The sequence below is a fragment of the Lampetra fluviatilis genome, chromosome 64 (genome assembly GCF_964198595.1).
Source record: "Lampetra fluviatilis chromosome 64, kcLamFluv1.1, whole genome shotgun sequence".
Lineage (NCBI taxonomy): Eukaryota > Metazoa > Chordata > Hyperoartia > Petromyzontiformes > Petromyzontidae > Lampetra > Lampetra fluviatilis.
The window spans coordinates 5,312,344-5,384,432 of NC_136338.1; positions in this window are offsets into that span (position 1 = coordinate 5,312,344).

A 72,089-nucleotide genomic window follows, 5' to 3' on the forward strand; every position below is an offset into this window, starting at 1 on the left:
CACAACAACAACAAACTAAACAACAACAAACTAAACAACAACAACAAACTAAACAACCACAACAAACTAAACAACCACAACAACAACAAACTAAACAACAACAAACTAAACAACAACAAACTAAACAACCACAACAACAACAAACTAAACAACAACAAACTAAACAACAACAAACTAAACAACCACAACAACAACGAACTAAACAACAACAAACTAAACAACCACAACAAACTAAACAACCACAACAACAACAAACTAAACAACAGCAAACTAAACAACAACAACAAACTAAACAACCACAACAAACTAAACAACAACAAACTAAACAACCACAACGAACTAAACAACCACAACGAACTAAACAACCACAACAACATCAAACTAAACAACAACAACAAGGAACTAAACAACAACAACAAACTAAACAACATCAACAATAAACAACAGCAACAAACTAAACAACAGCAAACTAAACAACCACAACAACATCAAACTAAACAACAACAACAAGGAACTAAACAACAACAACAAACTAAACAACTACAACAACAACAAACTAAACAACAACAAACTAAGCAACCACAACAACAACAATCTAAACAACATCAACAATAAACAACAGCAACAAACTAAACAACAGCAAACTAAACAACCACAACAACATCAAACTAAACAACAACAAACTAAACAACAACAAACTAAACAACAACAACAAACTAAACAACCACAACAACAACAAACTAAACAATAACAAACTAAACAACAACAAACTAAACAACCACAACAACAACAAACTAAACAACAACAAACTAAACAACAACAAACTAAACAACCACAACAAACTAAACAACCACAACAACAACAAACTAAACAACAACAAACTAAACAACAACAAACTAAACAACCACAACAAACTAAACAACAACAAACTAAACAACCACAACGACAACAAACTAAACAACAACAAACTAAACAACAACAAACTAAACAACCACAACAAACTAAACAACAACAAACTAAACAACCACAACAACAACAAACTAAACAACAACAAACTAAACAACAACAAACTAAACAACCACAACAAACTAAACAACAACAAACTAAACAACCACAACAACAACAAACTAAACAACAACAAACTAAACAACAACAAACTAAACAACCACGACAAACTAAACAACCACAACAACAACAAACTAAACAACAACAAACTAAACAACAACAACAAACTAAACAACCACAACAAACTAAACAACAACAAACTAAACAACCACAACAACAACAAACTAAACAACAACAAACTAAACAACAACAACAAACTAAACAACCACAACAAACTAAACAACCACAACAACAACAAACTAAACAACAACAAACTAAACAACAACAAACTAAACAACCACAACAACAACAAACTAAACAACAACAAACTAAACAACAACAAACTAAACAACCACAACAACAACGAACTAAACAACAACAAACTAAACAACCACAACAAACTAAACAACCACAACAACAACAAACTAAACAACAGCAAACTAAACAACAACAACAAACTAAACAACCACAACAAACTAAACAACAACAAACTAAACAACCACAACGAACTAAACAACCACAACGAACTAAACAACCACAACAACATCAAACTAAACAACAACAACAAGGAACTAAACAACAACAACAAACTAAACAACATCAACAATAAACAACAGCAACAAACTAAACAACAGCAAACTAAACAACCACAACAACATCAAACTAAACAACAACAAACTAAACAACAACAAACTAAACAACCACAACAACAACGAACTAAACAACAACAAACTAAACAACCACAACAAACTAAACAACCACAACAACAACAAACTAAACAACAGCAAACTAAACAACAACAACAAACTAAACAACCACAACAAACTAAACAACAACAAACTAAACAACCACAACGAACTAAACAACCACAACAACCACAAACTAAACAGCAACACTAAGCGAGTGTTTGTCAGACTAAACGACGGTGATTTTAAAGTGCAGTGCAGCTCCCAGCGGCCTCGCTGATGCCGGTGAGCGAGGAACGTTCCAGACGGACGCATCTGAAAGCGCTGCACTGCGATCTCCAGGCCAGGCAAGTGGAATAATTCTCAAGTTCGTTGTTTTTTTTTGCATATTTATGATTTCATTTGTATTATATACAATCATTCATGTGTATTTTGTTATTAGTATTAACTCATGAATTATATTAATGGTTTAGTGGAGTCAAATGTGGGTAACTGACACCCACGGTAGAAATGAGTCAAGCACAATATCCATGTCATATTATTTTTATATATGAAGCGCCGTTTTAATAAAAAAAAAATGTTATCTTCAGTGATTTCACATTGTTTAGATTATAGATTTGAATTGTTTTTTGTCACAAGCTAAAATCTTCAATTTAAAGCTTTCGTGACTGCATTAGTTCATATGCTTGGTTCTTTCGGTAAAGTCACGTAGAAGGGAAACAATAAAATAATAAACAAAATAAAAAATAATAAGCGAAAATTCTCACGACGTTTCGGCCACAACGCAAGCAGCCGTCCTCAGGTGAAGAACAGGGCTGTCGATAAGACAGCGTCTGATTGACACACTCCAGGCTTGGAGCGTCTTTTAAAGCTGGGAGGGAGGAGGAAGAGCGCCTTGACAAAATAATTTGCATACGAAAGAACCAATAAGAGATCTCTCTTCTTGGTTCTTTCGGTAAAGTCACGTAGAATGGAAATAATTAAATAAAAAATAAAACATAATACAATAATTCTCACGACGTTTCGGCCACAACGCAAGCAGCCGTCCTCAGGTGAGGAACAGGTCTGTTGGAAAGACAGCGTCTGAATGAACAGGTCTGTCGGTAAAGTCACGTAGAATGGAAATAATAATATAATAAAAAATAAAACATAATAAAATAATTCTCACGACGTTTCGGCCACAACGCAAGCAGCCGTCCTCAGGTGACGAACAGGTCTGTTGGAAAGACAGCGTCTGAATGAACAGGTCTGTCGGTAAAGTCACGTAGAATGGAAATAATAATATAATAAAAAATAAAACATAATAAAATAATTCTCACGACGTTTCGGCCACAACGCATGCAGCCGTCCTCAGGTGAGGAACAGGTCTGTTGGAAAGACAGCGTCTGCATATTATTATCCTTATCATAATATGCATATTATTATCCTTATCAGAGTTGCTTCTTTTTGTTTGCTTTATTGACTACTTGTGTTGTGGTCATTGCAAACATGATGCCTTGAATAAAGGTGTCAGTTTTGTACCAGTTAAAAGGGTAAAAACCTACCATTATATTTTGCCACTGGTATAAGAGATCTCATAGTGTAACTGCTAATCTTGGCAGCGTATTTTTAAGCTGGGTTGGAGGAGGAGAGAGCCTTGACAAAGGATTCTAGATTTGAAGCTTTCGTGACTGCAAGGAATCATTTAGGTTTTTTCGGTAAAGTCACGTAGGTAAAACATTTTAATTAATAAAAGTAAAATTAAACAAAATCAAAAATCAAAAAATAAATATATCCGAAACGTCGTGATTTTTTTTATTTTGTTTTATTTTACTCTTATTAATTTAAATGTTTTACCTACGTGACTTTACCGAAAAAACCTAATAATATAACTTGAATTTTTCGATTTAAAGCTTTCGTGACTGCAGGGATTCATCTTCTTGGTTCTTTCGGTAAAGTCACGTAGAAGGGAAATAATAAAATACTAAAAATAAAAAATAATTAAATTTCGATTTGAAGCTTTCGTGACTGCAGGGATTCATCTTCTTGGTTCTTTCGGTAAAGTCACGTAGAAGGGAAATAATAAAATAATAAAAATAAAACACAATAAACAAATTCTCACAACGTTTCGGCCACAACGCAAGCAGCCGTCTTCAGGTGAAAACCAGGTCCGTCGAGTCTGAATGAAGACGGCTGCTTGCGTTGTGGCCGAAACGTCGTGAGAATTATTTTATTATGTTTTATTTTTATTATTTTATTATTTCCCTTCTACGTGACTTTAGAATTATTTTATTATGTTTTATTTTTATTATTTTATTATTTCCCTTCTACGTGACTTTACCGACAGAACCAAGAAGATGAATATAACCTGACAAAGTAGTTTACATATCAACAAAGAATTACGTGAAAAAAAATCGACCCTCTCTGATGCACATTTTGTAAAATACGACCCAATATCGTTACATGCAGCTCATTTTGCTTAAGAGCCATAATTTCATCCAACAGTGGAAACATATAAAATCCCCCTTCTCTAACAGCACTTGCCCCAACAGCGCGTCGGGGCTATACGGGGAATCTTTGTCTGTGCCTACCTTCATAGGTGCTACTCGCTAACACCACTTGCCCCTACAGTCTGTTAGAGGCTACACGGGGGATCTTTGTCTGTGTCTACCTTCATAGCTGCTGCTTGCTAACAGCACTTGCCCCTACAGTCTGTTAGAGGCTACACGGGGGATCTTTGTCTGTGTCTACCTTCATAGGTCCTGCTCGCTAACAGCACTTGCCCCTACAGTCTGTTAGAGGCTACACGGGGGATCTTTGTCTGTGTCTACCTTCATAGCTGCTGCAGCTACTCGCTATTTAGAGCACATACACCCACGCTCTGTTACATGGCGATGTTTGACTTTGTGTACTTCTGTGTATCTCAAGGCCGGTGTCACCATTGGGGGGACCAAATTTTCCAGGGGGTCTGGGGGTCCCCACCCCCCTCACCCCCCCCCCCCCCAAGAAAAAAAATCTCAAATTTAAACTCATTTTCTGCCTAAAATATAACAAAAATGCACTAACACATCGGATGGACTTTTTATTTTATATTTTTTACAACAATGTCTAATAGTGTAGTGTATTACATTGCTCAGTTTTTTTTTCTTTATTTACCTTTTCGGGATTGATACAGTACAACCATAACCACAATCTCTCTCTGTGTGAGTCTATATGTGTGAGTCTCTCTCTGTGTGAGTCTCTCTGTGTGAGTCTCTGTGTGAGTCTCTCTCTGTGTGAGTCTCTCTGTGAGTCTCTATGTGTGAGTCTCTGTGAGTCTCTCTGTGTGAGTCTCTGTGAGTTTCTGTGTGTGAGTCTCTCTGTGTGAGTCTCTCTGTGAGTCTCTATGTGTGAGTCTCTGTGAGTCTCTCTGTGTGAGTCTCTGTGTGAGTCTCTGTGTGTGAGTCTCTCTGTGAGTCTCTCTGTGTGAGTCTCTGTGAGTCTCTCTGTGTGAGTCTCTCTCTGTGTGAGTCTCTCTGTGTGAGTCTCTGTGTGAGTCTCTCTCTGTGTGAGTCTCTGTGAGTCTCTCTGTGTGAGTCTCTGTGAGTTTCTGTGTGTGAGTCTCTCTGTGTGAGTCTCTCTGTGAGTCTCTATGTGTGAGTCTCTGTGAGTCTCTCTGTGTGAGTCTCTGTGTGAGTCTCTGTGTGTGAGTCTCTCTGTGAGTCTCTCTGTGTGAGTCTCTGTGAGTCTCTCTGTGTGAGTCTCTGTGAGTCTCTGTGTGTGAGTCTCTTTGTGTGAGTCTCTCTGTGAGTCTCTGTGAGTCTCTCTGTGTGAGTCTCTGTGAGTCTCTGTGTGTGAGTCTCTCTGTGTGAGTCTCTCTGTGAGTCTCTCTGTGTGAGTCTCTCTGTGAGTCTCTCTGTGTGAGTCTCTGTGTGAGTCTCTCTCTGTGAGTCTCTCTGTGTGAGTCTCTGTGTGTGTGTCTCTCTCTGTGAGTCTCTCTGTGTGAGTCTCTCTGTGTGAGTCTCTCTGTGTGAGTCTCTGTGTGAGTCTCTCTCTGTGAGTCTCTCTGTGTGAGTCTCTGTGTGTGTCTCTCTCTCTCTGTAAGTCTCTCTGTGAGTCTCTCTGTGTGAGTCTCTGTGTGAGTCTCTGTGTGTGAGTCTCTCTGTGTGAGTCTCTGTGTGAGTCTCTGTGTGTGAGTCTCTTTGTGTGAGTCTCTCTGTGAGTCTCTGTGAGTCTCTCTGTGTGAGTCTCTGTGAGTCTCTGTGTGTGAGTCTCTCTGTGTGAGTCTCTCTGTGAGTCTCTCTGTGTGAGTCTCTCTGTGAGTCTCTCTGTGTGAGTCTCTGTGTGAGTCTCCCTCTGTGAGTATCTCTGTGTGAGTCTCTGTGAGTCTCTCTCTGTAAGTCTCTCTGTGAGTCTCTCTGTGTGAGTCTCTCTGTGAGTCTCTCTGTGTGAGTCTCTGTGTGAGTCTCTCTCTGTGAGTCTCTGTGAGTCTCTGTGTGTGAGTCTCTCTGTGTGAGTCTCTCTGTGAGTCTCTCTGTGTGAGTCTCTGTGTGAGTCTCTGTGAGTCTCTGTGTGTGAGTCTCTCTGTGTGAGTCTCTGTGAGTCTCTGTGTGTGAGTCTCTCTGTGTGAGTCTCTGTGCGTCTCTCTGTGTGAGTCTCTGTGAGTCTCTGTGTGTGAGTCTCTCTGTGTGAGTCTCTGTGCGTCTCTCTGTGTGAGTCTCTGTGAGTCTCTGTGTGTGAGTCTCTGTGAGTCTCTGTGTGTGAGTCTCTATGTGTGAGTCTCTGTGAGTCTCTGTGTGTGAGTCTCTATGTGTGAATCTCTGTGTGAGTCTCTCTCTGTGTGAGTCTCTGTGTGTGAGTCTCTATGTGTGAGTCTCTCTCTGTGTGAGTCTCTCTGTGTGAGTCTCTGTGTGAGTCTCTCTCTGTGTGAGTCTCTCTGTGTGAGTCTCTGTGTGAGTCTCTCTGTGAGTCTCTATGTGTGAGTCTCTGTGAGTCTCTCTGTGTGAGTCTCTGTGAGTCTCTGTGTGAGTCTCTATGTGTGAGTCTCTGTGAGTCTCTCTCTGTGTGAGTCTCTGTGTGAGTCTCTCTGTGTGAGTGTCTGTGAGTCTCTGTGTGTGAGTCTCTCTGTGTGAGTCTCTGTGTCAGTCTCTCTCTGTGTGAGTCTCTCTGTGAGTCTCTCTGTGTGAGTCTTTGTGTGAGTCTCTCTCTGTGAGTCTCTGTGTGAGTCTCTGTGTGAGTCTCTCTCTGTGAGTCTCTCTGTGTGAGTCTCTGTGTGTGTGTCTCTCTCTCTGTGAGTCTTTCTCTGTGAATCTCTCTCTGTGTGAGTCTCTCTGTGTGAGTCTCTGTGTGAGTCTCTATGTGTGAGTCTCTGTGAGTCTCTCTGTGTGAGTCTCTCTGTGTGAGTCTCTATGTGTGAGTCTCTGTGTGAGTCTCTGTGAGTCTCTGTGTGTGAGTCTCTATGTGTGAGTCTCTGTGAGTCTCTCTGTGTGAGTCTCTGTGAGTCTCTGTGTGTGAGTCTCTCTGTGTGAGTCTCTCTGTGAGTCTCTCTGTGTGAGTCTCTCTGTGAGTCTCTCTGTGTGAGTCTCTGTGTGAGTCTCCCTCTGTGAGTCTCTCTGTGTGAGTCTCTGTGTGTGTGTGTCTCTCTCTGTAAGTCTCTCTGTGAGTCTCTCTGTGTGAGTCTCTCTGTGAGTCTCTCTGTGTGAGTCTCTGTGTGAGTCTCTCTCTGTGAGTCTCTGTGAGTCTCTGTGTGTGAGTCTCTCTGTGTGAGTCTCTCTGTGAGTCTCTCTGTGTGAGTCTCTCTGTGTGAGTCTCTATGTGTGAGTCTCTGTGTGAGTCTCTGTGAGTCTCTGTGTGTGAGTCTCTATGTGTGAGTCTCTGTGAGTCTCTCTGTGTGAGTCTCTGTGAGTCTCTGTGTGTGAGTCTCTCTGTGTGAGTCTCTCTGTGAGTCTCTGTGTGTGAGTCTCTATGTGTGAGTCTCTGTGAGTCTCTGTGTGTGAGTCTCTATGTGTGAATCTCTGTGTGAGTCTCTCTCTGTGTGAGTCTCTGTGTGTGAGTCTCTATGTGTGAGTCTCTCTCTGTGTGAGTCTCTCTGTGTGAGTCTCTGTGTGAGTCTCTCTCTGTGTGAGTCTCTCTGTGTGAGTCTCTGTGTGAGTCTCTCTGTGAGTCTCTATGTGTGAGTCTCTGTGAGTCTCTCTGTGTGAGTCTCTGTGAGTCTCTGTGTGAGTCTCTATGTGTGAGTCTCTGTGAGTCTCTCTCTGTGTGAGTCTCTGTGTGAGTCTCTCTGTGTGAGTGTCTGTGAGTCTCTGTGTGTGAGTCTCTCTGTGTGAGTCTCTGTGTCAGTCTCTCTCTGTGTGAGTCTCTCTGTGAGTCTCTCTGTGTGAGTCTTTGTGTGAGTCTCTCTCTGTGAGTCTCTGTGTGAGTCTCTGTGTGAGTCTCTCTCTGTGAGTCTCTCTGTGTGAGTCTCTGTGTGTGTGTCTCTCTCTCTGTGAGTCTTTCTCTGTGAATTTCTCTCTGTGTGAGTCTCTCTGTGTGAGTCTCTGTGTGAGTCTCTATGTGTGAGTCTCTGTGAGTCTCTCTGTGTGAGTCTCTCTGTGTGAGTCTCTATGTGTGAGTCTCTGTGTGAGTCTCTGTGAGTCTCTGTGTGTGAGTCTCTATGTGTGAGTCTCTGTGAGTCTCTCTGTGTGAGTCTCTGTGAGTCTCTGTGTGTGAGTCTCTCTGTGTGAGTCTCTCTGTGAGTCTCTCTGTGTGAGTCTCTCTGTGAGTCTCTCTGTGTGAGTCTCTGTGTGAGTCTCCCTCTGTGAGTCTCTCTGTGTGAGTCTCTGTGTGTGTGTGTCTCTCTCTGTAAGTCTCTCTGTGAGTCTCTCTGTGTGAGTCTCTCTGTGAGTCTCTCTGTGTGAGTCTCTGTGTGAGTCTCTCTCTGTGAGTCTCTGTGAGTCTCTGTGTGTGAGTCTCTCTGTGTGAGTCTCTCTGTGAGTCTCTCTGTGTGAGTCTCTGTGTGAGTCTCTGTGAGTCTCTGTGTGTGAGTCTCTCTGTGTGAGTCTCTGTGAGTCTCTCTGTGTGAGTCTCTGTGAGTCTCTGTGTGTGAGTCTCTATGTGTGAGTCTCTGTGAGTCTCTGTGTGTGAGTCTCTGTGAGTCTCTCTGTGTGAGTCTCTGTGAGTCTCTCTCTGTGTGAGTCTCTGTGTGAGTCTCTATGTGTGAGTCTCTGTGAGTCTCTGTGTGTGAGTCTCTGTGTGAGTCTCTATGTGTGAGTCTCTGTGAGTCTCTCTCTGTGTGAGTCTCTGTGTGAGTCTCTCTGTGTGAGTGTCTGTGAGTCTCTGTGTGTGAGTCTCTCTGTGTGAGTCTCTGTGTCAGTCTCTCTCTGTGTGAGTCTCTCTGTGAGTCTCTCTGTGTGAGTCTTTGTGTGAGTCTCTGTGTGAGTCTCTCTCTGTGAGTCTCTGTGTGTGTGTCTCTCTCTCTGTGAGTCTTTCTCTGTGAATCTCTCTCTGTGTGAGTCTCTCTGTGAGTCTCTCTGTGAGTCTCTCTGTGTGAGTCTCTGTGTGAGTCTCTCTCTGTGAGTCTCTCTGTGTGAGTCTCTGTGTGTGTGTCTCTCTCTCTGTGAGTCTTTCTCTGTGAATCTCTCTCTGTGTGAGTCTCTCTGTGAGTCTCTCTGTGAGTCTCTCTCTGTGAGTCTCTGTGTGAGTCTCTCTCTGTGAGTCTCTCTGTGTGAGTCTCTGTGTGAGTCTCTGTGAGTCTCTGTGTGTGAGTCTCTATGTGTGAGTCTCTGTGAGTCTCTCTGTATGAGTCTCTGTGAGTCTCTGTGTGTGAGTCTCTCTGTGTGAGTCTCTGTGAGTCTCTCTGTGAGTCTCTCTGTGTGAGTCTCTGTGTGAGTCTCTATGTGTGAGTCTCTGTGAGTCTCTCTGTGTGAGTCTCTCTGTGTGAGTCTCTCTCTGTGAGTCTCTCTGTGTGAGTCTCTGTGAGTCTCTGTGTGAGTCTCTGTGAGTCTCTCTCTGTGTGAGTCTCTGTGAGTCTCTGTGTGAGTCTCTCTCTGTGAGTCCCTCTCTGTGTGAATCTCTCTCTCTCTGTGCAGTGCCATGGAATGTGTCACCGTGACTCGTGACGCTGCTTGCTGGCACGGAAGCGGACCGGGCAAGTGCGTTCGCCCCTGCCTCGCCAGCAGATTGCGACGAGCCGGGGAGAGATGGGACGTGGGGACAGGGATGGACAGAGTTGGTTTCGTGTGGTCACGCTGGGAGAATAAAAGGAGGATCTCCGAGCGAGGGTTGGGGCTGTTGGTTCGAGTTGAACCGTCATGCTGCCGTAGACGTCGTCACCGGCTTCATCTCCCCGGCATTGTTGGTCAGGCCGCCTGTTCGCAGTCCTCACCGTAGTCTCGACTACTCCTTGTGGGTTGTGAAGGCTGTCATAGATATAGTGCCTCCGAGGAGCTGTCAATGTCTCTGAGTGATTCACTACGCATGTGTATCTCTCTGCCTCTCTGTGTGTGTGTGTCTCTGTGTAGCTGTTTCTGACTGTCTGTGTCTCTCTGTGTCTCTATGTAGAGATCTCTCTGTGTGTGTGTGTCTCTGTGTAGCTGTTTCTGACTTGCTGTGTCTCTCTGTGTCTCTATGTAGAGCTCTGTGTGTGTGTGTCTCTGTGTAGCTGTTTCTGACTTGCTGTGTCTCTCTGTGTCTCTATGTAGAGCTCTGTGTGTGTGTGTCTCTGTGTAGCTGTTTCTGACTTGCTGTGTCTCTCTGTGTCTCTATGTAGAAATCTCTGTGTGTGTGTGTGTGTCTCTGTGTAGCTGTTTCTGTCTGTCTGTGTCTCTCTGTGTCTATATGTAGAGATCTCTCTCTCTGTGTGTGTGTGTCTCTGTGTAGCTGTTTCTGTCTGTCTGTGTCTCTCTGTGTCTCTATGTAGAAATCTCTGTGTGTGTGTGTGTGTCTCTGTGTAGCTGTTTCTGACTTGCTGTGTCTCTCTGTGTCAATATGTAGAAATCTCTCTCTCTGTGTGTGTCTCTGTGTAGCTGTTTCTGTCTGTCTGTGTCTCTCTGTGTCTCTATGTAGAGATCTCTCTCTCTGTGTGTGTGTCTCTGTGTAGCTGTTTCTGTCTGTCTGTGTCTCTCTGTGTCTCTATGTAGCTAGTTCTCTCTCTCTCTATCTATGTGGGTCTCTCTGTGTCTCTATGTAGAGATCTCTGTGTGTGTGTGTGTCTCTGTGTAGCTGTTTCTGTCTGTCTGTGTCTCTCTGTGTCTCTATGTAGAGATCTCTCTCTCTGTGTGTGTGTGTGTCTCTGTGTAGCTGTTTCTGTCTGTCTGTGTCTCTCTGTGTCTCTATGTAGAGATCTCTCTCTCTGTGTGTGTGTGTGTCTCTGTGTAGCTGTTTCTGTCTGTCTGTGTCTCTATGTGTCTCTATGTAGAGATCTCTCTCTCTCTGTGTCTGTGTGAGTCTCTGTGTAGCTGTTTCTGTCTGTCTGTGTCTCTATGTGTCTCTATGTAGAGATCTCTCTCTCTGTGTGTGTGTGTCTCTGTGTAGCTGTTTCTGTCTGTCTGTGTCTCTCTGTGTCTCTATGTAGAGATCTCTCTCTCTGTGTGTGTGTGTCTCTGTGTAGCTGTTTCTGTCTGTCTGTGTCTCTCTGTGTCTCTATGTAGCTAGTTCTCTCTCTCTATCTATGTGGGTCTCTCTGTGTCTCTATGTAGAGATCTCTCTGTGTGTGTCTCATGGCGGTGATGTGCAGCGCGTCTTCTTCGAACGCTGGGGAGCCGGACAAGCCCCTCTCTGCAGCAGCGTGGACGGCACCCTCGTGGTGTTCACCTTCTGAAGCGCTCGCTCGTCACCGTGGCGTGCACGATGACCACCACCACCACCACCACCACAACCACCACCACCACCACCACAACCACTCAAACCATCACCACCACCACAACCACCACAACCACCACAACCATCACCACCACAACAACAACCACCACAACCATCACCACCACAACAACAACCACCACAACAACCACCACCACAACCACCACCACAGCCACCACCACCACGTGGCTTTTCTTTCGTGTTGTGCGCGGCGCATTTAGCTCCACAGCGCCTGTGGATTTGTAGCGTTTGTTTATTTGTTTGTCTGCTGGTGACTTTGTGGACACCTATTCTTAGGTTTTTTCGGTAAAGTCACGTGGGTAAAAAATTAAAATTAATAAAAGTAAAATAAAAATAAAATACAAATCACGACGTTTCGGAGGCAACACAAGCCTCCGTCTTCAGGTGGGACCGTCACAGCACGCTCGCTGTATCATTTACAGTACTTGATACGATTTATTTGATACAGCTATCGTGCTGTGACGGTTCCACCTGAAGACGGAAGCTTGTGTTGCCTCCGAAACGTCGTGATTTTTATTTAATTTTTTATTTTCTACCTACGTGACTTTACCGAAAAAAACCCAAGAATTTGAATCCTTGCAGTGACGATAGCTTCAAATCTATAATTTGTGGACACACTGAAGCGTTTGTGCTTTCACTAAGTTGTCCCCAACCTGAAGAAGGGCGCTTGTGTTGCGTCCGAAACGTCGTGATTTAACGTATTTTTTTTTTACCTACGTGACTTTACCGACAAAAAAAACAAAAAGCTTAGTTTGTGTATTCCGTGTCGTAATCTCCTCCAGTGCTGTTGCTTCTGGCGGCAATGAAAGTTGTTTAAAAGTCAAAGTCTGCATCTCTCCCCCTCTCTCTCTCTCTCTGATTCTCTCTCTCTCTCTGATTCTCTCTCTCTCTCTCTGATTCTCTCTCTCTGATTCTCTCTCTCTCTGATTCCCTCTCTCTCTCTGATTCTCTCTCTCTCTCTGATTCTCTCTCTCTCTCTGATTCTCTCTCTCTCTCTGATTCTCTCTCTCTCTCTGATTCTCTCTCTCTCTCTGATTCTCTCTCTCTCTCTGATTCTCTCTCTCTCTCTGATTCTCTCTCTCTCTGATTCTCTCTCTCTCTCTGATTCTCTCTCTCTCTCTGATTCTCTCTCTCTGATTCTCTCTCTCTCTCTGATTCTCTCTCTCTCTCTGATTCTCTCTCTCTCTGATTCTCTCTCTCTCTGATTCTCTCTCTCTCTCTGATTCTCTCTCTCTCTGATTCTCTCTCTCTCTGATTCTCTCTCTCTCTCTGATTCTCTCTCTCTCTGATTCTCTCTCTCTCTCTGATTCTCTCTCTCTCTCTGATTCTCTCTCTCTCTGATTCTCTCTCTCTCTGATTCTCTCTCTCTCTCTGATTCTCTCTCTCTCTCTGATTCTCTCTCTCTGATTCTCTCTCTCTCTCTGATTCTCTCTCTCTCTCTGATTCTCTCTCTCTCTCTGATTCTCTCTCTCTCTCTGATTCTCTCTCTCTCTGATTCTCTCTCTCTCTGATTCTCTCTCTCTGATTCTCTCTCTCTGATTCTCTCTCTCTGATTCTCTCTCTCTCTGATTCTCTCTCTCTCTCTGATTCTCTCTCTCTCTCTGATTCTCTCTCTCTCTGATTCTCTCTCTCTCTGATTCTCTCTCTCTCTGATTCTCTCTCTCTCTGATTCTCTCTCTCTGATTCTCTCTCTCTGATTCTCTCTCTCTCTGATTCTCTCTCTCTCTGATTCTCTCTCTCTCTCTGATTCTCTCTCTCTCTCTGATTCTCTCTCTCTCTCTGATTCTCTCTCTCTCTCTGATTCTCTCTCTCTCTCTGATTCTCTCTCTCTCTCTGATTCTCTCTCTCTCTGATTCTCTCTCTCTGATTCTCTCTCTCTGATTCTCTCTCTCTCTGATTCTCTCTCTCTCTGATTCTCTCTCTCTCTCTGATTCTCTCTCTCTGATTCTCTCTCTCTCTGATTCCCTCTCTCTCTCTGATTCTCTCTCTCTCTCTGATTCTCTCTCTCTCTCTGATTCTCTCTCTCTCTCTGATTCTCTCTCTCTCTCTGATTCTCTCTCTCTCTCTGATTCTCTCTCTCTGATTCTCTCTCTCTCTGATTCTCTCTCTCTCTGATTCTCTCTCTCTGATTCTCTCTCTCTCTCTGATTCTCTCTCTCTCTCTCTGATTCTCTTTCTCTCTGATTCTCTCTCTCTCTGATTCTCTCTCTCTGATTCCCTCTCTCTCTCTGATTCTCTCTCTCTCTGATTCTCTCTCTCTCTCTGATTCTCTCTCTCTCTGATTCTCTCTCTCTCTGATTCTCTCTCTCTCTCTGATTCTCTCTCTCTCTCTGATTCTCTCTCTGATTCTCTCTCTCTCTCTGATTCTCTCTCTGTGTGTGTCTCTATTTCTTTCTCTCTCTCTGTCTGTGCGTGAGAGCGAGCGAGCCAGCGAGAGCAAAGCTGCGTGATGCCCATTAGCGGTATCAGCGGTCAGACCAACTCGCCGCCAAGTCACCGACCCCATACTCAGTGTCTAATAACCAGCATCAGTAACAATCAGTAGCGTGGGGGGGGGGGGGCGGGGAGGGGTGCCCCCCACTAACTCCCCCCACCCACCCACCCACCCTTCCTCCCACCACCACAACCACCGCCGCCGCCGCCTCCTCCATCCCAAATCCCTACCGCCAAATGACTCCAACTGCAAAGGGCCGTTCATAAATGACGTCACGTACCTAGAGGGGGGGGGGGTCAGACATTTGTGACGATGTGGGACGAGGGAGGGGGGGTTGAGAAATGTGACGTCACATCAAAATGCACAACTTTAACTAAATATAGACAACACGTTCTACTTAATTAAATAGACTTTTAAATAAATGTTTTCTCCTACAACATCAGAGTGCAGCGCCACATTAAATACGCACTACAATGACAATAGTTTAAAGCGATTTGAAACATGTTTTATTTCGATTTAAAGCTTTCGTGACTGCAGGGATTCATCTTCTTGGTTCTTTCGGTAAAGTCACGTAGAAGGGAAGTAATAAAATAATAAAAATAAAACATAATAAAATGAAATAATTCTCACGACGTTTCGGCTACAACGCAAGCAGCCGTCTTCAGGTGAAGAATGTTTTATTGTTTTTTTACCCTTCTATCTGGCAACAAAACTGACACCTTTTTTAACTAGGATTCATGTTTGCATAGACCACAATACCTGCAGTCATAATTCAAACAAAAAACATAACTCTGATAATGTATGTACCTTTTGGCGTCATCTGGTCCAACACCATGTGAGACTAGGCTCTAAGGAAAGCTGTCTCGGGTGTGGACCAATCAACTTTAAGGACAGTGCACATTATCAGAGTTGTGTGTTTTTGTTTGCATTATGACTGCAGGTATTGTGGTCTATGTAAACATGACTCCTTGTAAAAAGGTGTCAGTTTCGTTGCTAGATAAAAGGGTAAAAAACAATTATCATATTTTTTACTGGCAAATGATGTACCAATAGTGTGATTTGAAGCATGTTTAATTTTTTAGGTGGGTGGGGGGGCAGAGCTTTGTGACGTCATTCGAGGGGGGTGGGGTCTGACTTTTTGTGACGTCGTGTGACTAGGGGCGGGTGGTCAATAATCGTCAAAAATCTCGTGACGTCATTTATGGGCGGCCCCAAGGAGGAATCGACGCTCAGGATGAGAATCAATAATTTATAGGGCTGCAGGAGGAGGAAATCCGATGATCTGTGAAGCGCTTTGTTCACAGATGGCCAGTCGGGGCAGGGGTTAAGAACGTTTCAACAGCAAACACGACGAAGACGTGATTGTAGCGGAAAGCACAAGGCGGGTAATGAAATCACTTTGATACACGAAATCAACATATGCTTTGGTTCTTACAGTAAAGTCAGGCAGATAGAAAAAAAATACAAAATAAATTGAGTGAAAAAAAAAGGATTATTTTTTCGATTTAAAACTTTCGTGACTGCAGGGATTCATCTTCTTGGTTCTTTCGGTAAAGTCACGCAGAAGGGAAATAATAAAATAATAAAAATTAAACATAATCAAATACAATTCTCACGACGTTTCGGCCACCAACACAAGCAGCCGTCCTCAGGTGAAGAAACACAGAGCTGTCGGAAAGACAGCGTTGGCAGTCACGAAAGCTTTACATCGAAATGTAAACCTTCGTGTGTTTAATGCTTAGTCGTAGTAGCTCTTTCGCGACCAATATTATCCACAATAGAGGTGATCTTTCGTGAGGTTATGATCGCGTAATGACTAGAGATGTAAATTTCGATGTAAAGCTTTCGTGACTGCAAGGATGCATCTTCTTGGTTCTTTCGGTAAAGTCACGTAGAAGGGAAGTAATAAAATAATAAAAATTAAACATAAAATAATTCTCACGACGTTTCGGCCACAACCCAAGCAGCCGTCCTCAGGTGAAGACCAGGTCTGTCGGGGAGACAGCGTCTGAATGAAACACCACCACGCTTGGAGCGCATATTTAAGCTGGGTTGGAAGGGGACGAGCGCCTTGACAAAAAATCTTCATATCAAGAGGAATTTAGCATATTTATGGGAAATGCAATTGTATTATGTTTGATTTTTATTATTTTATTATTTCCCTTCTTCGTGACTTTACCGAAAAAACCAATAAGAAAAGATTCGTTCACGAAGTCATCCATATACACGGACACATTTTCAACCGAGAGGATGGTTATGAACTCAGCAATCATTGCGAAGATGCCATCAATCACTTTGGGTCGTGACTCGATTTCAGTGGCGGCTCCAGCAAAATCTCTCAGGGGGGGGGGGGGCAAATGTCTGGATGATTGAGAAGGATAAGGTCCACCCATGCAAAGGATAAATTAACAGCTTAAGCATGTAAAGGCAACTTCACTTCTTTAATATTAATGCAAAATAAAGTGACTCTTACAATACATCTTGTGTGTTTCTATACTCACTATTAATACAATCCACTCAAGTTTATTTTATTAAAGATTCCACTAGGTGGCGATAAATTATTGTGTTGGATGAAACGTGCTTACGTATGATGACGTAAGCACGTATGATGACGTAAGCACGTTAGGGCGAGCCCTCCCGGAAGCCATAGAGAATGCATTGCAGCGCCCCCCGTTCGAAAAAAAACATCTTTGAATGTAAGTCTATGGGGCCACTCGGGCCGATTCTCAGCCGGAGTGAAATCGCCCAAAAAGAGGCGGTGCTCCACAGAACGTGACATGACGCTGATTGGACTATATCCAGAGGCTGCACAGTGACGGCTAGCGTGACTCTGTGGTTGAATGACATTGTTGGTGCGTCGCCCAATCGCCCTAATGAAGAAACCGCCCCTGCTTGATTTGTGTCTTCTTGTCAACCTCCACCGTCAGAAGTGTGGTTGTGCGTGGAGCGAGGTGCAATCATTGCCTGGCGGCCCTGTGATTGGTGTAGTTGCTTTTCTTTCTCCTTACATTAACATCATGTGCTTTGAAAAATGTTGATACTCCTACTGATACTTCAGCTGTCATGGAGTGATTCATGCTGCCAGCTATGGCCGCAAAGTTTGGTCGTACGTGTTATGTATTATTGTTAAATTTGAATCACGGTTCCTATGATCGCTGTTACATTGTTTTTATAGCTTTATTTTGGTGATTTCGAAAACGTCTCGGATTAGCCATGTTTGTTTTGTTGTTGTACAGAGTTAGACTGATATATTTAATCTAAATTGTCTTACGGTTGTTATTGTTTGACTTGCATCCCACTGGGATTTTTTTGCACACAGCGTTGATGTACGGTGCTTTTAACTGGAAGACTTTGCTGTTTTTTACCTGCATTTTTCTGTTTGCGCGAAATCACTTTAAGATGTTTCTTATTCATGTGTTTGCTTGTTGTGGTTGCACCCGATTCAAGAGCCGAATGGCTCACAGGGTAATCTCCATCGATATAAAAGGCAAAGTTGTGATTATGTGTGTCTGTTCAAAATGTTTAGCCTACTTCCCGACATGCAACAAACGTGAAATTTGCCGTGTGGGTACTTTCCAGACTGTGCACCATGCACACATTATAAAAATACACCTTTTTTGGGGGGGGGGGGGGGGGGAGCTCAATAATGCATATTTTTTTTGCACGACCAGTGAGCTGTGACGTCACATCTGTCACGTGACCCGCGCATGTGGAAGCGTAACGCATTGTAGTGTCGTGGTTAGCGCGCTGTGTGTGGGGGGAGCGGTGGTGTAGTGGTTAGCGCGCTGTGTGTGGGGGGAGCGGTGGTGTAGTGGTTAGCGCGCTGTGTGTGGGGGGAGCGGTGGTGTCGTGGTTAGCGCGCTGTGTGTGGGGGGAGCGGTGGTGTAGTGGTTAGCGCGCTGTGTGTGGGGGGAGCGGTGGTGTAGTGGTTAGCGCGCTGTGTGTGTGGGGGGAGCGGTGGTGTCGTGGTTAGCGCGCTGTGTGTGTGGGGGGAGCGGTGGTGTCGTGGTTAGCGCGCTGTGTGTGTGGGGGAGCGGTGGTGTAGTGGTTAGCGCGCTGTGTGTGTGTGGGGGAGCGGTGGTGTAGTGGTTAGCGCGCTGTGTGTGTGGGGGAGCGGTGGTGTAGTGGTTAGCGCGCTGTGTGTGTGGGGGAGCGGTGGTGTAGTGGTTAGCGCGCTGTGTGTGTGGGGGGAGCGGTGGTGTAGTGGTTAGCGCGCTGTGTGTGTGGGGGGAGCGGTGGTGTAGTGGTTAGCGCGCTGTGTGTGGGGGGAGCGGTGGTGTAGTGGTTAGCGCGCTGTGTGTGGGGGGAGCGGTGGTGTAGTGGTTAGCGCGCTGTGTGTGTGGGGGGAGCGGTGGTGTAGTGGTTAGCGCGCTGTGTGTGTGGGGGGAGCGGTGGTGTAGCGGTTAGCGCGCTGCGCTACGAACCCGGCGACCCGAGTTCGATTCCTACTCCTGGCCACCACCGGTGACGATTATTTTAACCGCTCCTGGGCCTCCCCTAGGTCGACTCAGCCTCAAACGAGTAACTGCTAGTGGTGTGTGAACATCGCCACTGGGGAGACAAAGGCGGCCGGGCGTGGTGAATCCAAGTCCCGGGCGAAGCCGGGTAGTAAAGCTAGTTATATTATAATTATAATATTATGATAATAATTAATTAGTACCTAATAAATGAAACTGATCTTCTTGGTTCTTTCGGTAAAGTCACGTAGAAGGGAAATAATAAAATAACATGAAAAATGTACATACTTAAATAAAATTCCCACGACGTTTCGGCCACAACGCAAGCAGCCGTCCTCGGGTGAAGAACAGGTCTGTCGGAAAGATGTACGTTTGAATTTAGATTGTATTATCCTCACAGACAAGGCAAGGGAAGGACAGACGGTGTAAATGAAAGCAACAGCAGGAGTTGTTTGCGAACCCCAGAGGGCTTTATTTACGTGAAAACCAGACAAAAACGAAAAAATGCCAAATGTATCCACAAAAACAGATTGTTCAATCAATTAAACAAAGCCTCCCCATTACAATGAAACGCACGGGACAAGCGTCGTTTGATTTGTAGCTCGATATATGACCGGTGATGTTTACTGCACATTGGCGATGATTTACGGCATTCGGCAATCGACAATATTGACGATTGATGATTAATCGACGATAATTGAAGACGTACGATTATCGACGATAATTCATGATTCACGATAATCGATGACAATTGACGATTGATGGTAAGCGATGATAATGGACGATGCACGATAATCGATTATATTGACGATTGATGATTCATCGACGATATTGTCGAGCGATGATAATCGACGACAATTGGCGATGTACGGTAATTAATCGACGATAATTCACAATTGATGATAATCGATGATAATTGGCGACTCACAATAATAGACGAATATTGATTATATCTGGCCGGAGAGAGGGGGGTCTAACGGGCACGACACGGGCTAGAGAAGAGATGGAGTGATGTGGTACAGGAGGACGTGGAGCTGAGTGGACTTGCCGATGACTGGTACCAGCGGTGTCAAGATCGGCCTCAGTGGAGGAGGCTCGTGAAGGACGCTACTGGGCAGTTGGAGGCAGTCGCCCTCCAACAACAACGGAGGGCGGAGGAGCGACGCTCACAACAACGAGCGGAGAACCCGGTGGCTAAAGCACAGCAAGTTGGCACAGTAGGGGGTACAGATGGCGCATCAGCCAGTAGTCATCTCAGTCGGTCAACCAGTGCCGGGTTAATCTGGCGTGGGGCCTGTAGCATCTGTTATAAAGTGGCCAAAATAAATGAAATAAAAACGCAAACCAACACGTATTCTTCCTCACCCTGAGTACAACACTGGACATTAACGTCCATACTGGCTACACGCACAGCCGGTCACTCGGCCACGCCGCTGGCTGGCTGCGTTTACGACGACGACGACGGGAACCCCGCAGGAGATATTCCACGTGGTGTGACGATGGAGAGAGACGCAGCCTGGACCCAGGACCCCGCCTGCACACGAGACCCTAAGCCCCGGGTCCGCTCCCCCTAATATCCCCCCAGGCGTGGATAGGCATAACGGAAGGGCTTAGTCCCTTTTGCATGCACCTTGACCTCATCCGCACCTGGTTTGCACAACAAGGGCTCATTCCTAGCGCGTGCTTCAGCCGTACCGAACCTCACAACAAGTATAACCCGTAAAAACAAAGTTTTTTACTATAAATCCTTTATGTGCGTGGCATCGGGGCGGCTAGAGTCCTCTCGTCCTCTGGCTTGAGATGGCTGCCACCTATGGGTCAGATGATTGTCTGGCAGCATTAAGCAATTGGTAATTACGTATACTTTTTTTTCATAAAAAGTGTAAAATTTTGGATTTTTTTTTCACGACAATTAATTGTCACGCATATCGAGTCTGTGTGCAAAATGTCAGCTCGATTGGATCACGGGAAGTGGGTTAAAAAACGACCGAAAGATTTGCACGGTCCTAAGCAAGCAAGCATGTCAACTTAATATAAAGGATATAAAAATGGTATTCAGGGCCTACCTTGGCTCCTCCCAACCTTAACCAGTATATATAGAGACACGGTTTTCCCGTAATTTCTCTCACTTGATACAGCAATCGTGCTGTGACGGTTCCACTTGAAGACGGAGGCTTGTGTTGCCTCTGAAACGTCGTGATTTTTATTTTATTTTTATTTTACTTTATTAACTTTAATTTTTTACCTACGTGATTTTACCGAAAACACCTCTGTATTGCGTTAATTCTAGAATGTATTATACTTGATACAGCTATCGTGCTGTGACTGTTCCACCTGAAGACAGAAGCTTGTGTTGCCTCCGAAACGTCGTGATTTTTATTTTATTTTTTATTTTACTTTTATTAATTTTAATTTTTTACCCACGTGACTTTACCGAAAAAACCTAAGAATGGGTGTCAGTTTTGTCGGCAGAAAAAAGGGGGAAAACTCCCCTATTAATACCGTGTAACACATTTATTACTTTTTGATTGGAAGTTTTCGTGACTGCAGGAAATCCATAATCTTTGGTTCTTTCCGTAAAGTCACGTGGGTAGAAGAAAAATAAGAATAGATGGCGACGTTTCGATCACGACGCAAGCAACCTTCATCAGGTGGGACAACCACAGCAAGAACAAGCAAACCCGTAAAAACAAAGTTTTTCACTATAAATCCTTTATATGCGTGGCGGCTAGAGTCTTCTCGTCCTCTGGCTTGAGATGGCTGCCACCTATGGGTCAGATGACTGTCTGCCAGTATAAAACAATTGGTAATTAAATATTTAATTTGTTTTCCCTAAACAGTGTAAAATTTTGGAAAAAAAAATTTCACTAAAATTAATTGTCACGCACAACGAGTCTGTGTGCAAAATGTCAGCTCGATTGGATCACGGGAAGTGGGTTAAAAAACGACCGAAAGATTTGCACGGTCGTAAGCAAGCAAGCAAGCAAACAAGCACGCAAGCAAGCAAGCGAACTTAATATAAAGGATTTAAGAAAAACTGCTTCAGTAGGCGAGAGATGTTATTGCTGTGGTTGTCCCACCTGATTTAGGTCGCTTGTGTCGCGATCGAAAGATAGGCTGCGCCTGCCGGCCACGCCCTCTCGTGGAACCTTCGAGCAGGTTCTTGGGGTTTCTCAGTTGGAATATTCCAAATCAAGTATAACCAGTCTCGATTTAAAGCTTTCGTGACTGCAGGGATTCATCTTCTTGGTTCTTTCGGTAAAGTCACGTAGAATGGAAATAATAAAATAATAAAAATAAAACATTATAAAATAATTCTCACGACGCTTCGGCCACAACCCACGCAGCCGTCCTCAGGTGGAGAACAGGTCTGTCGAGACGACAGAGTCTGCATGACACGTCCTGGGCTTGGAGAGTATATTTAAGCTGGGAGGGAGGAGGGAGAAGAGCGCCTTGACAAAATAATTTGCATATCAAGAGGAATTTTAGCACATTTATGGGAAATACAGATATGTGATTAGTACTACTTGTGAAATGCGTATGAGGTTTGGCGAGGGGGTTAAAGTTATGTTTTGCCCGTGCATTATGCAGGATTAGCAGCATCAAAGGGAGGGGATAGGGGGAAGCATTAATAAAGGGAATGAATGTTAATAGTCTGTAGCTGCAGTAACTATTATTTTATTATTTCTATTCTACGTGACTTTACCGATAGAACCAGGAAAGATTTCTCGGAGTGTCTGGGCTAGCCCCGCCTTCCAGGTCAGTAGGTGCCACCCTGTCATTAGATTTGCGTAGTTAAGCGATTGCAATTTTTTCATTTGTTATCCAGTCGGATGAATCTCGAACGTTGAACACCAAGTCGTTCGTAAAAGTTGAAGGCGGTATAGTACTATAGTAATAGAGCAAGTGCGGAATCGCTGAACAGGAATTGAAAGTTTAACACGTAGGCTAATTATATAATTACAATACCCCCCACCCCTCCCCCTCAAATCGTTGCACCTGATGAGTTAATGAGTTAATGATGACGTCACCCTGCTGCTGCTGCTGCTCTATATAAGAACGGGAGCCAGAGCAGAGCCTCACCATTCTGGCGAATTGCCCGATGATGCTGGATGCAATTACCAGCGAAACGGCGCGCTACTCAAAACTTGTAAATGTTGTGGTTTCACGCTTCAACGCTGCACCGGTGGGCTAAAGCAGTGAACTATTTTGTCTTTTGTCAACGTGACACTTGTTTTACTGATTGGCCGTGTCGGGTGGTGGAGGGTTACGACACATTTATAAATAACGCGGCGATCTAACACCCAACAACGTTGATTATGAACGGGGCCCGTAGCATATGTAGCTACTTTCGCTACTAGGGATAATCCCATGGCACCTGCTGGGTCTGCCCCGTGACCTCTTGCCAGCAGCGAAGCCTTCGACACTTCACGTGGCCTCAGAGTGCACCTAGCCTGGCACAGGCGCCGTGGTGACGTCACCGCCACTTAGTGGCGAATGGCGGCCGCTGTTGTTGTTGTGGTGTCGTGTGTGTCTTTGTACAATTGTATGTGGGGAGCGGTGGTGCAGCGGTTAGCGCTGGGCTGCGCTACGATCCCAGCGATGACCCGAGATCGATTCCCACTCAACGCGTCCTGGGCCTACTCCCCTAGGTCGACTCAGCCTTCAAATGAGTACGTGGTGCGTTGTGTAGTAAACATCGTCACTGGGGAGACAAAGGCGGCCGGGCGTGGTGTTGGCCACCCACCCCCTCGTGCGCCGTGCCGGCCTTCATAGGCGCTCGCTAACACCACTTGCCCCAATAGCCTGTTAAGGCTATACGGGGGATCTTTGTCTTTGTGTTTTTTTTTTCTCGCTAACAGCACTTGCCTCCACCAATCTACCAAGCTCATCGGGGGGAAGAGTGGCACCTTTATCTTTGCTTTGTTTTGGTATGTAAACATCGCGCCGGCGGTGTGTTTGTGTGTGCACGTGTGTGTGTGTGTGCTTTGTGTGTATGTGCTTTGTGTGTACGTGTTTGTGTGTGTGTGCTTTGTGCTAACAGCACTTGCCCCCAACACTCGACCAAGGGCTTATCGGAGGTAGAGGAAACGGATGTCGAGTGGCACCTTTATCTTTGCTTTGTGTTGGCATGTAAACATCGCGCTCGCCGTGTGTGTGTGTGCACGTGTGTGTGTGTGCTTTGTGTGTGTGTGTGTGTCCGTGTGTATTTGTCCTTCGCCTGCCCTCGAATCTCAATCTATAACCAACGCACTTCAATAATAAATAAACTACAGCGTGGGGTGTGGGGGAGGGTTGGTGGAGGAGCTATTTGAAGGGTAGGTTTACATTCGTAAAGGATATCAACAGTTAACCTTGACCCGCCGTGAGAGGAGGTCATTTTTGCGTGAAGGTGTTTAGCGGTGCCGAGCTCACGAACGCGGGCTAAGAAGGATTTCCCCAGACACTCTCCCACCCCCACCCCCCCAAATCATCGTTTCGCAGTCTCGAAAAGGAAAGCTAAACTACTATTCTCTTATTCTTGGTTCGTTCGGTAAAGTCACGTAGAAGGGAAACAATTAAATAATACAATTATAAAACAATACAATTATCTTATTCTTGGTTCTTTCGGTAAAGTCACGTAGAAGGGAAACAATGAAATGATAAAAATATAGCAATCATCATCAGATGATTGTTTGTGTTGCAGACGAAACGTCGTGAGAATGTTATTGTTTTATATTTGTATTATTTTATTGTTTCCCTTCTACGTGACTTTACCGAAAGAACCAAGAAGATGAATCCCTGCAGTCACGAAAGCTTTAAATCAAAATTTACTATTCTCTTCTCAAGCCCGTTTAGCCCTCTCTATCCGGCCGATCAAAAGGAGATTCCAATAGTGTACATGCTTAACCCCGAGCTCTCATACTCCGATGGTGCATTGTCTTTGAGTTGTGCACCTTTTGGCGTTATCTGGTCCAACACCATGTGAGACTAGGCTCTAAGGAAAGCTGTTTCGGGTGTGGACCAATCAATTTCAAGGACAGTGCACATACATTATCAGAGTTGTGTTTTTTGTTTGCATTCCGACTGCAGGTATTGTGGTCAATGCAAGCATGACTCCTTGTAAATAAAGGTGTCAGTTTTGTTGCCAGATAAAAGGGTAAAAACCAATTATCGAACAAAACCTGTTTAGACATGCGGTGGCTGGGCATGCGGGCTACGTGACCCAGCCAACGCAGCCTTGCCCTGCCGGAGGAGCTCACCGATGGGAACGTGTCCAAAGTTTTCAGAGGATTTGTGAGCTCCTCACACAATCCGGCCTGCAGGTTAAACCCAGGATGGATCGTAGGCCAGGCCAGCCCTCAATGTTTCTAATCGGCGAAGATGTTCCATTAGGTGGGAGGGGGGGAGAGAACTTCATAGCTCATCTGATTCCTCCTCCTCTGATTCTTAAAAAAGCCGATATATTATTTTGGTTCAAACGTAGGGGACTTTCGTCACAAATATCACCGCGTAAATATATTAACGCGTGATTTTAATTAACCAGGTAAGGGCCCCGACACCGAGCTAACATGATGTTGTTATATGGGCTGTCACGAATGATAGCTGCTCAACTAAATGACCGATATCATCATCATTATCATCACGTGAATTTTCTTTTTTTTAATATAGCAGCAGCCGAATAAACCTTAAACGCGTGGCGAGAGAGACACCGCAAACTACACATATACAGCAACAGGCGTTAGGGTTGGGATCGAACCCACGACCTCCTGTATACCAGGCGAGGTAGTTAACATCTCCTAGCCACCGTGATGATGATGAGAGAGACAGAGAGATATTCAAACTGCAAATGTACAGCAGCAGGCGTTAGGGTTGGGATCGAACCCACGACCTCCTGTATACCAGGCGAGGTAGTTAACATCTCCTAGCCACCGTGATGATGATGAGAGAGACAGAGAGACATTCAAACTGCAAATATACAGCAGCAGGCGTTAGGGTTGGGATCGAACCCACGACTTCCTGCATACCAGGCGAGGTAGTCAACATCTCGTAGCCACCGTGATGAGTGTGTTTCGGACACAACACAAGCGTCCGTCACCGGGTGGCACAACCACAGCAAGAAACAGTCGCTAAAATAGGCAAATGAGCTGCTGGTAACAGGGGATTATATGGATGAGGGAGGGGGGGGTCAAGGATAAGGGAGGGTCAGAGAGGAAGGCGTGAGCAAATAGAAACATGATAATACTTCACGACGTTTCGAATGGCGTTGGAGTCTCAGCGTGCGGGCTGAAGCAGCGGCTCTCTGCAGAAAGACATCGGAAAGTTTATTTCGATTCGCGAGGGAATCCGATGAGCTACGAAGCTCTTTTGGCACAGATGTCCTGGCTAAGGGGGGCACGGGGTGAGAACATTTCGACGACAAAGACAAAGATCCCCCGTGTAGCCTTGGCAGACTGTAGGGGGCAAGTGCTGTTAGCGAGCAGCACCTATGAAGGGCCTGCACGGCACACGAGGGGGTGGGTGGCCAGCACCACGCCCGACCGCCTTTGTCTCCCCAGTGGCGATGTTTACGACACACCGCACCAGGTACTCATTTGAGGCTGAGTCGACCTAGGGGAGGCCCAGGACCGGTTCGGATAATCGTCACCGGTGTTGGCCGTGAGCGGGAATCGAACCCGGGATTCGCCGGGTTCGTAGCGCTGCGTGGCGCTAACCGCTGCGCCACCGCTCGCAACAACAACAACAACAGCAACAAACGCGGCGACACCAACACGATCGTAGCGCAAAGTGCACACGCACACAACAAGATCAACGAGTCGCACGAACACAAACAAAGCTTTACATCGAAATTCGACCTGGTTCTCTTATTTTTTTTTTACGATCAGAGGAAATAAGAAGATGCTCGGTGTAGTCGGCACTTTGCTTCGTTCATCATTTCGTTTTTTTAAAATGCTTTGCTTTTTGTGCCCCCCCCTTTTTAAATGAAAGATTTCACGCTCTGTTCTCCTCATTCTTACCTCTTCCCTGTCTCTCTCTACCCCCTCTCTCTACCCCCTCTCTCTCTACCCCCCTCTCTCTCTACCCCCCCTCTCTCTCTCTACCCCCCCCTCTCTCTCTCTACCCCCCTCTCTCTCTACCCCCCTCTCTCTCTCTACCCCCTCTCTCTCTACCCCCCCTCTCTCTACCCCCTCTCTCTCTACCCCCTTTATCTCTACCCCCTCTCTCTCTACCCCCCCTCTCTCTCTCTACCCCCCTCTCTCTCTACCCCCCTCTCTCTCTCTACCCCCTCTCCCTCTCTAAACCCTCTCTCTCTACCCCCTCTCTCTCTCTACCCCCTCTCTCTCTACCCCCCCTCTCTCTACCCCCTCTCTCTCTACCCCCTTTATCTCTACCCCCTCTCTCTCTCTACCCCCTCTCTCTCTCTACCCCCTCTCTCTCTACCCCCTCTCTCTAACCCCTCTCTCTCTTCCCCCCTCTCTCTAACCCCTCTCTTTCTACCCCCCTCTCTCTCTACCCCCTCTCTCTCTACCCCCCTCTCTCTACCCCCTCTCTCTCTACCCCCTTTATCTCTACCCCCTCTCTCTCTCTACCCCCTCTCTCTCTCTACCCCCTCTCTCTCTACCCCCTCTCTCTCTACCCCCTCTCTCTCTACCCCCTCTCTCTCTACCCCCCTCTCTCTCTACCCCCTCTCTCTCTATCCCCTCTCTCTATCCCCCTGTCTCTACCCCTCCTCTCTTTCTCAAAACAGGAGGACGAAAGCACAACCAAACATCCGCGTTTCGTTATCTATTTGTATTATTCGCGTGATCCTTTAATCCCGTATATTTAAATAAATATTTTTAGAAAAGTGATTTAATTACCTCCCCTGTAATTCGCACGCCTATCGGTGTTTGTTCTTGTTGTTGTTGTTGTTGATCGTTTGTTGTTGTTGTTGTTGTTGATCGTTTGTTGTTGTAACGCTCCGAGCCTGAGTCCCTAGACGTACGTGAAACGTGGCGGGCGATGCCAGTTTTATTTTTTTCTGGAAGATTTTGCCGGTTCATCCCAGGATTAATCTTCTTGGTTCTTTCGGTAAAATCACGTAGAATGGAAATAATAAAATAATAAAAATAAAACATTATGAAATAATTATCACGACAAAAGAATTTGAATGGAAATAATAAACTAATAAAAATAAAACATAATAAAATAATTATCACGACAAAAGAATTTGCATATCAAGAGGAATGCAAATTCGTTGTCAAGGCGCTCTTCCCCCCTCCATCCCAGCTTAAATAGACGCTCCAAGCCTAGGGGTGTGTCATTCAGACTCTCTCTTCTCGACAGACCTGGTCTCCACCTGAGGACGGCTGCTTGCGTTGTGGCCAAAACGTCGTGAGAATTATTTTATTATATTTAATTGTTATAATTTTATTATTTCCCTTCTACGTGACTTTACCGAAAGAACCAAGAAGATGAATCCCTGCAGTCACGAAAGCTTTAAATCGAAATTAATCCCAGGATGTTTCTGATGAGCGTCGTGGCTTTAAGGAGGTTTCTCTGTTCATATTTTGTTTTGTTGCGCTTGCACCCGACTCAAGAGCCGTATGGCTCACAGGGCTAGTACCTAATGAATGAAACTTGAAGAGCCTCCAGGGCGATCGAATTCGACCACGATGCTCACGACTAAGGATGACCACCCCCCCCCCCCCGAGCCATTACGGGGGCCTGGAGCAAATGTTGTTATTAAGGGGTCCTAAATAAACAAATAAACATTCGGAAATATTAAAACACACATTCTTTACTTGCGTAGTTAAGTAATTGTATTGTTTAATTTGCTATGCAGACAGATAATAGACAAATCGTAAAGCTGAAACACTCAGTCGTTCGTAAACGTTGAAGGCAGTATAGTACTATAGTAATAGACAGTGCCGGATTATAATAGTGCGGGGCCTGTAGCATATGTTATAAAGGGGCAAGAAGTAAATAAATGCAAGGTAAATATTGAAACACACATGTTTTACTTGCGTAGTAAAGTAATTGCATGTTTTCATTTCGTACGCAGACAGATAATAAGCAAATCGCTAACCTTCAAAACCCAGTAGTTCGTAAAACTTGAAGGGCAGTATAGTACTATAGCGATAGAGCAAGTGAAGAATCACTCAGCTGGAATTGATGGCTTGAAAGCATTTAGCGCAGGAGCCTTTGAAAGTGCGGGGCCCGTAGCATACAGTGAGGGAAAAAAAACTATTTAATCCCCTGCTGATTTTGTACGTTTGCCCACTGACAAAGAAATGATGAGTCTATAATTTTAACGGTAGGTGTATTTGAACAGTGAGAATAACAACAACAACATCCGGAAAAACGCATGTCAAAAATGTTATACATTGATTGGCATTTTAATGAGGGAAATAAATATTTGACCCCCTCTGCAAAACATGGCTTAGTACTTGGTGGCAAAACCCTTGTTGGCAATCACAGAGGTCAGACGTTTCTTGTGGTTGGCCACCAGGTTTGCACACATCTCAGGAGGGATTTTGTCCCACCACTCCTCTTTGCAGATCTTCTCCAAGTCATTAAGGTTTCGAGGCTGACGTTTGGCAACTCGAACCTTCAGCTCCCTCCACAGATTTTCTATGGGATTAAGGTCTGGAGACTGGCTAGGCCACTCCAGGACCTTAATGTGCTTCTTCTTGAGCCACTCCTTTGTTGCCTTGGCCGTGTGTTTTGGGGCATTGTCATGCTGGAATACCCATCCACGACCCATTTTCAATGCCCTGGGTGAGGGAAGGAGGTTCTCACCCAAGATTTGACGGTACATGGCCCCATCCATCGTCCCTTTGATGCGGTGAAGTTGTCCTGTCCCCTTAGTAGAAAAACAGCCAAAGCATAATGTTTCCACCTCCATGTTTGACGGTGGGGATGGTGTTCTTGGGGTCATAGGCAGCGTTCCTCCTCCTCCAAACACGGCGAGTTGAGTTGATGCCAAAGAGCTCCATTTTGGTCTCATCTGACCACAACACTTTCACCCAGTTGTCCTCTGAATCATTCAGATGTTCATTGGAAAACTTCAGACGGGCATGTATGTGTGCTTTCTTGAGCAGGGGGACCTTGCGGGCGCTGCAGCATTTCAGTCCTTCACGGCGTAGTGTGTTACCAACTGTTTTCTTGGTGACTATGGTCCCAGTTGCCTTGAGATCATTGACAAGATCCTCCCGTGTAGTTCTGGGCTGATTCCTCGCCGTTCTCACGATCATTGCAACTCCACGAGGTGAGATCTTGCATGGAGCCCCAGGCCGAGGGAGATTGACAGTTCTTTTGTGTTTCTTCCATTTGCGAATAATCGCACCAACTGTTGTCACCTTCTCACCAAGCTGTTTGGCGATGGTCTTGTAGCCCATTCCAGCCTTGTGTAGGTCTACAATCTTGTCCCTGACATCCTTGGAGAGCTATTTGGTCTTGGCCATGGTGGAAAGTTCGGAATCTGATTGATTGATTGCTTCTGTGAACAGGTGTCTTTTATACAGGTACCAAGCTGAGATTAGGAGCACTCCCTTTAAGAGTGTGCTCGAAATCTCAGCTCGTTACCTGTATAAAAGACACCTGGGAGCCAGAAATCTTTCTGATTGAGAGGGGGTCAAATTCTTATTTCCCTCATTAATGCAAATCAATTTATAACATTTTTGACATGCGTTTTTCCGGATTTTGTTGTTGTTATTCTGTCTCTCACTGTTCAAATAAACCTACCATTAAAATTATAGACTGATCATTTCTTTGTCAGTGGGCAAACGTACAACATCAGCAGGGGATCAAATACTTTTTTCGCTCACTGTATGTAGCAAAATGTGCTACATGTTTAGCTACTTGTGCTACACGTGTAGCTACTTGTGCTACACACGTGTAGCTACTTGTGCTAGGAGGATAATCCGGCACCCCCCCTCCCTCCCTAAGGAAACTTGCAGGTCACCAATCGACGACTCCTGGGTTACAGAGCAGAGAAGGAACCAAGACGCCCTGCAACTCCACGTTCCCTCCTCGGTGTGCCATGCGTGAGCCGGTCCATCCGCCTCTCGGCTCGTCTGTGCCGGCGAAAAGTCGAGGGCGCTATGGCGAGCGAATATCATTCGGTAAGGGGACATGGACGTGCGCGTCTGAACACAGACGACTGAGTGGAGGCAACAATCTCAAGTTGCATGTTCCATCTGCTGCTATGAATCCGTGCGGAGGAATAAGAAGCACAACCTGGAACGAGAGCGTCGTATCTCATCGGATTCCTCCTGCGCTATAAATGCAATGGTCTGATTGCGTTTCGAGTAAGAGGAAGCAACAGTGACGAGGAGATGTTAACTACCTCGCCGGGTATACAAGAGGTCGTGGGTTCGATTCCGACCCTGACGACTGCTGCTGTATAATTGGAGTTTGCGTCTCTCTCATCATCATCACGGTGGCTAAGAGATGTTAACTACCTCGCCGGGTATACAGGAGGTCGTGGGTTCAAATCCGACCATAATTCCTGCTGCATATTTGTAGTTTGCGTGTCTCTCTCTCATCATCATCACGGTGGCTAGGAGATGTTAACTACCTCGCCTGGTAAACAGGAGGTCGTGGGTTCGATCCCGACCCTGACGCCTGCTACTGCTGTATATTTGGAGTTTCCGTGTCTTTCTCCACCGGGTTTGCGTGGATTTTTCCACTGGGTACTCGGTTTTCCCCTCCACATTTAGATTAGAGCAATTTGGCTGCCGCAAATTTCCGCACCATTATGAAATCCGCCCTAACTTGTTTGAGGCTATCATTTGTGATGGCCATGTGTGGCGCTTACCCCGTGGAGTGGCGGGGAGGGGAATGCACGCAAGGAGGTAAGGAAGTTGTTGCGAAATGTTTTATCCCTCGCCCGGTATGCAGGAGGTCGTGGGTTCAGATCACGACCCTGTCGATGCCTGCTGTTGAATATTTAGAGTCTGCGTCTCTCATCATCACGGTGGCTAGGAGATGTTGACTACCTTGCCTGGTATGCAGGAGGTCGTGGGTTCGATCCCGACCCTGGCAATGCCTGCTGTTGTATATTTGGAGTTTGCATCTCTCATCATCATCACGGTGGCTAGGAGATGTTGACTACCTTGCCCGGTATGCAGGAGGTCGTGGGTTCGATCCCGACCTTGGCAATGCCTGCTGTTGTATATTTGGAGTTTGCATCTCTCATCATCATCACGGTGGCTAGGAGATGTTGACTACCTTGCCCGGTATGCAGGAGGTCGTGGGTTCGATCCCGACCCTGGCAATGCCTGCTGTTGTATATTTGGAGTTTGCATCTCTCATCATCATCACGGTGGCTAGGAGATGTTGACTACCTTGCCCGGTATGCAGGAGGTCGTGGGTTCGATCCCGACCCTGGCAATGCCTGCTGTTGTAGATTTAGAGTTTGCATCTCTCATCATCATCACGGTGGCTAGGAGATGTTAACTACCTGGCCTGGTACGCAGGAGGTCGTGGGTTCGATCCCGACCCTGGCAATGCCTGCTGTTGTATAGTTGGAGTTTGCGTGTCTCTCTCTCTCATCATCGTCATCATCACGGTGGATAGGAGATGTTAATTACCTCGCCTGGTATACAGAAGGTCGTGGTTTCGATCCCGACCCTGATGATGCCTGCTGTTGTATATGTGGAGTTGGCGTGTCTCTCTCTCATCATCATCATCACGGTGGCTAGGAGATGTTAACTACCTCGCCTGGTACGCAGGAGGTCGTGGGTTCGATCCCGACCCTGACTATGCCTACTGCTGTATATTTTGAGTTTGCGGTGTCTCTCTCTGTCTCTCTCTGTCTCTCTCTGTCTCTCTCTGTGTCTCTCTCTTTGTCTCGCTCTGTGTCTCTCTCTGTGTCTCACTCTGTCTCTATGTGTCTCTCTGTGTCTTTATGTGTGTCTCTATGTGTCTCTCTGTGTCTCTATGTGTCTCTCTCTGTGTCTCTCTCTTTGTCTCGCTCTGTGTCTCTCTCTGTGTCTCTCTCTGTCTCTCTCTGTCTCTCTGTGTCTCTATGTGTCTCTCTGTGTCTCTATGTGCCTCTCTCTGTGTCTCTCTCTGTGTCTCTCTGTCTCCCTGTGTCTCTCTCTCCGTGGTCGCGTGCATTTTGTCTTCGGGTCCCTTTTGGGTGTTTTCCCCCCCATCTACATTTAGAATCAACATCACCACGCTTTCAGAAGGAATGATTTGGCCACTGCTATCAATGTCCACACGACGACGCTGCTGCTGGTGATGATGATGATGAAGCCACCGTATCATTTGATCATTTGCGATAGGCCAGCTCCGTTTCTGAGAAAATAATCTGCACAGCTCAGTACAAAAGAGACGTCTTCCTTGGTAACGTAAAGAAATCGTTTTAATAGTTTGAGTGCATCTTCCGGAGGAAATTGTCGCGGTTTTAATCGTTTTTTCCCTCTATCGGCTGTGGACGGAGCGATTAACGGAGATTTCAAAGCTAAGCACCATGGCATATTTAGATATATTTAGAGACGCGTCTATTCCATGTGCCTTCTTGCGTCTCGGAAACGTTCTGAATTAATAATCGCATCAACGCCCACGCGTCATTGAACAGCGATAACGAGCCGGAGTCTTTGAGACGTCTGAATGATTGTTCTTTGTTTTTTAAATAAATATACATTATACATTTGTACGTAATGTTACATATATTCTGACTGCAGGGATCCCTACTCGTCGATTCTTTCGGTAAAGCTAGGTAGGTTATAAAATAATATAAATTAAATCACGACGTTTCGATTGCAACACAAGCAATCGTCATCAGGTGGGAAAACCACAGCATCAACTTATTTTTTGCCCTATTCCGCAAAAGCCGGCGTGAGTAGGTTAAACGTTGAGTTTTATAAGGGCACCACGGGGTGACCAGCCCCTCCCAGCCCACCCAGCCCCTCCCCACTTTCCCCTCTCCACCCTCCCCACCCAGCCCCTCCCCTCCCCACCCACGGGGTGACCAGCCCCTACCTCCCCACCCAGCCCCACCCTTCCCACACCTCACCCAGCCCCACCCTCCCACCCAGCCCCTCCCCACCCTCCCCTCCCCACCCAGCCCCTCCCCACCCAGCCCCTCCCCACCCTCCCCACACAGCCCCTCCCCACCCTCCCCACACAGCCCCTCCCCACCCTCCCCTCCCCACCCAGCCCTTCCCCACCCTCCCCTCTCCACCCAGCCCCACCCCTCCCATTTTTGGATGCACAACGGACGAACGGACGGACACAATAATCCCCTGTGGGCTGGTGTAACCAGGTTCCTACCAGCATTATATATTACATACCAATAAACATTATGTATTTATATGTATTATTAAATATATATTTTTTCATTCGGAATCATAGGCGAGGAGAGGAGAGAACGTATATTAAAATACGCTGCCAAGCTTTGTGGTGTTTCATTAGGACGCTGCCTTTCTGACTGTTCTGTTCTTCACCTGAGGACGGCTGCTTGTGTTGTGGCCGAAACGTCGTGAGAATTTTATTATGTTATTTTATTATTATTATTTCATTATTTCCCTTCTACGTGACTTTACCGAAAGAACCAAGAATATAGAGATGTGTTTATTTAGTTTTCTGTGTAGGATCGAGTAAATGGGAACACGTCTCAAAATAGGGCCTTTTTTGCCAGTATGAAAGTATGAAAGAAATAAGAATCGGTTTTACCCTTCCTGGCAATAAAAACAGAAGAGGCGTTAAGCTACTCTTTGGTTCATCGGTAAAGTCACGTGGGTATAAAACTAAATAAACAAAATAAAATGTTTCATATCCTACGTGACTTTACCGACAGAACAAAAGAGTATGGATCCCTGCAGTGACGAAAACTTTAAATCCATATCAAGTGTCTCGATGTTCAGACACCAAATAGAATCCATAGGCGCAGCTTTCTTATACCAGCAAATAAGCTACGCCTTAACTTGTGGGAGCAATAAGTCTGACGCGTGTTCGAGGTTTCTTAACTCAAAGTGTTTCTTTATTTCTTAGTTGCACAAAACGAGCGTTTTCTAAAGTTATTGCTTCGCCGGTTCACGTTACTGTATCACCCTGTCGCACGGTAAACGACTGTATCCACTCTCTCCCCACTCGGGCCTTTTCATAGCTTCCCATTTATACTGTAAAACCGGAAGTGACGTCATGGGTTCAACCAACAGAGCGTCACAGTCCCTATGATTTCTATGTAAAGTTTTCGTGACTGCAGGGATTCATCTGCTTGGTTCTTTCGGTAAAGTCACGTAGAAGGGAAGTAATAAAATAATGAAAATTCAACAAAATGAAATAATTCTCACGACGTTTCGGCCACAACGCAAGCAGCCGTCCTCAGGTGAAGAACAGGTCTGTCGGAAAGACAGCGTCTGAATGGGCACCACCAGGCTTGGTAGCGTATACTTAAGCTGGGTTGGAGGGGGGAAGAGCGCCTTGAAAAAGGGATTTGCATATCAAGAGCAATTTAGCATATTTATGGGAAATGCAGATATGGGATTAGTCATTACTTGTGGAATGCGTAGGAGGTGGGCGGGGGGTTTCAATGTCATAAGAGACAAGCCAAGAAGCGCCGAGTAGACACTGAATAAGGACTAAACTACGTACTGAAAATACATCATAGTCTTTTCCCTTTTGTTTCATAATACATTTTATTGATATAACACTTTTTCTGATTATTAAAGTATTACATGAACAGGACATGTGACATTCTATCATGTAAAGCAACCATAAACAGATGAAAGACCTAGGTTTACAGATTATGAATGAAACTCTACGATCTACACAATATACATAGACGTTAAATGTAAAAAGCTTAAATATCTTGGGAACAGTAGCCAATCGGTCGTTTCATTTGCCTTATTTGAATTCAGCACATCAAACTCCACAATGGACAGCACATTTAATCTCCGAAGCAGATTGGCGTCTAAAAATTTGGTAGAGAAGTGCAATGAAAACAACTAAATTAAATCACGACGTTTCGGAGGCAACACAAGCTTCCGTCTTCAGGTGGAACCGTCACAGCCAAAGTCGCTGTAGTAAGTGAAGCGAGCTAATAGACTTTGACTTTGAAACAACTTTCATTGCCGCCAGCAGCAACAGCACTGGAGGTGATTCCGATATGAAATACACAAAGTCACCGGCAACACAAATGAAAACAAACGCTACAAATCCACGCGCTGTGGCGCTAAAAGCACCGCGCACAACACGAATTAAAAGCCACGTGGTGGTGGTGGTGGTGGTGGTTGTGGTGGTGGTGGTGGTTGTGGTGGTGGTGGATGTGGTGGTGGTGGTTGTGGTGGTGGTTGTGGTGGTTGTGGTGGTTGTGGTGGTGGTGGTGGTGGTTGTGGTGGTGGTGGTGGTGGTGGTGGTTGTGGTGGTGGTGGTGGTTGTTGTGGTGGTTGTGGTGGTGATGGTTGTGGTTGTGGTGGTGGTGGTGGTGGTTGTGGTGGTGGTTGTTGTGGTGGTGGTTGTGGTGGTGGTGGTGGTTGTGGTGGTGATGGTTGTGGTGGTGGTGGTGATGGTTGTGGTGGTGGTTGTGGTGATGGTTGTAGTGGTTGTGGTGGTGATGGTTGTGGTGGTGGTTGTGGTGATGGTTGCGGTGGTTGTGGTGGTGGTTGTGGTGGTTGTGGTGGTGGTCATCGCGCACGCCACGGTGACGAGCGAGCGCTTCAGAAGGTGAACACCACGAGGGTGCCGTCCACGCTGGTACAGAGAGGGGCTTGTCCGGCTCCCCAGCGTTCGAAGAAGAAACGAGCTAATCGAGACCGTGACGATATAGGGTAAGAGGGGGGAGGGAGGAGCCAAGGTAGGGGGGGGTGGCATGTGGGGGGATGTTTGCCTGAAGGTAAGCCGATTGATAGCATCTATTCATGGAGTACCGTGAACAAAGGGGGAGGAAGTTTAATTGATTCATAGAGACGCTCCGTTAATTTAGTTGTTTTCATTTATTTTATTTTTTTTCGATTTAAAGCTTCTTTCGTGACTGCAGGCATTCATCTTCTTGGTTCTTTCGGTAGTCACGTAGAAGGGAAATAATAAAGTAATACAAATACAACATAATAAAATAATTTTATTACTTATTATTTTATTTTGTTTCATTTTTATTATTAGAAGGGAAATAATAAAATAATAAAAATAATAAAGCATTATGAAATAAATTTAGAATGTAAATTTTTTATTTTTTTATTTACCTTCCAATAATAAAAATAAAACATAATAAAATAAAATAAATTATTATGTTTTTTATTGTTATTTTCTTATTTCCCTTCTACGTGACTTTACCGAAAGAACCAAGAAGATTATTTTCTTTTGTTTTTTACCTACGTGACTTTACCGAAAAAACACAGAGTATGAATCCTTGCAGTCACGAAAGCTTCAAATCTAGAAGAAGAAAACAAGTGTAATATTGTGCATTGTGCTTTGCAATTGATTGGCCTACACCAGAGACAGAAGCATTATTTAGGGCCCAGTCTCACCACCAGTGGCAGACCAGAGACTAACCACACAAGACAAACAGCACAAGGGCAATGCCACACGTACCAGAGCATTCACAGCTCGGCATGAGAAGCTTTCGCATGGGATGCCCGAAACGTCAAAGGTTTTTGCCCTTTCTGGCAGTCATAACGCAGGGCTTGTACTAGTGAAGTGCCATCAGAGGGGAGGGGCTGCTGGGGGCTCTGGGACCCTAGACAGATACACCCTCGGCGCCAGGCATTAGGATCCCAGGCACCCCAGACAGCTAAGCCCCTTGGCGCCAGGCGCTGGGATCCCAGGCACCCCAGACAGCTAAGCTCCTTGGCGCCACCAACAGGGGGGCTGTGTGTGCTCTGTGGGATATCTGGGGGCGCACACAACCCCACCCCTCGTTGGGGACGAGGCATAAAAGGGCAGCTCCCTGGCCGATCGGGGCCAGTCGCAGCTCAAGACCCAAGACCCGCCAGCCAGCCAGCTTAGGACCCTGGACCCCCTCGTCCCGCTTGTCCTTGTAAGGGTCGGGACGCTGTGAGGGCCAGTGGTGGCACTCTGGGACTCCCGGCTCTACGTCCTTGTGAGGGCGAGTTCCGAGGAAGCCAGAGTCCAGACCCGCACCTTGGCTGGGTAGGGTCAGGTAGCCTCCCCTAGTGTAGTTGTAGCCGGAGGACCCCAGAGCGTAGCCAGAGTAGTGCAACTAGGCTGTGTACCTAGGCTGTGTTCCTAGGCTGTGTACCTAGGCTGTGTACCTAGGCTGTGTGCCTAGGCTGTGTGCCTAGGCTGTGTGCCTAGGCTGTGTACCTAGGCTGTGTTCCTAGGCTGTGTACCTAGGCTGTGTACCTAGGCTGTGTACCTAGGCTGTGTACCTAGGCTGTGTATCTAGGCTGTGTTCCTAGGCTGTGTATCTAGGCTGTGTATCTAGGCTGTGTATCTAGGCTGTGTATCTAGGCTGTGTTCCTAGGCTGTGTACCTAGGCTGTGTACCTAGGCTGTGTTCCTAGGCTGTGTATCTAGGCTGTGTATCTAGGCTGTGTATCTAGGCTGTGTATCTAGGCTGTGTTCCTAGGCTGTGTATCTAGGCTGTGTATCTAGGCTGTGTATCTAGGCTGTGTACCTAGGCTGTGTTCCTAGGCTGTGTATCTAGGCTGTGTATCTAGGCTGTGTATCTAGGCTGTGTACCTAGGCTGTGTATCTAGGCTGTGTTCCTAGGCTGTGTATCTAGGCTGTGTATCTAGGCTGTGTATCTAGGCTGTGTACCTAGGCTGTGTTCCTAGGCTGTGTATCTAGGCTGTGTATCTAGGCTGTGTATCTAGGCTGTGTACCTAGGCTGTGTACCTAGGCTGTGTTACTAGGCTGTGTATCTAGGCTGTGTTCCTAGGCTGTGTACCTAGGCTGTGTACCTAGGCTGTGTTCCTAGGCTGTGTACCTAGGCTGTGTACCTAGGCTGTGTTCCTAGGCTGTGTATCTAGGCTGTGTTCCTAGGCTGTGTTCCTAGGCTGTGTATCTAGGCTGAGTTCCTAGGCTGTGTACCTAGGCTGTGTGCCTAGGCTGTGTGCCTAGGCTGTGTGCCTAGGCTGTGTGCCTAGGCTGTGTGCCTAGGCTGTGTGCCTAGGCTGTGTGCCTAGGCTGTGTATCTAGGCTGTGTATCTAGGCTGTGTACCTAGGCTGTGTACCTAGGCTGTGTACCTAGGCTGTGTACCTAGGCTGTGTTCCTAGGCTGTGTACCTAGGCTGTGTACCTAGGCTGTGTACCTAGGCTGTGTTCCTAGGCTGTGTTCCTAGGCTGTGTTCCTAGGCTGTGTACCTAGGCTGTGTACCTAGGCTGTGTACCTAGGCTGTGTACCTAGGCTGTGTACCTAGGCTGTGTACCTAGGCTGTGTACCTAGGCTGTGTTCCTAGGCTGTGTTCCTAGGCTGTGTACCTAGGCTGTGTACCTAGGCTGTGTACCTAGGCTGTGTTCCTAGGCTGTGTATCTAAGCTGTGTATCTAGGCTGTGTACCTAGGCTGTGTACCTAGGCTGTGTACCTAGGCTGTGTATCTAGGCTGTGTATCTAGGCTGTGTGCCTAGGCTGTGTGCCAAGGCTGTGTACCTAGGCTGTGTACCTAGGCTGCGTACCTAGGCTGCGTACCTAGGCTGCGTACCTAGGCTGCGTACCTAGGCTGCGTACCTAGGCTGCGTACCTAGGCTGCGTCGCTAGGCTGCGTCCCTAGGCTGCGTCCCTAGGCTGCGTACCTAGGCTGCGTTCCTAGGCTGCGTACCTAGGCTGCGTGCCTAGGCTGCGTGCCTAGGCTGCGTGCCTAGGCTGCGTGCCTAGGCTGCGTGCCTAGGCTGCGTGCCTAGGCTGCGTGCCTAGGCCGTGTATCTAGGCCGTGTATCTAGGCCGTGTGCCTAGGCCGTGTGCCTAGGCCGTGTGCCTAGGCCGTGTATCTAGGCCGTGTTCCTAGGCCGTGTGCCTAGGCCGTGTGCCTAGGCCGTGTGCCTAGGCCGTGTGCCTAGGCCGTGTATCTAGGCCGTGTGCCTAGGCCGTGTGCCTAGGCCGTGTGCCTAGGCCGTGTGCCTAGGCCGTGTGCCTAGGCCGTGTGCCTAGGCCGTGTTCCTAGGCCGTGTTCCTAGGCCGTGTATCTAGGCCGTGTAACTAGGCCGTGTACCTAGGCCGTGTACCTAGGCCGTGTGACTAGGCCGTGTGCCTAGGCCGTGTACCTAGGCCGTGTACCTAGGCCGTGTACCTAGGCCGTGTACCTAGGCCGTGTACCTAGGCCGTGTAACTAGGCCGTGTAACTAGGCCGTGTGCCTAGGCCGTGTGCCTAGGCCGTGTGCCTAGGCCGTGTGCCTAGGCCGTGTACCTAGGCCGTGCACCTAGGCCGTGCACCTAGGCCGTGCACCTAGGCCGTGCACCTAGGCCGTGCACCTAGGCCGTGCACCTAGGCCGTGCACCTAGGCCGTGCACCTAGGCCGTGCACCTAGGCCGTGCTTCTAGGCCGTGCTTCTAGGCCGTGTACCTAGGCCGTGTACCTAGGCCGTGTACCTAGGCCGTGTACCTAGGCCGTGTACCTAGGCCGTGCACCTAGGCCGTGCACCTAGGCCGTGCACCTAGGCCGTGCACCTAGGCCGTGCACCTAGGCCGTGCTTCTAGGCCGTGCACCTAGGCCGTGCACCTAGGCCGTGCACCTAGGCCGTGCACCTAGGCCGTGCACCTAGGCCGTGCACCTAGGCCGTGCACCTAGGCCGTGCTCCTAGGCCGTGCTCCTAGGCCGTGCTCCTAGGCCGTGCACCTAGGCCGTGCACCTAGGCCGTGCTCCTAGGCCGTGTTCCTAGGCCGTGTACCTAGGCCGTGCACCTAGGCCGTGCTCCTAGGCCGTGCTCCTAGGCCGTGCACCTAGGCCGTGCACCTAGGCCGTGCACCTAGGCCGTGCACCTAGGCCGTGCTCCTAGGCCGTGCACCTAGGCCGTGCACCTAGGCCGTGCTCCTAGGCCGTGTTCCTAGGCCGTGTATCTAGGCCGTGTTCCTAGGCCGTGCACCTAGGCCGTGCACCTAGGCCGTGCACCTTGGCCGTGCACCTAGGCCGTGCTCCTAGGCCGTGCACCTAGGCCGTGCACCTAGGCCGTGCACCTAGGCCGTGCACCTAGGCCGTGCACCTAGGCCGTGCACCTAGGCTGAGTACCTAGGCTGTGTACCTAGGCTGTGTATCTAGGCTGTGCACCTAGGCTGTGCTCCTAGGCTGTGTATCTAGGCTGTGTATCTAGGCTGTGTATCTAGGCTGTGCTCCTAGGCTGTGCACCTAGGCTGTGCACCTAGGCTGTGCACCTAGGCTGTGCACCTAGGCTGTGCATCTAGGCTGTGCTCCTAGGCTGTGTTCCTAGGCTGTGCACCTAGGCTGTGCACCTAGGCTGTGCACCTAGGCTGTGCACCTAGGCTGTGCTCCTAGGCTGTGCTCCTAGGCTGTGCATCTAGGCTGTGCTCCTAGGCTGTGCACCTAGGCTGTGCACCTAGGCTGTGCACCTAGGCTGTGCACCTAGGCTGTGCATCTAGGCTGTGCTCCTAGGTTGTGCTCCTAGGCTGTGCACCTAGGCTGTGCACCTAGGCTGTGCACCTAGGCTGTGCACCTAGGCTGTGTATCTAGGCTGTGCTCCTAGGCTGTGTTCCTAGGCTGTGCACCTAGGCTGTGCACCTAGGCTGTGCACCTAGGCTGTGCATCTAGGCTGTTTTCCTAGGCTGTGCTCCTAGGCTGTGCATCTAGGCTGTGCATCTAGGCTGTGCTCCTAGGCTGTGCACCTAGGCTGTGCACCTAGGCTGTGCACCTAGGCTGTGCTCCTAGGCTGTGCACCTAGGCTGTGCTCCTAGGCTGTGCACCTAGGCTGTGCTCCTAGGCTGTGCATCTAGGCCGTGCACCTAGGCCGTGTACCTAGGCCGTGTACCTAGGCCGTGTACCTAGGCCGTGTACCTAGGCCGTGTCGCTAGGCCGTGTACCTAGGCCGTGTACCTAGGCCGTGTACCTAGGCCGTGTACCTAGGCCGTGTACCTAGGCCGTGTACCTAGGCCGTGTACCTAGGCCGTGTCGCTAGGCCGTGTACCTAGGCCGTGTACCTAGGCCGTGTACCTAGGCCGTGTACCTAGGCCGTGTTCCTAGGCCGTGTTCCTAGGCCGTGTACCTAGGCCGTGTACCTAGGCCGTGTACCTAGGCCGTGTACCTAGGCCGTGTCGCTAGGCCGTGTACCTAGGCCGTGTACCTAGGCCGTGTACCTAGGCCGTGTACCTAGGCCGTGCACCTAGGCCGTGCACCTAGGCCGTGCACCTAGGCCGTGCACCTAGGCCGTGCACCTAGGCCGTGCACCTAGGCCGTGCTTCTAGGCCGTGTACCTAGGCCGTGTACCTAGGCCGTGTACCTAGGCCGTGCACCTAGGCCGTGCACCTAGGCCGTGCACCTAGGCCGTGCACCTAGGCCGTGCACCTAGGCCGTGCTTCTAGGCCGTGCACCTAGGCCGTGCACCTAGGCCGTGCACCTAGGCCGTGCACCTAGGCCGTGCACCTAGGCCGTGCACCTAGGCCGTGCACCTAGGCCGTGCTCCTAGGCCGTGCTCCTAGGCCGTGCACCTAGGCCGTGCACCTAGGCCGTGCTCCTAGGCCGTGTTCCTAGGCCGTGTACCTAGGCCGTGCACCTAGGCCGTGCTCCTAGGCCGTGCTCCTAGGCCGTGCACCTAGGCCGTGCACCTAGGCCGTGCACCTAGGCCGTGCACCTAGGCCGTGCTCCTAGGCCGTGCACCTAGGCCGTGCACCTAGGCCGTGCTCCTAGGCCGTGTTCCTAGGCCGTGTATCTAGGCCGTGTTCCTAGGCCGTGCACCTAGGCCGTGCACCTAGGCCGTGCACCTTGGCCGTGCACCTAGGCCGTGCTCCTAGGCTGTGCACCTAGGCTGTGCACCTAGGCTGTGCACCTAGGCTGTGCACCTAGGCTGTGCACCTAGGCTGTGTACCTAGGCTGTGTACCTAGGCTGTGTATCTAGGCTGTGCACCTAGGCTGTGCTCCTAGGCTGTGTATCTAGGCTGTGTATCTAGGCTGTGTATCTAGGCTGTGCTCCTAGGCTGTGCACCTAGGCTGTGCACCTAGGCTGTGCACCTAGGCTGTGCACCTAGGCTGTGCTCCTAGGCTGTGTTCCTAGGCTGTGCACCTAGGCTGTGCACCTAGGCTGTGCACCTAGGCTGTGCACCTAGGCTGTGCTCCTAGGCTGTGCTCCTAGGCTGTGCATCTAGGCTGTGCTCCTAGGCTGTGCACCTAGGCTGTGCACCTAGGCTGTGCACCTAGGCTGTGCACCTAGGCTGTGCACCTAGGCTGTGCTCCTAGGCTGTGCTCCTAGGCTGTGCACCTAGGCTGTGCACCTAGGCTGTGCACCTAGGCTGTGCACCTAGGCTGTGTATCTAGGCTGTGCTCCTAGGCTGTGTTCCTAGGCTGTGCACCTAGGCTGTGCACCTAGGCTGTGCACCTAGGCTGTGCATCTAGGCTGTTTTCCTAGGCTGTGCTCCTAGGCTGTGCATCTAGGCTGTGCATCTAGGCTGTGCACCTAGGCTGTGCACCTAGGCTGTGCTCCTAGGCTGTGCACCTAGGCTGTGCTCCTAGGCTGTGCACCTAGGCTGTGCTCCTAGGCTGTGCATCTAGGCCGTGCACCTAGGCCGTGCACCTAGGCCGTGTACCTAGGCCGTGTACCTAGGCCGTGTACCTAGGCCGTGTCGCTAGGCCGTGTACCTAGGCCGTGTACCTAGGCCGTGTACCTAGGCCGTGTACCTAGGCCGTGTACCTAGGCCGTGTACCTAGGCCGTGTCGCTAGGCCGTGTACCTAAGCCGTGTACCTAGGCCGTGTTCCTAGGCCGTGTACCTAGGCCGTGTACCTAGGCCGTGTACCTAGGCCGTGTACCTAGGCCGTGTACCTAGGCCGTGTACCTAGGCCGTGTCGCTAGGCCGTGTACCTAGGCCGTGTACCTAGGCCGTGTACCTAGGCCGTGTACCTAGGCCGTGTTCCTAGGCCGTGTTCCTAGGCCGTGTACCTAGGCCGTGTACCTAGGCCGTGTACCTAGGCCGTGTACCTAGGCCGTGTCGCTAGGCCGTGTACCTAGGCCGTGTTCCTAGGCCGTGTATCTAGGCCGTGTACCTAGGCCGTGTACCTAGGCCGTGTACCTAGGCCGTGTACCTAGGCCGTGTCGCTAGGCCGTGTACCTAGGCCGTGTCGCTAGGCCGTGTACCTAGGCCGTGTACCTAGGCCGTGTACATAGGCCGTGTATCTAGGCCGTGTACCTAGGCCGTGTCGCTAGGCCGTGTACCTAGGCCGTGTACCTAGGCCGTGTCGCTAGGCCGTGTGCCTAGGCCGTGTGCCTAGGCCGTGTGCCTAGGCCGTGTATCTAGGCCGTGTATCTAGGCCGTGTACCTAGGCCGTGTATCTAGGCTGTGTACCTAGGCCGTGTGCCTAGGCCGTGTATCTAGGCTGTGTTCCTAGGCTGTGTACCTAGGCTGTGTTCCTAGGCTGTGTTCCTAGGCTGTGTTCCTAGGCTGTGTACCTAGGCTGTGTACCTAGGCTGTGTACCTAGGCTGTGTACCTAGGCTGTGTATCTAGGCTGTGTATCTAAGCTGTGTATCTAGGCCGTGTGCCTAGGCCGTGTGCCTAGGCCGTGTACCTAGGCCGTGTTCCTAGGCCGTGTAACTAGGCCGTGTACCTAGGCCTTGTACCTAGGCCGTGTTCCTAGGCCGTGCACCTAGGCCGTGCACCTAGGCCGTGCACCTAGGCCGTGCACCTAGGCCGTGCTCCTAGGCCGTGCACCTAGGCCGTGCTCCTAGGCCGTGCTCCTAGGCCGTGCACCTAGGCCGTGCACCTAGGCCGTGCACCTAGGCCGTGCACCTAGGCCGTGCTCCTAGGCCGTGCTCCTAGGCCGTGTATCTAGGCCGTGTGCCTAGGCCGTGTGCCTAGGCCGTGTGCCTAGGCCGTGTGCCTAGGCCGTGTGCCTAGGCCGTGTACCTAGGCCGTGTTCCTAGGCCGTGTATCTAGGCCGTGTAACTAGGCCGTGTACCTAGGCCGTGTACCTAGGCCGTGTACCTAGGCCGTGTTCCTAGGCCGTGCACCTAGGCCGTGCACCTAGGCCGTGCACCTAGGCCGTGCACCTAGGCCGTGCTCCTAGGCCGTGCACCTAGGCCGTGCTCCTAGGCCGTGCTCCTAGGCCGTGCACCTAGGCCGTGCACCTAGGCCGTGCACCTAGGCCGTGCACCTAGGCCGTGCTCCTAGGCCGTGCTCCTAGGCCGTGTATCTAGGCCGTGTAACTAGGCCGTGTACCTAGGCCGTGTACCTAGGCCGTGCACCTAGGCCGTGCACCTAGGCCGTGCTCCTAGGCCGTGCTCCTAGGCCGTGCTCCTAGGCCGTGCACCTAGGCCGTGCACCTAGGCCGTGCACCTAGGCCGTGCTCCTAGGCCGTGCTCCTAGGCCGTGCTCCTAGGCCGTGCACCTAGGCCGTGCACCTAGGCCGTGCTCCTAGGCCGTGCTCCTAGGCCGTGTACCTAGGCCGTGCACCTAGGCCGTGCTCCTAGGCCGTGTTCCTAGGCCGTGCACCTAGGCCGTGCACCTAGGCCGTGCACCTAGGCCGTGCACCTAGGCCGTGCTCCTAGGCCGTGCTCCTAGGCCGTGCACCTAGGCCGTGCACCTAGGCCGTGCTCCTAGGCCGTGTTCCTAGGCCGTGTACCTAGGCCGTGCACCTAGGCCGTGCTCCTAGGCCGTGCTCCTAGGCCGTGCACCTAGGCCGTGCACCTAGGCCGTGCACCTAGGCCGTGCACCTAGGCCGTGCTCCTAGGCCGTGCACCTAGGCCGTGCACCTAGGCCGTGCTCCTAGGCCGTGTTCCTAGGCCGTGTATCTAGGCCGTGTTCCTAGGCCGTGCACCTAGGCCGTGCACCTAGGCCGTGCACCTTGGCTGTGCACCTAGGCTGTGCTCCTAGGCTGTGCACCTAGGCTGTGCACCTAGGCTGTGCACCTAGGCTGTGCACCTAGGCTGTGCACCTAGGCTGTGTACCTAGGCTGTGTATCTAGGCTGTGTATCTAGGCTGTGCACCTAGGCTGTGCTCCTAGGCTGTGTATCTAGGCTGTGTATCTAGGCTGTGTATCTAGGCTGTGCTCCTAGGCTGTGCACCTAGGCTGTGCACCTAGGCTGTGCACCTAGGCTGTGCACCTAGGCTGTGCACCTAGGCTGTGCTCCTAGGCTGTGTTCCTAGGCTGTGCACCTAGGCTGTGCACCTAGGCTGTGCACCTAGGCTGTGCACCTAGGCTGTGCTCCTAGGCTGTGCTCCTAGGCTGTGCATCTAGGCTGTGCTCCTAGGCTGTGCACCTAGGCTGTGCACCTAGGCTGTGCACCTAGGCTGTGCACCTAGGCTGTGCTCCTAGGCTGTGCTCCTAGGCTGTGCACCTAGGCTGTGCACCTAGGCTGTGCACCTAGGCTGTGCACCTAGGCTGTGTATCTAGGCTGTGCTCCTAGGCTGTGTTCCTAGGCTGTGCACCTAGGCTGTGCACCTAGGCTGTGCACCTAGGCTGTGCATCTAGGCTGTTTTCCTAGGCTGTGCTCCTAGGCTGTGCATCTAGGCTGTGCATTTAGGCTGTGCACCTAGGCTGTGCACCTAGGCTGTGCTCCTAGGCTGTGCACCTAGGCTGTGCTCCTAGGCTGTGCACCTAGGCTGTGCTCCTAGGCTGTGCATCTAGGCCGTGCACCTAGGCCGTGTACCTAGGCCGTGTACCTAGGCCGTGTACCTAGGCCGTGTACCTAGGCCGTGTCGCTAGGCCGTGTACCTAGGCCGTGTACCTAGGCCGTGTACCTAGGCCGTGTACCTAGGCCGTGTACCTAGGCCGTGTACCTAGGCCGTGTCGCTAGGCCGTGTACCTAGGCCGTGTTCCTAGGCCGTGTATCTAGGCCGTGTACCTAGGCCGTGTACCTAGGCCGTGTACCTAGGCCGTGTACCTAGGCCGTGTCGCTAGGCCGTGTACCTAGGCCGTGTCGCTAGGCCGTGTACCTAGGCCGTGTACCTAGGCCGTGTACATAGGCCGTGTATCTAGGCCGTGTACCTAGGCCGTGTCGCTAGGCCGTGTACCTAGGCCGTGTACCTAGGCCGTGTCGCTAGGCCGTGTGCCTAGGCCGTGTGCCTAGGCCGTGTGCCTAGGCCGTGTATCTAGGCCGTGTATCTAGGCCGTGTACCTAGGCCGTGTATCTAGGCTGTGTACCTAGGCCGTGTGCCTAGGCCGTGTATCTAGGCTGTGTTCCTAGGCTGTGTACCTAGGCTGTGTTCCTAGGCTGTGTTCCTAGGCTGTGTTCCTAGGCTGTGTACCTAGGCTGTGTACCTAGGCTGTGTACCTAGGCTGTGTACCTAGGCTGTGTATCTAGGCTGTGTATCTAAGCTGTGTATCTAGGCCGTGTGCCTAGGCCGTGTGCCTAGGCCGTGTACCTAGGCCGTGTTCCTAGGCCGTGTAACTAGGCCGTGTACCTAGGCCGTGTACCTAGGCCGTGTTCCTAGGCCGTGCACCTAGGCCGTGCACCTAGGCCGTGCACCTAGGCCGTGCACCTAGGCCGTGCTCCTAGGCCGTGCACCTAGGCCGTGCTCCTAGGCCGTGCTCCTAGGCCGTGCACCTAGGCCGTGCACCTAGGCCGTGCACCTAGGCCGTGCACCTAGGCCGTGCTCCTAGGCCGTGCTCCTAGGCCGTGTATCTAGGCCGTGTGCCTAGGCCGTGTGCCTAGGCCGTGTGCCTAGGCCGTGTGCCTAGGCCGTGTGCCTAGGCCGTGTACCTAGGCCGTGTTCCTAGGCCGTGTATCTAGGCCGTGTAACTAGGCCGTGTACCTAGGCCGTGTACCTAGGCCGTGTACCTAGGCCGTGTTCCTAGGCCGTGCACCTAGGCCGTGCACCTAGGCCGTGCACCTAGGCCGTGCACCTAGGCCGTGCTCCTAGGCCGTGCACCTAGGCCGTGCTCCTAGTCCGTGCTCCTAGGCCGTGCACCTAGGCCGTGCACCTAGGCCGTGCACCTAGGCCGTGCACCTAGGCCGTGCTCCTAGGCCGTGCTCCTAGGCCGTGTATCTAGGCCGTGTAACTAGGCCGTGTACCTAGGCCGTGTACCTAGGCCGTGCACCTAGGCCGTGCACCTAGGCCGTGCTCCTAGGCCGTGCTCCTAGGCCGTGCTCCTAGGCCGTGCACCTAGGCCGTGCACCTAGGCCGTGCACCTAGGCCGTGCTCCTAGGCCGTGCTCCTAGGCCGTGCTCCTAGGCCGTGCACCTAGGCCGTGCACCTAGGCCGTGCTCCTAGGCCGTGTTCCTAGGCCGTGTACCTAGGCCGTGCACCTAGGCCGTGCTCCTAGGCCGTGTTCCTAGGCTGTGCACCTAGGCTGTGCACCTAGGCTGTGCACCTAGGCTGTGCACCTAGGCTGTGCTCCTAGGCTGTGCACCTAGGCTGTGCACCTAGGCTGTGCTCCTAGGCTGTGTTCCTAGGCTGTGTATCTAGGCTGTGTACCTAGGCGGTGTACCTAGGCTGTGTTCCTAGGCTGTGTTCCTAGGCTGTGTACCTTGGCTGTGTACCTAGGCTGTGTACCTAGGCTGTGTTCCTAGGCTGTGTATCTAAGCTGTGAATCTAGGCTGTGTACCTAGGCTGTGTATCTAGGCTGCGTATCTAGGCTGTGTATCTAGGCTGTGTATCTAGGCTGTGTATCTAGGCTGTGTGCCTAGGCTGTGTGCCTAGGCTGTGTGCCTAGGCTGTGTACCTAGGCTGTGTACCTAGGCTGTGTATCTAAGCTGTGTATCTAGGCTGTGTATCTAGGCTGTGTATCTAGGCTGTGTATCTAGGCTGTGTACCTAGGCTGTGTACCTAGGCTGTGTATCTAGGCTGTGTACCTAGGCAGTGTACCTAGGCAGTGTACCTAGGCAGTGTACCTAGGCTGCGTACCTAGGCTGCGTACCTAGGCTGCGTACCTAGGCTGCGTACCTAGGCTGCGTATCTAGGCAGTGTACCTAGGCTGTGTACCTAGGCTGCGTACCTAGGCTGCGTACCTAGGCTGCGTACGTAGGCTGCGTACCTAGGCTGCGTACCTAGGCTGCGTCGCTAGTCTGCGTCCCTAGGCTGCGTCCCTAGGCTGCGTACCTAGGCTGCGTTCCTAGGCTGCGTACCTAGGCTGCGTTCCTAGGCTGCGTACCTAGGCTGCGTTCCTAGGCTGCGTACCTAGGCTGCGTACCTAGGCTGCGTACCTAGGCTGCGTACCTAGGCTGCGTACCTAGGCTGCGTACCTAGGCTGCGTTCCTAGGCTGCGTACCTAGGCTGCGTACCTAGGCTGCGTACCTAGGCTGCGTATCTAGTCTGCGTATCTAGGCTGTGTGCCTAGGCTGTGTGCCTAGGCTGTGTGCCTAGGCTGTGTATCTAGGCTGTGTATCTAGGCTGTGTGCCTTGGCTGTGTGCCTAGGCCGTGTGCCTAGGCCGTGTATCTAGGCCGTGTGCCTAGGCCGTGTGCCTAGGCCGTGTATCTAGGCCGTGTTCCTAGGCCGTGTGCCTAGGCCGTGTGCCTAGGCCGTGTGCCTAGGCCATGTGCCTAGGCCGTGTGCCTAGGCCGTGTGCCTAGGCTGTGTACCTAGGCTGTGTACCTAGGCTGTGTATCTAGGCTGTGTACCTAGGCAGTGTACCTAGGCAGTGTACCTAGGCAGTGTACCTAGGCTGCGTACCTAGGCTGCGTACCTAGGCTGCGTACCTAGGCTGCGTACCTAGGCTGCGTATCTAGGCAGTGTACCTAGGCCGTGCACCTAGGCCGTGCTCCTAGGCCGTGCACCTAGGCCGTGCACCTAGGCCGTGCACCTAGGCCGTGCACCTACGCCGTGCTCCTAGGCCGTGCTCCTAGGCCGTGCATCTAGGCCGTGCAACTAGGCCGTGTTCCTAGGCCGTGTATCTAGGCCGTGTTCCTAGGCCGTGCACCTAGTCTGTGCACCTAGGCTGTGCACCTTGGCTGTGCACCTAGGCTGTGCACCTAGGCTGTGCACCTAGGCTGTGCACCTAGGCTGTGCACCTAGGCTGTGCACCTAGGCTGTGTACCTAGGCTGTGTATCTAGGCTGTGTTCGTAGGCTGTGCACCTAGGCTGTGCTCCTAGGCTGTGTATCTAGGCTGTGTATCTAGGCTGTGTTCCTAGGCTGTGCACCTAGACTGTGCTCCTAGGCTGTGTTCCTAGGCTGTGCACCTAGGCTGTGCACCTAGGCTGTGCACCTAGGCTGTGCATCTAGGCTGTGCTCCTAGGCTGTGCTCCTAGGCTGTGCATCTAGGCTGTGCTCCTAGGCTGTGCACCTAGGCTGTGCACCTAGGCTGTGCACCTAGGCTGTGCTCCTAGGCTGTGCACCTAGGCTGTGCTCCTAGGCTGTGCACCTAGGCTGTGCACCTAGGCTGTGCTCCTAGGCTGTGCACCTAGGCTGTGCTCCTAGGCTGTGCACCTAGGCTGTGCTCCTAGGCTGTGCACCTAGGCTGTGCACCTAGGCTGTGCACCTAGGCTGTGCTCCTAGGCCGTGTACCTAGGCCGTGTACCTAGGCCGTGCACCTAGGCCGTGCACCTAGGCCGTGCTCCTAGGCCGTGCACCTAGGCCGTGCACCTAGGCCGTGCAGCTAGGCCGTGTCGCTAGGCCGTGTACCTAGGCCGTGTACCTAGGCCGTGTACCTAGGCCGTGTCGCTAGGCCGTGTACCTAGGCCGTGTACCTAGGCCGTGTTCCTAGGCCGTGTACCTAGGCCGTGTACCTAGGCCGTGTACCTAGGCCGTGTACCTAGGCCGTGTACCTAGGCCGTGTACCTAGGCCGTGTACCTAGGCCGTGTACCTAGGCCGTGTACCTAGGCCGTGTACCTAGGCCGTGTACCTAGGCCGTGTCGCTAGGCCGTGTACCTAGGCCGTGTTCCTAGGCTCTGTATCTAGGCTGTGTACCTAGGCTGTGTACCTAGGCTGTGTACCTAGGCTGTGTACCTAGGCTGTGTCGCTAGGCTGTGTACCTAGGCTGTGTACCTAGGCTGTGTCGCTAGGCTGTGTACCTAGGCTGTGTACCTAGGCTGTGTACATAGGCTGTGTATCTAGGCTGTGTACCTAGGCTGTGTCGCTAGGCTGTGTACCTAGGCTGTGTACCTAGGCTGTGTTCCTAGGCTGTGTTCCTAGGCTGTGTACCTAGGCTGTGTCGCTAGGCTGTGTACCTAGGCTGTTACCTGTACAAGTGTCTCCGGAACCCATGATAAGTAGAGTCATTGCAAACAAAAAACATAACTTTTTTGGCGTCATCTGGACCAGCACCATGTGAGACTAGGCTCTAAGGAAAGCTGTCTCGGGTGTGGACCAATCAACTTCAAGGACAGTGCATATCATTATCAGAGTTATGTTTTTTGTTTGCATTATGACTGCAGGTATTGTGGTCTATGCAAACATGACTCCTTGTAAAAAAGGTGTCAGTTTTTGTTGCCAGATAAAAGGGTAAAAAACAATTATCATATTTTTCTACTGGAAAATGAGGTTCCAATGGCGATTTGAAGCATGTTATATTTTCTAAACGGAAATATGGTTTTGGGGGGGGGGGGTCAGAGCTTTGTGACGTCATATTTGACGGGGGGGGGGGTCTGACTTTTTGTGACGCCGTGTGACGCGTGGGGGGTGGGGGTCAAAAATCGTCCAAAATCTCTTGACGTCATTTATGGACGGCCTCTTATTCGTACCCTAATCACAACCAAACTCCCCCCAAAAAAACAAAAACTAATTGGCACCTTTTTTTGTGTTCACGTGACACGAACCTTGACTCGTTGGTTTGCGTTGGGTGGTGGCGGCTTTGTACGACACAACAATTACATTCCCCCGATCAAACCCAACATGAACACCCCACCCTCCATCCTCGATCCTTGATGATGATAATGTCGCGATTTCGCGAGACACCAACGGGACAACGTGAACTCTCCCTGCGTGCCGTTCAATTGCCGATCCAGCGCAAACCACCACTCGGAGTGATTGGACATTCCACGTTACTATGGCAGGTGGTGGTGGTAGTAGTAGTGGTGGTGCCGGACTTAACAGGCGCTGCTACTCGCTTAGCAGCACTTGCCCCGGCAGTCCGTCGAGGCTACACGGGGCATCTTTGCCTCTGTTTGCATGCGCACACGATGAGGTGGAGCCCCATTGGTCAATCCGCTGCTGGATGAGTGCGTCACGCAAACACGTGTACACCACGTGGCCCAGACACGTCATCATCGTCATCATCATCGTCATCATCGTCGTCATCATCATCATCATCGTCATCATCGTCATCGTCGTCATCATCATCGTCATCATCATCATCGTAGTCATCATCATCGTCGTCATCATCGTCATCATCATCGTCGTCATCATCGTCGTCATCATCGTCATCATCGTCATCGTCGTCATCGTCATCATCATCATCTCCTCGATATCGACGATTGGCTGGCCCGTCGATAGCGACATGGGTAATTAAGACGAAAAACAATCGATACGTTCATTAATATTTATTTATTTATCGACAGCAAACACGTGTCTGACAATCTAAGCGATCGTAGCAACAGGACTTGTAGGTTGCTAGCAAGGGGCTCCGATAATGATCGTCAATAAACGTCCCCTTAATGATTTGCATTATTAATTAGGTGGGTTGGTGGGTGGTGGGGGGGGGTCCAAAACGCAAAGGCAGAGCGCGCCCGTATATACTCTTAGTTTTTTTCGGTAAAGTCGCGTAGGTAAAAATAACTTCACCGAAAAAACTTAAGAGTACGAATCCTTGCAGTCACGAAAGCTTCACACTCTCGACCCCCCCCCCCCCCGTATAGACTGCTACAGACTGTTGGGGCAAGTGTTGTTAGTAGCGAAGTAGCAGCGCCTATGAATAAGGCTACCGGCGCTGTGGCACACGAGGGGGTGGGTGGCCAGCACCACGCCCGACCGCCTTTGTCTTCCCAGTGACGATGTTTACTACACAATGCACCAGGTAAAATTTTGAGGCTGAGTCGACCTAGGGGAGGCCCGGGACCGGTTTCAGATAATCGTCACTGGTGGCGTTGGCCGTGAGCTGGAATCGAACTCGGGTAACTGGGTTCGTAGCGCTAACCACTACACTACGGCTCCCACACACACACTGACACACACACACTGACACACACACACACTGACACACACTGACACACACACTGACACACACACTGACACACACACTGACACACACACACACACACTGACACACACTGACACGCCCACACACACTGACACACACATACACACTGACATACACACTGACACACACACTGAAACACACACACACAGACACACACTGACACACACACAGACTGACACACACACACTGACACACACACACTGACACACACACACTGACACACACACACAGACACACACTGACACACACACACTGACACACACACACACTGACACACACACTGACACACACACTGACACACACACACACAGACACACACTGACACACACACACACTGACACACACACACTGACACACACACACTGACACACACTGAAACACACACACACACAGACACACACTGACACACACACAGACTGACACACACACACTGACACACACACACTGACACACACACACACACTGACACACACACACTGACACACACACACTGACACACACACTGACACACACACACACTGACACACACACACTGACACACACACACTGAAACACACACCCACACACACAGACACACACAGACAAACACACAGACTGACACACACACACTGACACACACACACTGACACACACACTGACACACACACACACTGACACACACACACTGACACACACACTGAAACACACACCCACACACACAGACACACACAGACAAACACACAGACTGACACACACACACTGACACACACACACTGACACACACACTGACACACACACACAGACACACACTGACACACACACACTGACACACACACACTGACACACACACTGACACACACACTGACACACACACTGACACACACACACACAGACACACACTGACACACACACACTGACACACACACACTGACACACACACACTGACACACACTGAAACACACACACACACAGACACACACTGACACACACACAGACTGACACACACACACTGACACACACACACTGACACACACACACACACTGACACACACACACTGACACACACACACTGACACACACACTGACACACACACACACTGACACACACACACTGACACACACACTGAAACACACACCCACACACACAGACACACACAGACAAACACACAGACTGACACACACACACTGACACACACGCACACTGGGCGAGTGATCCATCCCTCCTCGCGAGCATGACAATATGGATGGTGTTAAAATAGCCGTGCTAATATTTATATAGTTGGCACTGCACTCTCTCTGTGTGTAGTGTGTGTAGTGTGCGTTTTTGGTGTGTGTGTGTGTGCATAGTGTGTGTGTAGTGTGTGTAGTGTGTGTGTAGTGTGTGTGTGTAGTGTGTGTGTAGTGTGTGTGTGTAGTGTGTGTGTGTGTGGTGTTTGTGTAGTGAATGTAGTGTGTGTGTGTAGTGTGTGTAGTGTGTGTAGTGTGTGTAGTGTATGGTGTGTGTGTGTGTGTAGTGTGTGTGTGTGTGTAGTGTGTGTGTGGTGTGTGTGTGGTGTGTGTAGCGTGTGTGTGTGTAGTGTGTGTGTGGTGTGTAGTGTGTGTGTGTGGTGTGTGTGTAGTGTGTGTGGTGTGTGTGTCGTGTGTGTAGTATGTGTGTAGTGTGTGTAGTGTGTGTGTGTAGTGTGTGTGTGTGTAGTGTGTGTGTGTGTGTAGTGTGTGTGTGTGTAGTGTGTGTGTGTAGTGTGTGTGTGTGTAGTGTGTGTGTGTAGTGTGTGTGTGTGTAGTGTGTGTGTGTGTGTAGTGTGTGTGTGTGTAGTGTGTGTGTGTAGTGTGTGTGTGTAGTGTGTGTGTGTGTAGTGTGTGTGTGTGTGTAGTGTGTGTGTGTGTAGTGTGTGTGTGTGTAGGGTGTGTGTGTAGTGTGTGTGTAGTGTGTGTGTGTGTAGGGTGTGTGTGTAGTGTGTGTGTAGTGTGTGTGTGTGTAGGGTGTGTGTGTAGTGTGTGTGTAGTGTGTGTGTGTGGGGGGGGGGAGCGGTGGCGCAGCGGTTAGCGCTGTGCTGAGCTAATAGCACGGCGACCCGAGTTCGATTCCCGCTCACGGCCAACACCACCAGTGACGATTATCTGAATCGGTCCAGTGCCTCTCCTAGGTCGACTCAGCCTCAAATGAGTTACCTGTTGCGGTGTGCAGTAAACATCGCCCACTGGGGAGACAAAGGCGGCCGGGCGTGGTGCTGGCCACCCACCCCCTCGTGTGCCACAGCGCCGGCCTTCATAGGCGCTGCTACTCGCTAACAGCACTTGCCCCAACAACTCTATCGAGGCTACACGGGGGATCTTTGCCTTCGTCTCGTCGTTTCCGGCGAGGAGCGAGGAGAAGGTGTGATGAGAATTCTATTTAGAGCGAAATTTTTTTTTTTTAAACCGTGGTATTTGTCGCAGCTCAAGGGAACGGGAGAGATTGTTGCAAGATACGTGTCGATGTCTTATTTATACCACTTAGGGCACGGGGTGTGACAAACGCGACGTGTACATGGACGTTGTCTCCGAACGATGTTCAACTCAGAGGGGGATCGTTGGTTCATCATCATCATCACTACCATCATCTTCATCATAATCATCTTCATCACCATCATCATCACTACCATCATCATCACCATCATCATCACTACCATCATCATCACTATCATCATCATCACTACCATCATCTTCATCATAATCATCTTCATCACCATGATCATCATCAACATCATCATCACCATCATCATCACTACCATCATCATCACTATCATCATCATCACTACCATCATCTTCATCATAATCATCTTCATCACCATGATCATCATCATCTTCATCATCATCATCACCATCATCATCACCATCATCACCATCATCACCATCTTCATCATCATCATCACCATCTTCATCATCATCATCACCATCTTCATCATCATCATCATCACCATCTTCATCATCACCATCACCACCATCATCATCACCATGATCATCAGCATTACCAACATCATCATCATCACCATCATCATCATCATCACCATCTTCATCATCACCATCATCATCATCATCACCATCTTCATCATCACCATCATCATCATCATCACCATCTTCATCATCACCATCATCATCACTATCATCATCATCATCACCATCTTCATCATCACCATCATCATCATCATCACCATCATCATCATCACCATCTTCATCATCACCATCATCACCATCTTCATCATCACCATCACCATCATCATCATCACCATCTTCATCATCACCATCATCATCACTATCATCATCATCACTACCATCATCTTCATCATAATCATCTTCATCACCATTATCATCATCAACATCATCATCACCATCATCATCACTACCATCATCATCACTATCATCATCATCATCACTACCATCATCTTCATCATAATCATCTTCATCACCATGATCATCATCATCTTCATCATCATCATCAGCATCACCATCTTCATCATCACCATCATCACCAGCATCATCATCACTACCATCATCTTCATCATAATCATCTTCATCACCATTATCATCATCAACATCATCATCACCATCATCATCACTACCATCATCATCACTATCATCATCATCATCACTACCACCATCTTCATCATAATCATCTTCATCACCATGATCATCATCATCTTCATCATCATCATCAACATCACCATCTTCATCATCACCATCATCACCATCTTCATCATCATCATCACCATCTTCATCATCATCATCACCATCTTCATCATCATCATCATCACCATCTTCATCATCACCATCACCACCATCATCATCACCATGATCATCACCATTACCAACATCATCATCATCACCATCATCATCACTACCATCATCATCATCATCATCACCATCTTCATCATCACCATCACCATCATCATCATCATCACCATCTTCATCATCACCATCATCATCACCATAATCATCACCATTACCAACATCATCATCATCATCACCATCATCATTACTACCATCATCATCATCACCATCTTCATCATCACCATCACCATATTCATCATCACCATCACCACCATCTTCATCATCATCATCATCACCATCATCATCATCACCATAATCATCATCATCACCATCTTCATCATCACCATCATCATCATCATCACCATCATCATCATCACCATCTTCATCATCACCATCATCACCATCTTCATCATCACCATCACCATCATCATCATCACCATCTTCATCATCACCATCATCATCACTATCATCATCATCACTACCATCATCTTCATCATAATCATCTTCATCACCATTATCATCATCAACATCATCATCACCATCATCATCACTACCATCATCATCACTATCATCATCATCATCACTACCATCATCTTCATCATAATCATCTTCATCACCATGATCATCATCATCTTCATCATCATCATCAGCATCACCATCTTCATCATCACCATCATCACCAGCATCATCATCACTACCATCATCTTCATCATAATCATCTTCATCACCATTATCATCATCAACATCATCATCACCATCATCATCACTACCATCATCATCACTATCATCATCATCATCACTACCACCATCTTCATCATAATCATCTTCATCACCATGATCATCATCATCTTCATCATCATCATCAGCATCACCATCTTCATCATCACCATCATCACCATCTTCATCATCATCATCACCATCTTCATCATCATCATCACCATCTTCATCATCATCATCATCACCATCTTCATCATCACCATCACCACCATCATCATCACCATGATCATCACCATTACCAACATCATCATCATCACCATCATCATCACTACCATCATCATCATCATCATCACCATCTTCATCATCACCATCACCATCATCATCATCATCACCATCTTCATCATCACCATCATCATCACCATAATCATCACCATTACCAACATCATCATCATCATCACCATCATCATTACTACCATCATCATCATCACCATCTTCATCATCACCATCACCATATTCATCATCACCATCACCACCATCTTCATCATCATCATCATCACCATCATCATCATCACCATAATCATCATCATCACCATCTTCATCATCATTATCACCATCATCATCTTCATCATCATCATCACCATCTTCATCATCACCATCACCAACATCATCATCACCATGATCATCACCATTACCAACATCATCATCATCACCATCATCATCACTACCATCATCATCATCACAATCTTCATCATCACCATCACCATCTTCATCATCATCATCACCATCACCAACATCTTCATCATCATCATCATCATCTTCATCATCACCATCATCATCATCACCATAATCATCATCACCATCATCACCATCATCATCTTCATCATCATCATCACCATCTTCATCATCACCATCACCACCATCATCATCACCATGATCATCACCTTTACCAACATCATCATCATCACTATCATCATCATCACCACCATCTTCATCATCATCATCACCATCATCACCATTATCATCTTCATCATCACCATCATCATCATCATCACCATAATCATCATCACCATCATCACCATCATCATCTTCATCATCATCATCAGCATCACCATCTTCATCATCACCATCATCACCATCATCATCACCATCATCACCATCATCACCATCTTCATCATCATCATCACCATCTTCATCATCATCATCACCATCTTCATCATCATCATCATCACCATCTTCATCATCACCATCACCACCATCATCATCACCATGATCATCAGCATTACCAACATCATCATCATCACCATCATCATCATCATCATCACCATCTTCATCATCACCATCATCATCATCATCACCATCTTCATCATCACCATCATCATCATCATCACCATCTTCATCATCACCATCATCATCACTATCATCATCATCATCACCATCTTCATCATCACCATCATCATCATCACCATCATCATCATCACCATCTTCATCATCACCATCATCACCATCTTCATCATCACCATCACCATCATCATCATCACCATCTTCATCATCACCATCATCATCACTATCATCATCATCACTACCATCATCTTCATCATAATCATCTTCATCACCATTATCATCATCAACATCATCATCACCATCATCATCACTACCATCATCATCACTATCATCATCATCATCACTACCATCATCTTCATCATAATCATCTTCATCACCATGATCATCACCATCTTCATCATCATCATCACCATCACCAACATCTTCATCATCATCATCATCATCTTCATCATCACCATCATCATCATCACCATAATCATCATCACCATCATCACCATCATCATCTTCATCATCATCATCACCATCTTCATCATCACCATCACCACCATCATCATCACCATGATCATCACCTTTACCAACATCATCATCATCACTATCATCATCATCACCACCATCTTCATCATCATCATCACCATCATCACCATTATCATCTTCATCATCACCATCATCATCATCATCACCATAATCATCATCACCATCATCACCATCATCATCTTCATCATCATCATCAGCATCACCATCTTCATCATCACCATCATCACCATCATCATCACCATCATCACCATCATCACCATCTTCATCATCATCATCACCATCTTCATCATCATCATCACCATCTTCATCATCATCATCATCACCATCTTCATCATCACCATCACCACCATCATCATCACCATGATCATCAGCATTACCAACATCATCATCATCACCATCATCATCATCATCATCACCATCTTCATCATCACCATCATCATCATCATCACCATCTTCATCATCACCATCATCATCATCATCACCATCTTCATCATCACCATCATCATCACTATCATCATCATCATCACCATCTTCATCATCACCATCATCATCATCACCATCATCATCATCACCATCTTCATCATCACCATCATCACCATCTTCATCATCACCATCACCATCATCATCATCACCATCTTCATCATCACCATCATCATCACTATCATCATCATCACTACCATCATCTTCATCATAATCATCTTCATCACCATTATCATCATCAACATCATCATCACCATCATCATCACTACCATCATCATCACTATCATCATCATCATCACTACCATCATCTTCATCATAATCATCTTCATCACCATGATCATCATCATCTTCATCATCATCATCAGCATCACCATCTTCATCATCACCATCATCACCAGCATCATCATCACTACCATCATCTTCATCATAATCATCTTCATCACCATTATCATCATCAACATCATCATCACCATCATCATCACTACCATCATCATCACTATCATCATCATCATCATCACTACCACCATCTTCATCATAATCATCTTCATCACCATGATCATCATCATCTTCATCATCATCATCAGCATCACCATCTTCATCATCACCATCATCACCATCATCACCATCTTCATCATCATCATCACCATCTTCATCATCATCATCACCATCTTCATCATCATCATCACCATCTTCATCATCACCATCACCACCATCATCATCACCATGATCATCACCATTACCAACATCATCATCATCACCATCATCATCACTACCATCATCATCATCATCACCATCTTCATCATCACCATCACCATCATCATCATCACCATCTTCATCATCACCATCATCATCACCATAATCATCACCATTACCAACATCATCATCATCATCACCATCATCATTACTACCATCATCATCATCATCATCTTCATCATCACCATCATCATCATCACCATAATCATCATCACCATCATCACCATCATCATCTTCATCATCATCATCACCATCTTCATCATCACCATCACCACCATCATCATCACCATGATCATCACCTTTACCAACATCATCATCATCACTATCATCATCATCACCACCATCTTCATCATCATCATCACCATCATCACCATTATCATCTTCATCATCACCATCATCATCATCATCACCATAATCATCATCACCATCATCACCATCATCATCTTCATCATCATCATCAGCATCACCATCTTCATCATCACCATCATCACCATCATCATCACCATCATCACCATCATCACCATCTTCATCATCATCATCACCATCTTCATCATCATCATCACCATCTTCATCATCATCATCATCATCACCATCTTCATCATCACCATCACCACCATCATCATCACCATGATCATCAGCATTACCAACATCATCATCATCACCATCATCATCATCATCATCACCATCTTCATCATCACCATCATCATCATCATCACCATCTTCATCATCACCATCATCATCATCATCATCACCATCTTCATCATCACCATCATCATCACTATCATCATCATCATCACCATCTTCATCATCACCATCATCATCATCACCATCATCATCATCACCATCTTCATCATCACCATCATCACCATCTTCATCATCACCATCACCATCATCATCATCACCATCTTCATCATCACCATCATCATCACTATCATCATCATCACTACCATCATCTTCATCATAATCATCTTCATCACCATTATCATCATCAACATCATCATCACCATCATCATCACTACCATCATCATCACTATCATCATCATCATCACTACCATCATCTTCATCATAATCATCTTCATCACCATGATCATCATCATCTTCATCATCATCATCAGCATCACCATCTTCATCATCACCATCATCACCAGCATCATCATCACTACCATCATCTTCATCATAATCATCTTCATCACCATTATCATCATCAACATCATCATCACCATCATCATCACTACCATCATCATCACTATCATCATCATCATCACTACCACCATCTTCATCATAATCATCTTCATCACCATGATCATCATCATCTTCATCATCATCATCAGCATCACCATCTTCATCATCACCATCATCACCATCATCACCATCTTCATCATCATCATCACCATCTTCATCATCATCATCACCATCTTCATCATCATCATCACCATCTTCATCATCACCATCACCACCATCATCATCACCATGATCATCACCATTACCAACATCATCATCATCACCATCATCATCACTACCATCATCATCATCATCATCATCACCATCTTCATCATCACCATCACCATCATCATCATCACCATCTTCATCATCACCATCATCATCACCATAATCATCACCATTACCAACATCATCATCATCATCACCATCATCATTACTACCATCATCATCACCATCTTCATCATCACCATCACCATATTCATCATCACCATCACCACCATCTTCATCATCATCATCATCACCATCATCATCATCACCATAATCATCATCATCACCATCTTCATCATCATTATCACCATCATCATCTTCATCATCATCATCACCATCTTCATCATCACCATCACCAACATCATCATCACCATGATCATCACCATTACCAACATCATCATCATCACCATCATCATCACTACCATCATCATCATCACAATCTTCATCATCACCATCACCATCTTCATCATCATCATCACCATCACCAATATCTTCATCATCATCATCATCATCTTCATCATCACCATCATCATCATCACCATAATCATCATCACCATCATCACCATCATCATCTTCATCATCATCATCACCATCTTCATCATCACCATCACACCATCATCATCACCATGATCATCACCTTTACCAACATCATCATCATCACTATCATCATCATCACCACCATCTTCATCATCATCATCACCATCATCACCATTATCATCTTCATCATCACCATCATCATCATCATCACCATAATCATCATCACCATCATCACCATCATCATCTTCATCATCATCATCATCACCATCTTCATCATCACCATCACCACCATCATCATCACCATGATCATCACCTTTACCAACATCATCATCATCACTACCATCATCATCACCACCACAATTATTATCGATTTAAAGCTCTCGTGACTGCAGGGATACATTTTCTTGGATCGTTCGGTAAAGTCACGTAGAAGGGGGGCTTAAAGAGAACAACAGTTCACATGCTAAAGGTGCGCATGGTGCTAGAGAAGAACGACACTGCACATGTTGTTTCACCCAGTGTTGGTGGCCATCCAAATACAAAATAAGAGAGTGCTGTTAAACGCTGGGGATGTTAACACTCTGAAAAATAGAATAGTACCTGTCAAATCTATATCCGTTGATACATTCTTTGTCAAGGCGCTCTGCTACTCCCACCCAGCTTGAAAGACGCTGCCAAGCTTAGCAGTGTTTCATTAGAACGCTGTCTTTCCGACAGCTCTGTTTCGTCACCTGAGGACGGCTGCTTGCGTTGTGGCCGAAACGTCGTGAGAATTGTTCAATTAATGTATTGTTATTTTATTATTTCCCTTCTACGTGACTTTATCAAGAGATCCCACTCCCCCCCACCCCCACCTACCCCCCACCTCCCCCCCCCACTCCCCCCCAACCCCCCCCACTCCCCCCCCACTCCCCCCCACCCCCACCTACCCCCCACCTCCCCCCCCACTCCCCCCCCCACCCCCCCCACTCCCCCCACCTCCGCACTGTGATGACTGTGAGCGGGAATCAAACTCCGTGGGGGTCTCTGCCAACAAACCACAAAGACAAAGGTCCCCCGTGTAGCCTGAGCGGGCTGCTGGGGCAAGTGCTGTTAGCGAGTAGCAGCAGCGTGCCACACGATGACCCGCGGGGGGCCAACACCACGCCCGGCCGCCTTTGTCTCCCTGGTGGCATATGCCTCGCTGCACACGCACACCCCACAGGCAAGCACTCGTTTTAAGGCTGAGCCGACCTAGGGCAAGGCCAGACACAGTTACGCAAGAGGAAGACAAAGGCGGCCGGGCCGTTGCGTGGGTGCTGGCGTTTTGAAACAATTCGTTATGTAACACGATTTTTTTCCCCTCGGTAAGAAGTGTTATTTTCTAATTGCTTACGTTTCTAAAGTGTACAAAACGGCTGTTATTATTCCCCCAACAAAAACTTTGCTTTTGTGACCACGACTTCACGTTGAAGGAATGGCACGGCGCAAAGATGCACACCGCGTTTTCTCACTGAACATTGTTACATTTCTAAATATCAATGTCCTGCTCACAGAAGCGAAGTTTGTGGGGAGGTGGTGGGTGCGGGGGCAAAAGTCACTGTCCGTACTTTTGAAACGTGAGCAATTAGGAGGCAAAAAACTTACTACTCTTGAACAAAACAAAACAACACATTCATACTCTGTGCTTCTTTCGGTAAAGTCACATGGGTAGAAGAAAATAATAATAGTTCGCGACGTTTCGATCGCGACAGAAGCGACCTACATCAGCTGGGACAACCACAGCAATAACATCTCTCGCCTACTGAAGCAGTTTTTCCTTGCTGTGGTTGTCCCACCTGATGAAGGTTGCTTGAGTCGTGATCGAAACGTCGGCGTCTATTCTTGTTTTTCTTCTACCCACGTGACTTTACGGAAAGAACCAAAGATTATGGATTCTATTTAAAGCTTTCGTGACTGCAGGGATTCATCTTCTTGGTTCTTTCGGTAAAGTCACGTAGAAGGGAAATAATAAAATAATAAAAATAAAACATTTTTATTTTGTTTTATTTTTATTATTTTATTATTAAATAAAACATTCTATTATTTTATTATTAAATAAAACATTTGTATTATGTTTTATTTTCATTATTTTATTACTTCCCTTCTACGTGACTTTACCGAAAGAACCAATAAGATTATGGATTATCTGCAGCCACGAAAGCTTCCAATCCAGAAGTAATAAATGTGTTACACGGTACTAAAAGGGGGTTTTTCCCCCTTTTTTCTGCCAACAAAACTGAGACATTTTGCAAGGAATCATGTTCACATTGACCACAATACTTGCAGTCAAACGCAAACAGAAAAAAAAACCAATACTCTGATAACACTGATCAACACACTTTTTCTGGCATAAGGTGTTCCAACGGTTCTAAGGTAATTTTGGGAGGTGCTGATTCCAAATCTGGCATCAGTTTTTGTCTATCACATCAGTTTTTTGAGATATAAAAAATTGCATTTTCAATAAAAACTGCAGAAGAAAAATATTAAATAAATGTGGATATCTACATAAAATGATATTATAAACACACTATCCTAAAAATACAGCACCGTATTTTAACACTGAAGCAGTCACTGACTCGCAAAAACTTGCACTCATAAGTGACAGAGTTAATTTCGAGTAAAATCAATAAAAATGGGGTATGCCGATAGCGTAAAAATGAGATGTGATGGAGCAAATCTGAGATCAGATTTGGAATCAGCACCCCGAAATTCGTCTAGAACAGCTGCAAAAGTCCAGGCCAGAAAAAAACGTTTCTCTTTTCGTTGACCAGTGTAATTTATGCATTGTCCTTGAAACTGATTGGTCCACACCAGAGACAGCTTTTCTTAGAGCATAGTCTCATATGGGGGAAAAGCCCTATTAGTATATTTTGGTACTGACAAAGGAGGTCGAATGATGTGTTACTCAGTGTTATGAATGGAGTTGATTATTAAATGTACGTCTGTGTCCTGGTGACAATAGCAGAGTTTGTGTCGGAACAATAGCCGCTGTCTGTACTTTTGAGGTGTAGGCAATTAGGAACAAGTGAATAAGTATACCCGTAAAAACAAAGTTTTTCACTATAAATCCTTTATATGCGTGGCGGCTAGAGTCTTCTCGTCCTCTGGCTTGAGATGGCTGCCACCTATGGGTCAGATGATTGTATGCCAGTATTAAGCAATTGGTAATTAAATATTTAATTTGTTTTCCCTAAACGGTGTAAAATTTTAAAAAAAAATGTTTCACGAACATTAATTGTCACGCACAACGAGTCTGTGTGCAAAACGTCAGCTCGATTGGATGACGGGAAGTGGGTTAAAAACGACCGAAAGATTTGCACGGTCGTAAGCAAGCAAGCAAGCACGCAAGCAAGCAAGCGAACTTAATATAAAGGATTTAAAAATAACACTTACTACCCAGAAACAATTTAAAACAACGTACGTTTTTCTCGTTACACAGTTTAATCAGCGGCCGCGTGAATGCTCCACGGGGTATCAGTTTAATTTATTAGGTACTAGCTGTACTATCCCGGCTTCGCCCGGAGCTTGGATCCACCACGCCCGGCCGCCTTTGTCTCCCCAGTGGCGATGTTCACACACCACAGCAGTTACTCGTTTGAGGCTGAGTCGACCTAGTGGAGGCCCAGGACCGGTTGGAATAATCGTCACCGGCGGTGGCAGTGAGCGGGAATCGAACTCGGGTCGCCGGGTTCGTAGCGCAGCGTAGCGCTAACCACTACACCACCGCTCCCCCCACACACAGCGCGCTAACCACTACACCACCGCTCCCCCCACACACAGCGCGCTAACCGCTACACCACCGCTCCCCCCACACACAGCGCGCTAACCACTACACCACCGCTCCCCCCACACACAGCGCGCTAACCCCTACACCACCGCTCCCCCCACACACAGCGCGCTAACCACTACACCACCGCTCCCCCCACACACACAGCGCGCTAACCACTACACCACCGCTCCCCCCACACACATAGCGCGCTAACCACTACACCACAATGCGTTACGCTTCCACGTGCGCGAGTCACGTGACAGATGTGACGTCACAGCTCACTTGCTGTGCAAAAAATAAATGCATTATTGAGCTCCCCCCACCCCCCTCCCAAAAAAAAGGTGTATTTTTATAATGTGTGCATGGTGTACAGTCTGGAAAGTACCCACATGTCAAATTTAAAGTTTGTTGCATGTCGGTAAGTACGCTAAACATTTTGAACAGACACACATAATCACAACTTTGCCTTTTATATATATGGATATAACCCTGTGAGCCATGCGGCTCTTGACTCGGGTGCAACCGCAACAAAACAAAACCATGAACAAGGAAACATCTTAAAGTGACTACACGCAACAGAAAAATCCAGGGAAAAACGGCAAAGTCTTCCAGACAAAAATCGCCGCGTTTGAACGCTTTGTGCAAAAAAAATCGCATTGGGATGCAATTCAAACAATTGCAACCATAAGACAATTTAGATAAAAGTTTTCAGGCTAACTCTGTACTACAACAAACAGACATGGCTAAACCAACACGTTTTCGAAATCACCAAAAATAAAGATATAAAAACCATGTAACAGTGATCATAGGAACTTTGATTCATATTTAACAATTAACGATATCCATAACATGGACATAATAACATGGGTGAGCTCCATGACCCGCTCCATCCGTGAGCAGACCGCGTGGGTGAGCGTCTCACGCCAGGGACTCATTTGGGGCCGTCCATAAATGACGTCACGCGATTTTGGACGATTTTTGACCACCCCCCTCGTCACACAGCGTCACAAAAAGTAAAAAAATGACTTCACAAAGATCTGCCCCCCACCCCTCCCCCAAAACCATATTTCCATTTTGAAAATAAAAATGCTTCAAATCGCTTTAAACTATTGTCATTGTTCTTCTTGGTTCTTTCGGTAAAGTCACGTAGAAGGGAAGTAATAAAATAATAAAAATAAAACATTATGTTTTATTTAATAAAATAATAAAAATAAAACATTATGTTTTATTTATAAAACATTATGTTTTATTTTTATTATTTTATTACTTCCCTTCTACGTGACTTTACCGAAAGAACCAAGAAGATGAATCCCTGCAGTCACGAAAGCTTTAAATCGAAATTTATTGTCATTGTAGTGCGTATTTAATGTGGCGCTGCACTCTGATGTTGTAGGAGTGTTCTTATAACAATTAGTGTTATTATAACAATTCTATATTTATTTAAAGTTTCGCATTTTGATGTGACGTCACATTTCTCAACCCCCCACCCCCCGTTCGTCACACATCGTCACAAATGTCTGACCCCCCCCGCCCCCCCTCAAGGTGCGTGACGTCATTTATGGACGTCCCCTTTGAGGCTGAGTCGACCTAGGCGATGGCTCTGCACGCTGAACGCTTCCCATGTCTATAGACAAAGACAAAGATTCCCAGCCTGTAGCCTCTTCAGACATTCGGGGCAAGTGCTGCCGAACGAACAGTACCACCACGCCCGGCCGCCTTTGTCTCCCCAGTGGCAAGATACCAGGGCACACACGAGGGAGCGAGGTGGACAAGTGGTGGGTGCCGTGCGTTTTCAGTTTCATTTTTTAGGATGTACCCTGTGAGCCTTTCAGCTCTTGATTTGGGTGCAACCGCAACAAACAATAAAATTCCAAGATGCACCTAAAATTCATTGTGCACAAATCTAAACATCGCGTACGTAAACAATGAAATCCTACGGGAAAAAAAGCACAACCCGTCCATGCTGCATACAAAAAAGTGCACAAAAATTCCATTTCGATGTTTGATCTCAATAACAATCACAATACAATACCGATCAAAATGTTAAGTATAAATCTATACTAAATAACAAAAAAATCGGGCCAAACCAAGCCTGTTCTGCCTCACGGCAGGTGTTTTTCTCCACGGCAGGAGTGGGGGTGTGTGGCAGAGGTCGCAAACGGGTTTTGATTCCTTACCCGTACCCGTACCCGGCCGCACCAGGGTCGCAAACGGGTGCCCGTACCCGTACCCGGCCGGGTACGGGTAGCCGGTATCGGGTAGGGTACGGATATCGGGTACCCGGTTGCGACCTCTGGTGTGTGTATAAAATAATTTCCTATTTTGAGGTTGAGTTTGGTCACGTGACCAGGAAGTTACGATTTGACAGTCTTTCAGCCACGAGGCTGGTGTCTGCCATTACACAGAATTCAAAATGGTGGCACACATCGCGCCCCATTGAAGATGAATGTAACTGTACATTGTGAGACTTTAAGAAGCATTGTCTGTAAGTTTGTTTATGTTCTTATAATATTGGGAATGCTGTTATAATGTTAGAACCACCGTTATAATGCCTTTGTAATGCCGTTAAATTGTAATGATAAATACGAGGCCTAGTTAACAACGAAGCCTACAGCTTGCCTTATTGTGAATGTCACTTGTGATTGAATTAGTCGAGTCAAACTTGTACCCAAGTAACCTTATTGCGATCTTGAGAGCAAGGATGACGAAATATCTCATCCACAGCTCAGTGTTATGTGCAGTGCCGTACATTTGGGGTGCAGTGTGATGATTACACAATGTGCCTTTATTTAACACGGTAGCTTATTCTCTTGTATAGATGTTCAGCACTAATGTAGGTGCCTGGTCCATCCAGAATCTATTGTTGAGTTTCAGGTTATCTAAGACAATGTTATGATTCTAGATTTGAAGCTTTCGTGACTGCAAGGATTCATATACTTCTTAGGTTTTTTCGGTAAAGTCACGTAGGTAAAACATTAAAATTAATAAAAGTAAAATAAAATAAGTAAGTACTTGATACAGCGAGCGTGCTGTGACGGTTCCACCTGAAGACGGAGGCTTGTGTTGCCTCCGAAACGTCGTGATTTTTATTTTATTTTTTATTTTACTTTTAGTAATTGTAATTTTTTACCTACGTGACTTTACCGAAAAAAACCTAAGCATATCAATGTTATGATGCTGTAGTGTTCATTCATTGTATGGATATTTCCAAGTATTGACAGATGCTGTATCTGTGTCGTGTTTTTCCATCAGTTTTAGCTCGTTCAAGTCAATAAATTACGTTTGGAGTCGGATGCTCACCCTGGCTCTGAAGGTTTATTGGATGCGAGGTTAATTACTCGGAGAGCGGTGCAATGCAGCGCACAGCGAGGCCGAGACAAAGCCCCTCTTAAACTTACTAAAACAATGCTATGTTAACAACGTAACAGCTGATAATTGTTTTTTTTACCCTTCTATCTGGCAACAAAACTGACACCTTTTTTTACAAGGAGTCATGTTTACATAGACCACAATACCTGTAGTCATAATGCAAACAAAAGACACAACTCTGATAATGTATGCACTGTCCTTGAAGTTGACTGGTCCACACCCGAGACAGCTTTCTTTAGAGCCTAGTCTCACATGGTGCTGGACCAGATGACGCCAAAAGGCGCTGTCTCGGGTGTTGACCAATCAACTTCAAGGGCAGTGCGTACATTATCAGAGTTGTGCTTTTTGTTTGCATTATGGCTGCAGGTATTGTGGTCTATGTAAACATGACTGCTTGTAAAAAAGGTGTCATTTTTGTTGCCAGATAGAAGGGTAAAAAAACAATTATCATATTTTTTACTGGCAAATGAGGTTCCAATAACGTAACAGCTTTTCCAACAGATGTGATTAAAAGTTTACAATAGCGACACACACAACACACATCGACTAAACCTAGCATCCTTCGCTAGCTGCATGAGTCAATCCATAACAGCCGGTTAACAATAGCAGTAGCAGCGCACTATGATCAAAATACATAATCATTTCACGCGTCGGTCATCTATAGCTATATATTTGATTTCAGGTCATAGGATAGCAGTGGCAGCTATGGTTGTACGACTCCTCGAGTGAGATGTTTGGCTCCCCCGTTGTTTCACATGAAGATCGATGTTTCCGTTTATTATATTAGATACACACGCGTGTTCGTGTGTGCGCGTGTGTGTGTTTCAAATAGTAGGGGGGGGGGAGCGGTGGTGCAGCGGTTAGCGCTACGCTGCGCTATGAACCCGGCGATCCGGGGTTCGATTCCCGCTCACGGCCAACACCAGTGACAATTATCTGAACCGGTCCCTGGCTTCCGTTAGGTCGACTCAGCCTCAAATGAGTAGCTGGTGCGGTGTGTAAACATCGCCACTGGGGAGACAAAGGCGGCCGGGCGTGGTGCTGGCCACCCACCCCCTCGTGTGCTGTTCCGGCCTTCATAGGTGCTCGCTAACAGCACTTGCCCCTACAGTCTGTCAAGGCTATACGGGGGATCTTTGTCTTTGTGTTTCAAATCATAATCATTGTTATCATTAGGAGGTCACTCCGAAGGGAATCTGTCAATTCGCAACTTGTGAACGCGATCTTGAAGCCTCGTCGTTTTTTTTTAGGATATCGTTCGCCGAACGAAATGAGTCATCACACACAAATGCTGTCTTCCTTGCGATAGTATCCAATTAGCCGACATCGCAGCCGTCGTATCGGCAGAGACAGAGAGAGAGAGAGCGAGCGAGATCGCTATTTTTAAATCTACTCGTTGTTTCGGTAGAAACGCGTGGAAAAAAAACGAAACCTGGTCGAGTTTTTGACATTGGAGTGTCTCATCAGAAAGTCAGGCTCGCTTGAAACGAAGCGTAAATTCGTGCAGAAACTTTGCACGGGTTTCGATATGGCTGTGTCTCATCAACAGTACCACGCTCGCTTGAACTAATTCGTAATTTCAAGATAAAAAATCTGGAGGGTTTCGCTATCGCAGTGTCTCATCAGCAAGCCAGGCTCACTTGAAACGTCGCTTCGAGTGATGCAAAACATTCTGGACCGGTTTCGCTATTGCAGTGTCTCATCAGCAAGCCATGCTCGCTTGAATCGAAGCGTAAATTCGTGCAGAAACTTTGCACGGGTTTCGATATGGCTGTGTCTCATCAACAGTACCAAGCTCGCTTGAACTAATTCGTAATTTCAAGATAAATAACCTGGAGGGTTTCGCTATTGCAGTGTCTCATCAGCAAGTCAGGCTCCCTTGAGCTAATTCGTAATTTCAAGATAAATAATCTGGAATATTTCGCTATTGCAGTGTCTCATCAGCCAGCCAGGCTCGCTTGAAACATCGCTTCGAGTGAAGCAAAACATTCTGGACCGGTTTCGCCATTGCAGTGTCTCATCAGCAAGCCAGGCTCGCTTGAATCGAAGCGTAAATTCGTGCAGAAACTTTGCACGGGTTTCGATATGGCTGTGTCTCATCAACAGTACCAAGCTCGCTTGAACTAATTCGTAATTTCAAGCGAAATAATTTGGACGGGTTTCGCTATTCATACGTCTCATCAGCAGTGCTAAGCTCGCTTGAAACGTCGCCTCGAGTGAAGCAAAACATTCTCGACCGGTTTCGCTATTGCAACGTCTCATCAGCAAGTCTGGCTCGCTTGAATCGATGCGTAAATTCGTGCAGAAAACTCTGGATGGGTTTCGATGTTGCAGTGTCTCATCAGCAAGCCAGGCTCGCTTGAATCGATGCGTAAATTCGTGCAGAAAACTCTGGATGGGTTTCGAGATTCCTAAGTATCATCAGCAGGGCCAGGCGAGCTTGAACTATTTCGTAATTTCAAGCGAAATAATCTGAACGGGTTTCGCTATCGCAGTGTCTCATCAGCAAGCCAGGCTCGCTTGAAACGTCGCTTCGAGTGAAGCCAAACATTCTGGACCGGTTTCTCTATTGCAGCGTCTCATCAGCAAGTCAGGCTCGCTTGAAACAAAGCGTACATTCGTGCAGAAACTTTGCACGGGTTTCGATATGGCTGTGTCTCATCAACAGTACCAAGCTCGCTTGAGCTAATTCGTAATTT